Source organism: Notamacropus eugenii, chromosome 1, assembly GCF_028372415.1.
Source record: "Notamacropus eugenii isolate mMacEug1 chromosome 1, mMacEug1.pri_v2, whole genome shotgun sequence".
Taxonomy (NCBI): Eukaryota; Metazoa; Chordata; class Mammalia; order Diprotodontia; family Macropodidae; genus Notamacropus; species Notamacropus eugenii.
Window position 1 is genome coordinate 719,777,471 of NC_092872.1, and position 60,967 is coordinate 719,838,437.

At 41.6% G+C, this 60,967-nt stretch overlaps 1 protein-coding gene across 3 annotated transcripts; it reads left to right on the forward strand.

Moving 5' to 3' along the window:
- The first annotated feature begins 13,213 nt into the window (after positions 1-13,213).
- Positions 13,214-48,503, forward strand: LOC140521530 (uncharacterized). Of its 3 annotated transcripts, none has more exons than XM_072636664.1 (4): positions 13,214-13,336; positions 14,653-14,748; positions 16,528-18,389; positions 43,585-48,499. In XM_072636664.1, exons 1-4 carry the CDS (start codon positions 13,303-13,305, stop codon positions 45,862-45,864), a joined length of 4,272 nt encoding a protein of 1,423 aa, XP_072492765.1. In that variant the 5' UTR covers positions 13,214-13,302; the 3' UTR covers positions 45,865-48,499. The 3 variants fall into 3 exon arrangements, with proteins under 3 accessions (XP_072492765.1, XP_072492775.1, XP_072492757.1); XM_072636674.1 differs by lacking the exons at positions 13,214-13,336; positions 14,653-14,748; positions 16,528-18,389 and adding exons at positions 28,496-29,030; positions 39,643-39,769; positions 41,107-41,202 and having other exon boundaries at positions 42,983-48,503; XM_072636656.1 differs by lacking the exons at positions 13,214-13,336; positions 14,653-14,748; positions 16,528-18,389 and adding exons at positions 39,562-39,769; positions 41,107-41,202 and having other exon boundaries at positions 42,983-48,503.
- Positions 48,504-60,967: the final 12,464 nt, after the last annotated feature.

A 60,967-nucleotide genomic window follows, 5' to 3' on the forward strand; every position in this document is an offset into this window, starting at 1 on the left:
ACCTGAGATCTCTGCCTTCTGGAGGCCATCTCTGGGTTCAGGTGCCAGGTAGGTCTGAGCCAGCCCCTCACAGACCCGCTGGCTGTTCATCCCATTGGGTCTCGTCCTTCCCTTCTGACCATGTGGTGAGTCTAGCTCCAGGTCCCCCTGGAGCAATCCTTCCCCCACAACCTGGTTCCTGGAGAGGCTTCCTACTGCTATCTCTTTTCCAGACTCCCATTCACTTCTCAAGAATCTGGGGCTACCCCCATTTAAGATTTTGTCAGCTTTTCACAAAATTCCCCTCAGGGATCCAGGAATCCTCTCTTGAGTAAAACACAAGTGAAAGGCTTGAGTGACCCTGGAATTGCCAGTGTGAAGGCCTGGATCTGCCTCCAAGGAATTGGGCCCCTCAAGCCTTTCTTCATTCAGAGACTAGGCTAATTGTGTTGCCAGTAAATAAAGGAGGGTGAGATGGTTTTGTTTTTTTAATCTGCCCTTTTGGTCTGGTCAAGACTGACTTTTATAGGGAAAACGTAAAGATAGTATGAAGTTTAGGGATGGATTTGAGGGGTGGCAATTTGCCCATGGTGATCCTGAGGTAAAGGAGAAGGGGTCTGGATGAAGATTAATATCCTGGGGTGTTTCCAAGGTAACCCACAATGGAGGGCTGGGCTGAACGAGGGCCACCTCGAGATGCAATTGAACGGATTATTCAGTACGTAGGTGGCTGTGTGGGAGAAAGTTCTGGAGCTGGGTTGCCCTTTCGGGTTCCTGGTCCCCTACCCAGTCAGAGGGAAATCTCTGATTCAGGAGCCACTGAGCCTCTGACTGCTGTTGTCCCATGTGGGATTCCAAGCCCCTTCTGCTTCTTGGTGATCTGAGTGAAAACTGGGGAGGGGAAGAGGAAAGAAGAGGAATGGGAGAGAGTGGGACCATCTCTTTCCATCTTGACCTTGCCTCTGGGCTTCATTCTCTCTGCTGAGGGCAGGGCCTCACTCCCTGTAAATCCCCATAGCCCAGCCTCCTGCCCAGCAATCCTTCTGTCTCCCCAGCTCAGTCTGCAGAAGACCAAAGCCTGGCCCAGTCTGGGAGTGTGGAGCCAGAAGGAATGGCCCTGGACAGCTGCCGACCCCCACCCCAGGTGAGTGCACTCCGTCTACAGATTTGACCCCCCCAAAGTGGCCATTTCCATAGACAAAGAGGATTGTCTGCAAGTCTGGCAATCCTCTATCGATTGTTTCTTTATGAAAGTAGGCAGGACGTTGAAAATGGTAGTAACAACACCGCTCTGTTCTCTGTCCTTTGAATTAATCCATGGCATATTGGTGTCACAATCACAAACTACTCCTCATCCCCAGTGGCTGCCCTCCTAAGACCTCTCCACTCCTTCCTCTGCTCTGTAGTGGTCTTGTCTTTGGTCCTGTATCCATGCCTGACACCCCTCCCCCACATATCCATAGGACTGCTTTCCCCCTTCCCCTTTGCCTCTTTGTCCAAGCTCTCCCTGGCAGACCTGGAAGACAGGATGCTCTGTTATGCTCCATGGTGTAATCTACACAAATAGTTAATCTGTCAGTTGCACCCTGTCTTGTAGTTGGGCATCATCAAGGGCACACTGAGGGGGCAGTGAGGGGTGACAGGAGTAAATGCTATGAGCAGATGCTGAGGTGCTCCTGGCCTCTTGCATACTGTGCTCCTGTGTTTTTGGAAAATATGGCAACTCTAGAGAACAGGTTAAGTTGGCTTCTGGTTCACATTCCCATGTTCAAAGTCCCTTCGCAGAGCTGTTTGGACCAGGCCAAAGAAAAGAATGCCTTCTTTAGCTGTTACTTAGTTAGCATTTGTTAAGGGCTTAGTACTTCCCTTGTTAAAGAGGATACTGGAAAGGACTGAGTTGGGGAACTATTCAAAATTCTGGGAGTTTTCTTTTCCAGTGGGGGAAAGAAAGGGCTGTCCTAAAGGAGACACTCAGTTCTTATCAAACAGGTATAGGGGTCAAAGGCAGAGACCCAGGAGAGTGAATTACTTTCTCCCTCCAATCTACTTTTAACCATCTTCACAACAGCCCTATAGAGTAGTTGCTCTTCTTATCTTTATTTCACAGTTCAGGAAACTGAGGCCAACAGATTCAGTGAGTTACCAACCAGGGTCACATAACTAGTCAGTGTCTGAGGCCGCATTTGAACTTATATCTCCATGATCTTCTCCCATTCCATAGCTGCATCCACGGTGTGTTTGTGTGCCCAGCTTCCCACAGCTCCTCCAGCATTGGCTGGTGCTATTGTCATTGCTGTCCGTTTTGCAGAGTGTGAGATGAATTCTCAGTGCTGTGGTTTTCTTTTCTCTTCTTAGTGTTTTGGGGCATTTTTTCATGTGGCTGGGGAGTCTTGGCAGTTGCTTCTGAAAATGTTTTTGTTCAGATCTTTTAACCATTTATCTATTGGGGAATGGGTATTTGTTGTTTTCCAGTTGTTTTAGTCTTGTCTGACTCTTTGTGACACATTGGGGTTTTCTTGGCAGAGTTATTGGAGGGTTTCCCCATTTCTTTCTCCAGCACATTTTACATAGGCGAAACTGAGAAAACTGGGGGAAGTGACTTGCCCTAGGTCACATTGCTAGAAAACCGTCTGAGGCTAAATTTGAACTCAGATCCTCCTGACTCCAGGCCTGGCACAATCTACTATGTCTCCTAGCTGCCATTGGCTTTTAGTCTTTTTTGAAACCATGTTTCATTTTTCCCCAATTACATATAAAAATATTTTTATTCCTAAATTTTGAGGTCACAGTGTTGTACCTGTCTCCTTCCTCTTACCCCTCCTACATACAGTAAGCAATCCAAAACAGGTTCTACATATGCAATTACGTATTTTCATATTTGTCATTTTCTTGAGGGAAAAGTGAACGAAAAAGAAAGCAAGCGAAAACTCGTGTGCTTTGGGTCTAGTATTCTGAAACAGTTCCTTCTATGGAGGGAGAGAGCATTTTTCATCATGAATCCTTCAGATAGTCTTAATTTATTATATAGCTGAGAATAGCTAAGTTGTCACTGTTGTTCATCATGCAATATCGCTGTTACTTTGTAAAATGTCATCCTGCATCAGTTTATGCTGCATCAGTTCATTTCAACGTTTCTAGGTTTTTCTGAAATCATCCTCCTTGTCATTTTCTGTAACACAATAGTATTCCATCGCCATCATATGCTACAACTTGTAAAGGCATTCCCCAATTCATGGGCATCTCCTCAATTTCAAATACTTTGCTACCACAGAAAGAGTTATTATAAATACTCTCGTATGAGTAGGTCTTTTCTACCTGTTTAAAAAAAGTATTTTGTGGATAGCGAGTTCATAATGTTATTGCTGGGTCAAAGGGCATCCACCTTATATAGCATTTTGAGTACAGTTCCACATTATTTTCCATGATGAGTGAATCAATTCACAAATCCAGCAACAATGCATTAGTGCCTCAATTTTCCTATTTCCCTGAAATATTTATCATTTCCCTTTTCTGTTTTATTAGTCAGTTTAATAGGTATGAGTTTGGTTTGAATTTGAGAGTTGTTTTAAGCTGCTTTTTTCTAATCAGTACTCCTTCAGAAAATTTTAATATGATTATAAATAGCTTTGATTTCTTTGTTTGTAAACTGCCTATTCATATCCTTTGACCATTTATCAATTGGTTTGTGACTTGCATTCTTATAAATTTTGACTCAGTACTTTATCTAAATATTTGATATGTTTATCAATTTTTTCCCAGTTGCCAACTTTCCCTGTAATCTTCGTTGAATTGATTTTATTTCTGAACAAAAAAACCAACTCAAATTTAGTACAACCAAAATGACCTGTTTCACATATATTAATGCATTTTGTGATTGAGTCAACTGCATTCATATTGGCAGTTATGATACCTGTATATATCCCTCCATCCTATGTCCCCTTCTCACTCTCTCTTTCTTTGACCTTTTACCCTCCGCGTCAGTGTTTTGCCTCTGACCAGTACGTCCTCCAGTTTACCCTTCTATCAGTCTCTCCCCTCCCCCCTTATCCAAGTCCCTTTCTACTTCCCTGTTGGATGAGGTAGATATCTGTACCCATCTCAGCATGTATATTATTCCCTCTTTTTGATAAGAGAAAGACTCAAGCCCTCCATTCCCAGCTCCCCTGTGTTCCCCTTCACTGTAATAGCTCTTCTTTGCTTCTTTTCTGTGAGATAATTCACCCCCATGTACCTTTCCCTTCCTTCTTCTTGCAGTGTCATTCTCTTTCTCACTCCTTAGTTTTGTTTTCTTCAATATCACCCTATCACAATTAACGTATACTGTCAATGTATACTCTGTCTATTTGCCCTAATAGTCATAAAGTTCTTCAGAGTTCCAAGTATCCTCTTCCAATGTAAGAATATAAACAATTTAACCTCATGGGACCTTTTGTTTTCTCTTTCCTATTTACCTTTGGATGTTTCTCTTGGGTCTTGTATTTACAGACCCATTTGTTGTTCAGCTCTGGTCATTTCCTTAGGAATGCTTAAATATCCTCTATTTATTGAATGTTCATTTTTTCTTTCCCCTGAAGGATTTTATTCACTTTTTCTGGGTATGTGGTTCTTGGTCACCATCTTAGTTCCTTTGTCCTGCTGAATATCATATTCCATTCTCTCTGATTTTTTTTTTTTATGTAAAAGTTCCTAATTTTTTGTGTTAGCCTGACTGTGGCTCCATAACATGTGAATTGCTTCTTTCTGGCTGATTATGCTCTTTTTTTTTCCTTGACCTGGGAGCTCTGGAATTTGTCTATAATATTCCTGGGAGTTCTCATTTCACGTCTTTTTTAGGAGGTGATTGGTGGGTTCTTTCAATTTGTGTTTTGCCCTTTGGTTCTTAAGATATCAGGTCTGTGACAAGAAAATACCACATGGGGTCATGGAGGGTCAGACATGACTGAAGCAACTGACAGCAACAGTGACATCCATATAGAAGGTGTTGTAGAGTATTGTATGAGATGTTGGTCTAATGCTAATTTCCTTCCAGACTCCACAGTGTTTACTTTAACCAATAAGGAGTATTGCCTCAATCAGTCTATTTTCCATTTTACCAAACATGGTGTTTCTGAGTTCTAATGATTCTGAGTCTCCCTTGTTTGATCTGTTCCATTCATTTCTCTCTCTCTTTCTCTCTTCTCTCTCCCCTGCTCCCCATCCCACATAGTGCTGACCAATGCTGTCTACTTTAGTCTGATGTCTCTTCCTCCTACATTCTTACTTCTTTTCATCATTCCCCTTGATAATATTGTAGTGATTTTATTTTTCCCAATAATTGTTGTTATTTTCTTCAGCTGTGAAATATGTCAGTCATCATTTTGTTATTATTACTGATGTTTTTCAGCCATGTCCAAGTCTTTGCGACCCCATTTGGGGTTTTCTTGGCAATGAGGTTGGAGTGGTTGTTATTTCTCCAGTTCATTTTTCAGATGAGGAAACTGAAGCAGACAGAGTTAAATGCCCTGCCCAGGATCACATAGCTAGTAAGAGTCTGAAGCTGAATTTGAACTCAGATTTTCCTAACTCCAGGCCCAACATTCTATCCACTCTGCCCCCATTATTTCATGACTATAGAATTAAATGTCTATATATTGTCTTTAAGTCTTCATTTGAGTTTGAATCTTTTATCTTTGAACAATATCCATTTTTATTTTATTGCAGAATAAAAGGCTTTATTCATAATTTCTGCCTTTTTATGTATGTTTGAGTATCTTTCTGCCCCAGACCACAATTACTTTTTTCAAAAATTCCATGGGGTACAAAGCAACAAACACTGTCTTCAATTCTGATTTGATTTCTAAAGACATTTGACTTTTTTAATCCTTGAACATCCCTTTTTATCCCTCATTGCTATATATATATTTTCAGGATAAATCTCCCTGTGCTGCATACTGAGCTTCACTGCTCTCTGGAACACATTGTTTCATTCTCTCCTCATATCTAGTAGGTTTGGAATAGTCTTAAATATTTCAGTTTCCTTTTCATTGCATTTGAAAGTTTTTCTCTTACTGGCTTTTAGAAACCTCTTAGCCTCAAGGACCTGACAGTCTAAAAGAAGAGGACAACACACAAACACACAAATGATAAACAGTTTGGAGTAAGCCCCTGTTCAGGGGCTCAGAGCTAAGCCCCAGAGGTGTTGAGCCATCTGAGAAATGAAATGTCTGAAATGGGCTTTCTACTTAAATGAAGGTTGGAGTTCATAACCCCATCCTGTAGGGAGGAGAGATGAACATGGAAGGCCTGCATAGGACAGAGGTCTTAAAGATCTTTTGTTGGGTGTTAGGCATTCATGGATCAGTTATTGATAAATAAGAGGGCTGTCTTCCTGAAGTCAAAGCCCCTGTGATGAATACTCCGCAATGAAGAAGAGTAACTCTAGAGACCCTAGTGAAAAACAAGGATTATAAACTCTTGGGAATCTCAATGTCCAATAAACACCTTAATTGTTTCAAAGAAAAATAACAAAGGAAGTGAAAATTTATATCTAGGTTAAAAAATAGACCATGTGTGAGGTATTTTTAAAGAAGAAATTACTATGATCAAATATAAAGTATAATGTGGATGGAGAATTATTCCCAAATGTCAGAATCTCTGATAACTTGAATCATATCCTTATATGGAAATTGAAGACCAACAAATTCGAGGCATATTGACCAAATATTCATTGTGCATGTAACAGATTGGAAATATCAACGACTGTTCACAAGTGTCCAGGCATTATCAGATTTGGCTTGTCTTGCTTGTATATGACCTCTTCTTTTGACGTTTGTCCTCCCAAATTTCCAGAGTTCTAGAGGTATGTTTAGAGCCTTTACTTCTCTTGAGGAAACTGTCAATATCTTTCTGATGCATTAGTTGAAATACAACCTATAATAATTAAATGTTGCTCTTTTTTTAACATAAGAAAGAACCTTCCACCATTACTCTTATTTCTGTGTAACCAAGGAACTGCATATGGCTCCACTCTCTGATGCGTGTGGTCATTTTGACCTGGTAGTAACAACAGGAAAATACAGGTTTACTAAATGGATGAAGTAATCAAAGGAATGAACAAAAAATATCATGGCAGATTTGAAACTGTGTTATAAAGCCATAATTATCAAAACAATGTGGTCCTGACTAAGAATTGAAGTGATGGATCCATGGAGTAGATTGATATAAAGTACCTTATATTAAATGACTGCAGTGATCTGGTATATGATTAACCCAAACCCAAGGGCCTTTCAGGAACTCTTAGTGTGTTGGCTAGAAATGGGAAATTGAATAGTTGCTCATCAGTGGGAGAATGGCTAAACAATCTCTGGTCTATAATTGTAATGGGATATTATTGTGTTATAAGAAATGACTAGGAGGACGATTTCAGAAAAAACCTAGAAAGACTTACTTGAATTGATGCAAAAGAAGTGAACAGAAGCAGCTGAACATTATATACAGTAACAGCAGTATGGATCAATGAAGAACTGTGAATAACTTCACTATTCTTTCTAATATAGTGACCCAAGAAAATGCTCAAAGGACCAATGCCAAAGTCTATTATCTGCCTCCAGAAAAAGGACTGATACTGTTTGCATACAGCCTGGAGCATGTTATTTTCCACCTTGTATCTTATATTCTTTTTCTCTTTTTTCCCCAAGTTTTTCTGTGCAAAGTTACTACTACAGAAATGTTTTACATTATTGCACATGTGTAACCCATGTCTTACTGTTTAGTTGGTTGTTGTCCGTTGTAGTCAAAGAGGACCAAAATGACATCACCAGGATCAAGTGAAATTTCAGTGTGTCCAGCTGTGGCTGATCAAACCAATACCAGTTCAGAATGTTCTATCACAGGTTGGGGACAGGTTGTCTGTGTGAAGATTTGGGGTGGATATCCCAGATTTGTGCATCCTGCTTTACTTTGTGCTGTCTCAATTCTGCTTTGCTCAAAGAGCACAGCATCCTCTCTGATGTGGGCACACATGCTGAGCGGTCCTGCACCACTGTCTCCCATGTGGCATAGTCAAATCCAAAGTTCTTCAGAGACACCTTGAGAGTATCCTTCTATTGCTTCTTACCACCATGCGATCCCATACCCCATGCAACTTCTCAATAAAATAGTCTTTTTGACAAGCGTACATTTTGCATTTGTTCAATGTGGCCAACCCATTGCAGTTGCACTCTCTAAAGCACAGTTTGAATACTTGAGTGTTCAGCTCCAACAAGGACTTCAGTTTCTGGTACCTAATCCTGCCAGGTGGTCATCAGAATCTTCCTAAGAGTTCAAATGGAAGCAATGCAGTTACTTTGCACAGAACTGGTAGGTTCTCCATGTTTCACAAGCATGTAACAATAAGGCTAGTACAAAGGCTCTGTAGACCTTCATTATGATACTCTAATACCTCTTCTCTCCCAAACTATTCTTTGGGGTCTCCCAAACATTGAGCTGGCTCTGGCAACGCATGCATCAACCTCATTGTCAGTGTGTACATCCCTGGAAAGTACATTGGTAAGGTAAGTGAACTTATCAATGGAATTCAAAATTTCTCCATTTGTTGTGACTGATGGTTCCACACATGGATGGTGTGATGGTGGCTGATGGAGCACCTGTCTTTTCTTGGTGTTAATTATGAGTCCAAAATTAGCACAGGAAGCAGAGAATTGATCCTTATGTTGTTGCATCTCAGCTTCAGAGGCTGCATTGAGTGCACAGTCTTGTGTAAAGAGAAAATCATGCACCAACACTCCCTCCACTTTGGTCTTCACTTGTAACCTTTTCAGATTGAGGAACTTGCCATCGGTACAGTCATTGACCTTGATGCTATGTTCATCCTCGTTGAAAGCATTTGTCAACATAGCTGTAAACCTCATGCTAAAAAACATAGGGGCAAGCTTCACAGCCCTGTTTCACTCCACTGCTGACTGGGAAGGCACGAGAGTATTGTCCATTATCCCGAACCTGGGCAAACATGCCATCATGAAATTGATGGACAATGTTGATGAACTTCTCTGGGCAACCAAATTTTGATGTAATTGTCCATTCACTATTAATAGTGTCAAAAGCCTTGATCAGATCTGCAAACGTTGTGTACAGACCACTTTTCTGCTCCTGGCATTTCTCCTGGAATTGTGGGGCAGCAATCACCATATCAACTGTTCTTAACCCTAAATGCCCTTTCTGAAACCTCACTGGCTCTCAGATGTATGCCTGTCTTCCAGGTGAAGGATCAGTCCATTAAGGAGTACTCTTTCAAGAATTTTACCTGCAATGACTAAGAGAGAGTTCCCCCAGTGTTTGTCACAGGACAGTCTATTCCCTTTACCCTTATAGAGATGGACAGTGGAGGCATCCTTGAACTCTAGAGGATAACCTCCTCTTGCCATATAACTTGAAAAATTTCAGTCAGTTTTTGCATGAGCAATGGTCACCCTACCTTTCAAATCTCAGCTGGAATAGACTCAGCACCAGGTGCTTGGCCACATGAAATGAGCCTAATGGCCCTCTAAACGTGTTCTTCAGCTGGAAGTTCAGCTAAGGAGGGATTGACTTCAACCTGAGGTAAATGGTCAATGGCCTCAGCATTGATTGATGATGGTCTGTTGTTCCTAATCAATGTGGCTCCATCAGCACTGAGTAGTTGTGATGCACCATAGGTTTTCGGTCCATAAATATCTTTCAGGGAATCACAAAAGCACTTTGGATTGTTACTATCAGCACAAAACTGAATTTCATCTGCCTTCTCACTGAGCCAGGAATCCTGCATCTCTCTAAGCTTTGCTTATACTTTCCTTATGATGGAATTAAATGCTGCTTTCTTAGAGGTGAATGAGCTATCCTGCTGGTACATCTTGTGGAATACTTCTTTTTCATTTAGCAGCTTCCAAGTTTCCTCATCATTTTCATCAAACCAGTCTTGGTGTTTGTGAGTGTTCTGACCCAGATGAGCAAATGCAGGGCTGTGCATCAGATCTCTGAAAGCTGCCCACTCCTTTTCTGTTCCACTGTTCCCAACTATGTGTTGGCTCAACTTTCCCTCTAAGTCAGCAATAAACTGTTTATGTTCAGAGATGAGCTCTAGTTTGTTGAGATTAATTCTTCTGGTATTCATTTTGCCTTGGGGGTGGTGCTTTTGATGAATGCAAATATTTAGCTTGGAAAGGATAATTCTCCAATAAGTGCAACACTGCACCACACATTGCCTCTGTCACTCTCACATCTTGTCTGTCTCTTCTCCTTACAATCACCTAGTCTATTAGATGCCAATGTTTGCTGCAAGGGTGCATCCATGAAGTTTCATTGCACTGAGGTAAACAGAAGACAGTGTTGGTGATGAGAAGGTCATACAATACACAAGTCTTCAGCAGGAAATGACCACCACTGTTGCTCTTTCCACCTCCATTCCTCCCTAGGACTCCCTGTCAAGTCTGCTTTGTGAGCCTACTCTAGCATTAAAGTCACCCAGAATTATAAGCTTGTCCTCTTTTGGCACAGTGATGATAAGGGTCTCTAGGTCTTCATAAAATTTCTCTTTGACTTCATCAGGCTTTGTCATTGTGGGAGCATAGGCCCTGATGGTGGTTGCATGGCATTTTCCTGCAAATGGCAATCACATTGTCATGAGCCTGCCATTCACTGTTTTTGGCAGGCATAGCAGCTTGTTGATTAGATTAGTTTTGATTGCAAAATGCCCGCCAGTTTCACGGCACTCCCCTTCACTGCTCCCACTCCAGAAGAAGGTGTATCTAACTTCAGTAAGGTGGCCTTCTTTTGCCAACCTTGTTTCACTCAGGGCTGCTCTGTGGATGAGATACCTGTTCAGTTCTCTTGCAACAAGAGCAGTTCTTCCAGGTCTACTGGATTTTGTGTTATCTATTAGTGTGCACACATTCCATGTGCCCATGGTGAGTAAATGTTTTGTTGTTTGCAGATTTTCCATACATTTTATAATTTTTGTGTGTTTTGACTGCATAGTGGGATTCCTCAACTGCTACGGTAATCAGGATAGGGTGTTGGGTAAACAGACAGTGTTTAGGGCACTTTTTCTAGCCCCTGTCCTCACACCAGGAGTTGAGCAATGCAATCCTTAGAGGCTGCTCAGACACCCAGGGGGCTGAATTGTCCCACTGCTGCTTCCACTGAGAAACAATGCTGGGCCACCTGTGTGCAGGGTCATGACTATAGCTCCCAGTGTATCCACACCTGCTGCTTCATCACTTGCCTACTGCCAGAAGACTTTGAGGTATAATAGTCAAATGGTGTGGGTGATGTCTTTTGATTCATGTGTGAATTGGATTTAAGTGAGGCAGAGTTGTATGAAGTCATCAGCCTCACTCCCTCCAGAATCATCATAGTTCAGTGGCAGGACCAAGTGAAGATGGCGGGCACTGTCTCAGGAAGCAGTGATGTCTTGTCTAACTAAGCTCTAAGTACTCCATATCACCTGCTCCATCTGCCTTCATGGCCACGGCAAAAAATTATTCTCATCCACCCATTCCACCAGAGGAAGTTTTTGCATACTTGAGGTAGACACCCCCCTAACTCACCAATGGATTTGGAAACACTTAGCTACCCTCAACCTGGTTTACTAGAGTGTGACCAATGCACATGCTGCACCTTGTTGGAGCCACAGGTGAGAATTAGGTGGAACAGGTAGATACCAAAGTTGGAAAGAACCTCAAATAGGGCTCTGCAGTCATCACACCAAAGGTACTGGTCTTCCCTGAGCACACTCTACACCTACACTATGGAAATTAGTGGCAGAGGGAAGAGAGGGAAAGAGTGATCGAATCTGGAACTGAAAGGTATAGAAAAAAAAACATTAAAAAAAACCCTGTAGTAAGGGGAAATAATATTTCAGAAAATGTATACAAGGAAAATAGAGGTTCTCCACCATTCAGCATGGCACCATTCACCGACTGCAGCAAATGGAGAAATTGTGAATCTTCTTTGAATCCCATTACAATTATCTTAGGAAGATTTTGAAGGTCACCTGGAAAAGTACTGCACTCTGGCTTTCTCACATTAGATTGCCAATCATTCACGTGCTATAGCAAAGAGCACAACTCTGATGGTCTGGCCACGTTGAAAAGCCAAAAGTATGTTTTCCTAAAAGACTTTTATGGAGAACACATGCAAAGTAGGCACTGACAATGTGGTCAGAAGACATAATACAAGGGCATTCCAAAGGTCTCTGAAGCATTTTGTAATCAGTGGTGAGTCATCAGAGACAGTGAGAAAGGACTACCCAGAATAGCTTATCAGCATCAAAGAACATGGTGCAGAATTGTAGCATGTCAAAAGAATAGTGAGATGGACAAATGGAGAGGCCTCTCCACCCCAAATATTCATGTGGACTGTTTGTTCCCAGCCTGTGGTAAAGCCTTCTGGCCTCTTTTAGTCTGATCATCCATGGTCACAAACATTGTACGTTCAACCTTACGTAGTGATGTCTTTTTAGGCTGCTTTGAACACAAAAATCCAACAACAATGAACAACTACCTTACTAAATATTTTATTAATGAAATAGTAAGTTATCGACGAATGCAAGCAATCATAAAGAGAAGGTAGAGATGCTTTGGCCATGACAGTTTATATTTAGGGCATTCTCAAGACCCAATGTAATGACATAATTCTCCTTCACTTGGCTGAAAAGTCTCATCTCCCTTAGTTCAGTTCAGGTTATAATTAAATATCTCTTATGAATCGTTTTCATGTTTTATCTGGATAGAACTTTGATTCAGGCTCTGAGGTAATTAGCTAGATATTTTTCTTCCCTCTCCTTTAATCAAACATTCATTCTGCCCCTCACACCCCAGAATACACTCTACTTGCCAGCTTCTCACAAACCTGATATAATATTATTTAGAACATTGCTTTTATCAGTTCAAATAAGGAAGAAATTTCACATTTCTCTCGTTCCTCTTCCTGAGATCTTTCAGAATCACAGATAACAACACAAAATTTGTCCCACATTCCATAATAAGACATTCTTCAGGTTTATTCCAACTGCTCATATCAAATACTTTTCTCAATTTTCAGTGACTTCTCAGTGACTATGGTTTTAAGTATTGACTCTCTTACTCAACAAGGATATGACTCTTAGGTCAGTCCCCTTTTTGCACTTCAGTTTCCTCTTCTCACTTGATATGGGTTAGACTGCCTGAATTCTGGAGTCTTTTTTAGGTCTCAGTCTTGTGACTCTTGATGTTTTAGGAGCTGGTGACATTCCAGGATGTGTCTGTGGACTTCACCCCAGAGGAATGGGACCTCTTAGACCATCCTCAGAAGAAATTTTACAAGGAGGTCATGCAGGAGATTGCCCAAAACCTACTCTCCTTGGGTAAGGACATTTCCCCTGGCCCCTCTGCTATCAAAGGCAGTATCTTCATCCCTTATTGTGCTGGCTTTGGATCATTTATCAATTACCAGGAAGGGAAATGGGGTGTTCTTCTGTCCTTCTGCTGCCTTCTACATCAGACTAGATGGTGTGAAGATAACATGTATGTTCCCTTGTTGCTCCTGTAAGCTGTCTCTTGGCAATTCTAGGTAGCTTGAAGTCAAAGATCAGATCAGTGGTGAAGCATCTCAGTTATAGCACTAATCCTCTGGATTATTTACCCCAAGCTCTCCCTGGACATTCATTGTTTTTGCCAGATCTCTGTAAAGTGCTCAGAAAGTATAGTTCTCTTTGTACCCTCTTCCTCTTTGGGATGGGCCAATTATTTAGGATATCTTTCTTTTTGACAAGCATCAGTTTGAAACTCTCAGCTTCTGGGTGTGCCAAGTGTCACATGTTTCTCCTTAGTCTTTCTTTAAATTGCCTCCACTATCCAGTACAGGTGGTGGAAAAGGATGGAGGGAAATGAATCTTTGTCTTCACCTGTTGTTCATCAGCTGTTGTGTAGAGTACTTCTTTACAATATTATGTTATTAGCTCATATTATTATCCCCATCTGGCATTTGGGGAAACTGAAGCAAACAGAGGTTAAGTGACTTTTCCAGAGACACACAGTTAGTAACTGTCTGAGGCTGGATTTAAACCTTGGCATTCCTCATTCTCATCCCAGGACTCTCTCCTCTGCACTACCAGCTGCCTCTTAATTTCTAGATTATGGAAAGTCTGCAATGCATCCCTCCTATGGTGAAGGTGCACCATGATTTAATTTTCTCATTCCCAGTTGGCTCCATGACCTTCTCCCCCACCTTTCCCCAAAGTTCTCAAAAATGAATGCTATGAAACCATGCTTAAGGGCTTCTGGGAACCATCCTTTGCTCCTTGCTCTCATGCCCCCTATACATGGTAGGAATCACAGACTGGCTAACAATTTGAATTTGAGTAAGCTTCATGGAGTTCCCCAAAAGGAGAATCTCACCATGAAAGGCACTCCTTGAAGAAACAGTGAAAAGGTTTTATAGGTTTCTTGGGTGGATAGGAGACAAAGCCAAAACTGATTCATCAAGCTCTAGTTTTCTGGAGGTCAGTGCTGATATGGCACATCTTTTTTTGGTTACAGGCATTAATGGAAGAAGTCAGATGTGTGTGAGCATGTTGGAGTGATTCTCAAAATGGAGCAGCTTTGTATGTATACTATTTTCCCTAAAGAAAACTCAATTTTAAGTTTTTCTCCATGTTCATTCCTTATTCCACATCCTTAGGGCTTCTAGTTCCCAGAGAATGTTTGGCTTTTTATTTGGAGGAAAGGGAAGTACCACAAAAGCTGGAACAAGAAGGCCTGAGGAGCTGCTGTACAGGTTAGTGACATGAAAGCAGGTATATGAGAGCTGTGACTCTGGGTCTTGGGGCAGTGCAAGTGCTAGATTTGGGGGCAGGAACACCTGACTTGGAATTCTTTCTCAGAGATTTTTAGTTATCTGCCACTCACATAGAATTAATCCTAGGATATACTTTACGTAAATCATCAACCCATGTGCCCTCCTTGATCTCCAAGGCTCGATCTTTGGACCCTTCTTGGAGAACTGTTTGGCAGATTCATTGAATCTGACAGCCACTCTCAGTCTGATGAAGTGGGTAGTAGAAATTCCCAGGTGTTCCATAGTAAGAGATTCTTCAAGAACCTACAAAGAAGTCTCTGTAATCTTTACCATGCATCTGGTCAGGTCCCATCAGGTTTAGAACTAGAGAAAGTTCACTGAAATAGGAGATAAGGTGTAAAAAGGAGAGAAACAAGGCTGAGGCCAGAAGCTGCATTTGACAAATAAGACAGAGACCAGAATATAGGGATTGAGGTAGAAGCTGGGGCCTGGCATCAGTCATGGGTCCTGGCAGTCCATCAATAAGCATGGATTAAGCACCTCCAGTTTTCTAGGCACCTCATCAAGTTTTAGGAAGGGAAAAGGCAGTTCCTGCTGTCAAGGAGCTGCCCATCTGTCATAGAAACATGGAAATGGTTGAGAAGAAACAACAGATCAGGAACCTTGGTCTTAATTGATCTAGGGAAAGGAGAATGTTTGGGAGCAGAAAGCTATCTAGTTCAGTGGGATACATTGGAATAAAGGGGAACTGTAGGTGTGAAATTAATAATTGTTTAAGGAGAATAGAATTGGGGAGGATTCAGAATCGAGACAAGAATGAGAAAAAATCCAGGTACACATCAGCCATATTGCAGAATCAGTTCCAGACTTTGGTGGTAAAGCAAATATTGCAAGTGAGTCACCTGACCTTTTTTTTCCGTGCATACAAAAGTTATGTTTCCAATATACTGTTGTCCATTACATGGACAATACTATTTAGCTTTTGAAAAGGGCGTATTTTAATTTGGAAATATTTCATTGGTAATAAAAGCTATCCCAGCCTTCAGTGAGTCCTAATCTTCTTTCTGGTGTGGTCTCTGGTCCAGTGTTGCTGGCTGTTGACTCATCACAGTTGTGATTGCTCAAGGCTGCCAGTTGCCATGGCAGTTTCTTACAACAAGGCAACAGCTAAGCTTGCCACCTACAATGATTGACTCTTCTTTTCCCTTCAACTTATAAACCATTCTTGGCTTATGAATTGGCCTGATTTCAATATTTTTGTGCTTTGGAGAATAAGAAGACCCAAAGGTAGGGAGAGAAAAGTCAAGCATACAAAAATAAAACGTTTTTTCTTAAAAAATGTAGAACAAAAGTAAGTGCCATGGAGAAGGGCCATCTAGTTCCATGAACAGATGATGCCCACTTTCAGGGGTGCTCGTCCAGTGTCACCTGCAGGGATACTTTTCAGGTCACTCAGTAATTCTGAGCTCATGGCCTGACTAGACATTGTAATAAGAATGCTAGGTCTGCCAGTTTCACAGACATTTCTGCAGACCCAATATGTTTGTCTCTGAAGCTCTTCATAAGTCAAGTTATCCTGCAAATTTGAGCTAATGGCATTTTAAAACAATCATGTTTCTGTCTTTTATGACTCTTTTCTTCACCTGGGGAAGGACCATGTAGATCAGTTTATTTTCTTGCAATGGAGGGAAAGGTTTCTAATTATATATCTGTGTACATGTGTCTCTGTGTATATGTTTTACTGTCTGTTTTTTGCAGAAGGAATGATTAGACCTGGAATGAAAGAGACTACTGAAAAGCTAAGGATTTCTGCAAAGGAAACACATGAAGAAAACCTCATGAGTGATAGTCCCTGTGACATCACTGGGAGAGAAATTTGTGCTACAAATGACAGAATCCACACAGGAGAAAAACCTTATGGTTATCATCATTATGGGAAAAACATGAGTCAACAGTCATCCCTGAAATACTGTCAAAAAATTCATACTGGAGAGAAACCACATGAGTCTCATGAATGTGGTGTACCTTTTAGTGAACACTCATCCTTCCTTTCTCCTCACAGTATTCACAGTGAGAGGAAACCCCACAAATGTAATCAGTGTGGAAAGACTGGGAGTTGCAGCTCTAGTCTTGCTGTACATCAGAGCATGGAGACTAGAGAGCAACCTTATGGGTATACCAAACTTGGAAAGGCATTCCCACAGAGCTCCAGTCTTACTCATCATCAGAGAATCCACGATGGTAAGAAGTCTTGTGAATGTAATCATTGTGGAAATGGATTCAGATTTAAAGGTCACCTTACTGTACATTGGAAGATTCACACGAGGGAGAAACCATATGAATGTAATCAATGTGGAAAGGCTTTGAGAGACAGCTCCAGTCTTCCCGCACATCAGAGAATCCACACTGCACAGAAACTTTATGAATGTAATCAATGTGGAAAGGCTTTCACAAGGAGCTCCAATCTTGCTGCACATCAGATTATCCACACTGGAGACAAACCTTATGAATGTAATCAATGTGGAAAGGCATTCGCAAGGAGATCAAGTCTTGTTAAACATCAGAGAATCCACACTGGAGAGAAACCTTATGAATGTAATCAGTGTGGAAAGGCTTTCAGAGACAGCTCCAGTCTTGCTAAACATCAGAGAATCCACACTGGAGAGAAACCCTATGAATGTAATCAATGTGGAAAGGCTTTTGGAAGAAACTGCTATCTTGCTGTACACCGGAGTATCCACACTGGAGAGAAACCTCATGAATGTAATCAATGTGGAAAGGCTTTCAGAATAAAGCGCCGTCTTATTGAACACCAAAGAATCCACACTGGAGAGAAACCTTATGATTGTAATCAGTGTGGAAAGGCTTTCAGAGGCAGCTACAGTCTAGCTGCACATCAGAGGATCCACACTGGAGAGAAACCCTATGAATGTAAGCAGTGTGGAAAGTCTTTCAGAGAAAGCTCCACTCTTGCTTCACATCAGATAATCCACAGTGGAGAGAAACCTTATGAATGTAATCAATGTGGAAAGGCTTTCATCAGAAAGTGCCATCTTGCTGTACACCAGAGAATCCACACTGGAGAGAAACCTTATGAGTGTAATCAATGTGGAAAAACTTTCAGAGTAAACTTCCTACTTGCTGTACATCAGAGAATCCACACGGGAGAGAAACCTTACGAATGTAATCAATGTGGAAAGGTTTTTAGGCAAAACTCCCAACTTGCTGTACACCACAGAATCCACACTGGAGAGAAACCTTATGAATGCAATCAGTGTGGAAAGTCTTTCAGAGACAGCTCCAAGCTTGGTGCACATCAGAGAATCCACACTGGAGAGAAACCTTATGAATGTAATGAATGTGGAAAGGCTTTCAGAGAGATCTACAGTTTTGCTGCACATCAAAGAATCCACACTGGAGAAAAACCTTACGAATGTGATCAATGTGGAAAAGCTTTCAGAGAGAGATCCAGTCTTACTGCACACCAGAAAATCCACACTGGAGAGAAACCTTATGAATGTAATCATTGTGGAAAAGCTTTCAGACGAAACAACCAACTTGCTGTACATCAGAGAATCCACACGGGAGAGAAACCTTATAAATGTAATCAGTGTGGAAAGGCTTTCACACGGAACTCCACTCTTGCTGCACATCAGAGAATCCACACTGGAGATAAAACCATGTAATCAGTGTGGAAAAGCTTTCAGAGAGAGATCCAGTCTTGCTACTCATCATTTTACTATACAATTCTGATGAAAGCAAAGTTGAAGACACATAATTTCTGGGTAATCATTCATTTATGGACAGCTTCTAGTTAATACAACAGTGGTCATTTAGCTATCTCTTACAAACTAGAGGTGAATCATGGAGTCCTTTCAACATTTCTATGCCCTTAGATAAGTAGGAGTTACCTATAGGCGTAAATCAATTTTAATTTGTTAAAACTTGAAAAGAATGAGAATTATAAGGAGATTTGGATTTATTCTAAAGAAGAACTGGGTTTAGGGGAGGGAGGCATGAATCTTGACCCAATTTTGAACAAAGAGACTTATTCTTATCCAGATCACCCTTACGTAGGGCAATCTAGACCAGAGGGGTCCACTGTCCCTCAGACCAGTTTGACTAAAACACAATGGGCCAGAATAAACCTAGAATAAAATCTCTTTAAATTTTGGTCAGTTCTAAATTTTCACAGTTGTACAAGTCTTCCCAAGATTTCATCTGATCATCAACTCTGCCCTTCAAAGATTGGTTGAATCACAGTAGCCAAATCTCTGAATGAGGAAATGGGGAAAAAGCTTAGTCCTAATTCAATAATTGTTTATATGGGAGAAATATTCATTCCTCTCACATCAGAGAATCTTTTAGAGAAAATATCTCATTAATGCAATCAGTATGAAAAGTTGAAGGTAATGTCCTATATTTCCTATAAGAATTCACATGAGATAGCAACCATATTCCCATAATGAATGTGCAAAGACATTCAGATGGACTATGGAGCATGTTAGACAACAGAAATTTCACCTTATGGTCGAACCCTGTCTGGCTTCAGGGAGGGTCTCTCTTCCTTTACATCAAGGATTCCTGGTGGAGAGAAGACTTATGAATGTGGTAAATGAGGACCTGCCCTTTCCTGGAAGAGGCAGGTCAGTAGACAGCACAATATTCACACTAGAAGGAAGCCTGGTAAAAGCCACAATTGTGGGAAGGTTACCACCTGAATCTGATAAATTTTTATTTGTGTGCTCCAATATGTACACTGGAGCAATCTTCCCGGAGATAAAACTTATGGAGCTAATTAATAAGCTGTGGTTTCTCCTTGGAGCACAGATCTCATCAGACATTGTATATTTCATATAGTGCATGAAACCCTAAAAGGGATTACATTTATCTCAGAAACCCCAAGGTTTCTCAAGACTTCCCTAAAATATGCCATGGCCCCCTAGGGGGAAGCCTGCCACTGGCTTCTTCACTTTACTGCACTCTTCCACTGTAGTGAGACAGCTTTCCTGCTCACCCTTCAATCTGTCCTAGGCTGGTAATCTGGTTCACTCCTCTAAAACTGATTCTGAGCCATTATTGCAAGGTTGTTTTCCAGGGAATCTGGAAGAGCCAAGACAAGTCAGTGCCTCACCTTACCATCTTGGCTCCAGTAGTCCTTATGCCCATGTTTTCAAGCAATACTCCCAGGATAATTCAGATTTTCTTGAAAAGGTCTTTTGTCTTTCTCATTCAATTGTTCTATTTTGTTGCAATGCTCATTCAAGAAAACCTCATCTCTCCTTGCTAATCTCATAAATTATGAATTCATTTGGGGGAAATCTCCCCTTTTCTTTTCCCTTTCCTTCTTTCCTTAGCTATTTGTAAGGCCTCATCAAACAGACATTTTTCTTTGTTGGTCTTTTGCTTAGGAATATGTTTAATTGTTGCCTCCTGTACAATGTTAGGAACCTCTGGTAATGGCTCCTCAGCCATTCTGTCTCCCAGATTTAGTCCCCTCAATCTGTGCATCACTGTCCTTTCCTATCCATAAGCCATGCTGTTGTATCATATCTTTAGGGTCTAATGGTTTTTCCCTGTTTTCTTCCATTTGATTGTGAATTTTGCAGTTAGAACCTCAGGACTTGGGCCTCAGTCAGCTGCTGATTCACATTTTGACTCATTGCATGGAATGTTTCCCCACTCTGCCTTTTCCCTAGAACATTTTTTTTGCAGTTTTATGGTTTCATGTAACATTGGCCTCTTTGGAGTCAGTGGTTGGAAGATGGAATTGTTGCTGTGGTATTGAATGGTTTTCCTTGGATTTGAACAGTACTAAAGTGTATATTGGGAAAATCTTGCTGGAGATAAAAGTTAGGGATCTAATTAAGAAGCTTAAGTCTCTTACTCAAGACCTCATTAGATTTCCCAGTGTAAGAGACCTCATTAAATATCCAAATTTACTCACTCTGATTAAATCCCTAAAAGTACAGCTTTTCCCTTGAAATCCTGATGTTCCTCATTATTCTTCAATAATATTCCTTTGAATTAATACACTGTAATTTCTTTAGCTATTCAACAGTTGATGGATACTCATTTTGTTCTTTGGTGGAACAAAATTTTCTGGTACAAATATTGTTATAATGGACAACAGTCCATCTAGAGTGTTCAAATCATAGCTGGACAATATGTTTTTCTATGTAACTCAACAATTTGGAGAATATATTCAACTGAATTGATTTCATTTAAAGGGCAACAAGTTTTTGTTTTCAGTTTTTCTCATTAGAACAGTAAAATTTGTTTTCAATCTGAAATGTTATTTTCATTATACTTCAAAATTTTATTGTGGTTTTTGGGAAATTATTTGGTAAGTAATGCTAACTTTAAAAGTCATACCTAGAGGGTGATGCAATTATGTTCTTCAGAAATTCAACTCTCTTTTGATGTGGATGCTGTGAAATGGTGAATTGAACTGTTAGAGAATGTGATTGCAATATTGAAAAACTGCTAAGTATTTAATTGGATGTATTTAATTTAAAAAAGAAAAATAATAATTTAGGTTTTGGTAAAGGTAGAAAAGATATAGATTCTCCTTCTCCAGGGAGTTCTTTGGGGATTGAACAAATGCTTTGGGTTACCAAATCTAAGCCCTGGGACAGAAGTTGCTCAAAGTACTTGAAGATGTAGAAGCCCAAGTGAAGACCTTTTTCTTTTGGATTGGTACAGCTTTTGTCCCATTTGTCTGAAGGGCCCCTCAGGGTGGAAGAGTGGTGGAGCTGCCCCCCAGTACCCTGTCCTCCAGTCTTCTCAAGACTTGGAACCACTGGAAAGTCTAGGTGCTGGAAGTGCTGTCACTTTCTCCACCTCTCTCGCCAAGTCCTGGCCAAAAACGAAGGCTGAGGGTTATGTTACCCATCATAACAAGGCTAAATTTTCTGCTGTAACCAGTTACTCTAGCCCTACCTGCCCTTTGACTCCTGGGGTCATAGGCATTGAAGGGGAAACTAAGGAATGGCTCCAGTCGTATCCCCTCCCCAGCATACTTGAGGATCTCTTGTTTAAACACTCCTTCCTTATGCCCTCCTCTAGCCCTGCCCCCTTGCTGGAAAGGGACCTGATGGTGAAATTGGGGAGCCAATTTTTGCTAGTTAATCCTCCCATCTCCTTTTTCCCCTCTGTTCCCAAGTATCAAGGCATTATCAGATTTGGCTCTGGCATTGCATACATCAACCCCATTTTCAATGTGTACTTCCCTGGAAAGTATACCTCCAAGGTAAGTGAACTTATCCATAGCTTTCAAAACTTCTCCATTTGTTGCAACCGATGGTTCCACATATGGATGGTGTGATGTTGGCTGATGGAGCACCTGTGTTTTCTTGGTGTTAATTATTAGGCCAAAATTAACACAGGAGAAGAGAATTGATCCATATTTTGTTCCATCTCAGCTTCAGAGGCTGCATTGAGTGCAGTCTTCTGCAAACAGAAAATCATGCACCAACACTCCCTCCACTTTAGTCTTGGCTTGTAACTGTTTCAAATTGAAGAACTTGCCATTAGTACAGTAGTTGACCTTGATACTGTCTTCATCCTCATTGAAACCATTTGTCAGCATGGCTGAAAACATCATGCTCAAAAGCATGGGGGAAGTACACAGACTTGTTTCACTCCACTGATGACTGGGAAGGCACAAGAGAATTGTCCAGTACCCCGAACCCGGGAAATATTGTGTACAGACCTCTCTTCTGCTCCTGGCATTTCTCCTGGAGTTGTCCAGCAGCAAGTAGCACATTGACTGTTCCTCGACCCTTTCTGTAGCCACAATGGCTGACAGGTATATCCCCATCTTCCAGGTGAAGGATCAACCCATTAAGGAGTACTCTAGCAAGAACTTTGCCTGCAATGACTAAGAGAGAGATCCCCCTGTGATTCTCGAGGGCAATCTGTTCCCTTTAACCTTTTTAGAGATGGACAATGGAGGCATTCTTGAACTCCTGAGGGATAACCTCCTCTTGCATGTAACCTGGAAAAAATCAGTTAGCTTTTGTATGAGCAGGGGTCCCCCTACTTTGTAAATCTCAGCTGGAATAGAATTAGTACCAGGTGCTTTGCCACATGAAAGGAGCCTAATTGAGCCCTCTAAACCTCTTCAGTTGGAAGTTCAGCTAAGGAGGGATTGACTTCAACCTGAGGTAAAGGGTCAATGACCTCAGCATTGATTGATGATGGTCTGTTGAGAACACTATGGAAGTGTTCAGCTCATCTCTCTAGGATCATGTCCTTATCACTGATGAGTGTGGCCCCATTAGCACTGAGTAGTTGTGATGCACCATAGGTTTTTGGTCCATTCAAAGCTTTCAGGGAATCATAAAAGCACTTTGGATTGTTACTATGAGCATAAAACTGAATTTCATCTTCTTACTGAGCCCGGAATCCTGCATCTCTCTAAACTTTGCTTGTACTTTCCTTTTGATGGAAATAAATGTTGCCTGTTTAGAAGTGGATGAACTATCCTGCTGGCACATCTTGTGAAATACTTGTTTTTCATTTAGCAGCTTCTGAATTTCCCCATCATTTTCATCAAACCAGTCTTGGTGTTTGCAAGTGTTCTGACCCAGATGAGCAAATGCAGTGCTGTACAGCAAATCTCTGAAAGCTGCCCATATCTTTTGTCTTCCACTGTTGCCAACTGTGTGTTGGCTCAACTTTTCCTCCAAGTCAGCAACAAACTGTGCACACTCTAAGAAGAACTCTAATTTGTTGAGATTAATTCTTCTGGTAGTCATTTTGCCTTGAGGGTGGCACTTTTGACGAATGTGAATATTTAGCTTGAAAAGGATAAGTCTATGGTCAATCAGTCTGCACCACACATTTCCTTTGTCACTCTCACATCTTGTCTGTTCCTTCTCCTTATAATCACATAGGCTATTAGATGCCAATGTTTGCTGCAAGGGTGCATCCATGAAGTTTTATTGTGTTTAGGTAAATGGAAGACAGTGTTGGTGATGAGAAGGTGATATGATGCACAAGTCTTCAGCAGTAAATGGTCACTGCTATTGCTGTTTCCAACTCCATTCCTCCCTCATACTCCCTGTCAAGTCTGCCTTCTGAGCCTACTCTAGCATTAAAGTTGTTCAGAATTATAATCTTGCCCTCTTTTGGCACATTGATGATAAGGGTCTATAGATTTTCTGAAAATTTGTCTTTGATTTCATCAGAGTTTGTCATGGTGGGAGGATTGGCACTGATGATGGTGGCAGGACGTTTTCCTGTGAGTGGCAATCGCATTGTCATGAGCCTGTCCTTCAGTCCTTTTATCAGGCATACCAGCTTGCTGATTAGATTAGTTTTGATTGCAAAACCCATGGCAGCTTCACAGCACTCCCCTTCACTGTGCCCACTCCAGAAATCGCTGTATCCAGCCCCAAATTCAGTAAGCTGGCCTTCATTTGCCAACCTTGTTTCACTCAGAGCTGCTCTTTGGATGCTATACTTGTTGAGTTCTCTTGCAACAAGAGCAGTTCTTCTTTCAGGTCTACTGGATTTTGTGTTGTCTATTACTGTGTACACATTCCATGTGCCAATGGTGAGTGGAATCATCTTTGCAGATGTTTTTGTACGTTTTTGTTTATCCTTTTTGTGTTTCAACTACATAGTGGGATTCCCTGCTTGCCATGGTAATAAGGCCAGGGCTGGGTAAGGAGACAATGTTTAGGCACCTTTTCTAGCCCCCTTCCTCACACCAGAGGTGAGCAGTGCTATCCATAAAAGGCTGCTTAGACACCCAGGGGTCTGCCAGGTCCCTCTGCTGCTTCCAATGAGAAAGGACCCAGTGGCCTGGGACACCTGTTTGCAGGGTTGTGACTACAGCTCCCTGTGTATTCCCACCTCCTGATTTATCACTTGCCTGCCACCACAGAACTTTGAGGTATAATAGTCAAATAGTATGGGTGATGTCTTTTGATTCATGTATAAATTGGATTTAAGTAAGGCAGAATTGCATAAAGTCATCAGCCTCACTCTCTCTTCCAGAGTCCTCATAGTCCAGTGGCAGGACAGAGTCAAGACAGCTGGTATTGGGTCAGGTTGCAGTGGATAACCTTGGCATCTTCAGTGTCTAACCAAGCTCTAAGTGCTCCACATCACCTGCTTCATCTGCCTTCATGGCCTTTGGAACAAATTGTTCTCATCCACCCATTCCACCAGAGGAAGTCTTCACGTGCTTGGAGTAGACACCCCCCCAACTCACCAACTGGTATGAGATCCCTTGTTTACCCTTAACCTGTTTTGGCCAGTTTGCTGAAATGGTTTATAGGAGTGTGGCTGATGCACATGCTGCAGCTTCTTGGAACCACAGGTGAGAGTTAGGTGGAACAGGTTGACACCAAAGGTGGAAAGAGTCCCAAAAAGGGCTGGACAGCCATCACGCCAAAGGCACTGGTCCTTCCTGAACACACCCTACACCTACACTATCTAAATTACAGAGTAGGGAATTGAGGGAAAGAGTGATAGAATTTGGAACTGAAAACTTTAAAAAAACAACAAATTAAAAACAAAAAATGTAGTTGGGGGAAATATTTTTTTTTGAAAATGGAAAAAAGGAAAATAGAGGTTCTGCACCACTCAGCAGGGCACCATCCATTAACTGCAGCAAATGGAGAAATTGTGAATCTTCTTTGAATCCCATTTGAATTATCTTAGGAAGATTCTGAAGGTCACCTGGCATAGTACAGGACTCTGACTTTCTCAAGTTAGATTGCCAATCATTCACATTCTACTGCAGAGCACAACGCTGATGGACTGGTCATGTTGTGGAAATGCCAAAAGTATGTTTTTCTAAAAGACTATTTCATGGAGAACACATGCAAAGAAGGCACTCACAATGTGGTCAGAAGACATAATACAAGGGCATTCCCAGGGTCTCTAAAGAATTTTGTGATCAGTGGTGGGACATGGGAGACGGTGGCAAAGGACTACCCAGCACAGCTTATTGCCATCAAAGAACATGCTGTGCTGTGCAAGCAAAGCATAATTGCAGCATCTCAGAAGAATAGTGAGATGTGCAAATTGACAGGCATCTCCACCCCAAATATTCATGTGGACTCTGTTCCCAGCCTGTGGTAAAGCCTTCTGGCCTCTTTTAGTCTCATCGTTCATGGTCAGAAACATTATAATTTCACTCTTACATGGTGATTTCATTTTAGGCTGCTTTGAACACAAACAACTATACAAATGAATATTTTAATAATGAAATAATAAGTTATTGAGAAATGGAAGCACTCATACAGAGAAGGTGAAAGATGCCTTGGACATGACAGGTTATATCCAGGGCATCCTCCAGACCCAATGTAATGACGCATAATTCCCCTTCTCTTGGCTGAAAAGTCTCATCTTCCTCAGTTCAGTCCAGGTTCTAATTAAGTATCTCTTATGAATCTTTTTCATGTTTTATCTAGATACTCCCTATCTGAGCACCATTTAGCATTCTCTTCCTTTGATCCAGGCATCCTTTTCATATTCCCCATTACTTAGCATTCTCTTAAAGTCCAAGTTGCCCAGCCTGGTTTGTGGATTGCCTGCACTACCAGCCACTCCCATTAGGATCCTCCATGAGGTTGATCTCTGACCCTGGGACTACCTTGAGACACTTGGATGCTTCCCTGAGTATTTTTCTGTATTTAAGGTCCATTTTGCCTCCATGAAGGTGCTCACATTCAATCAAACTCACACTGTCTACCTGAGATTCTCTCTGACCCGCTTGTGAATACAAGTGTTACAAATGCTTAGGCTCCTTTAAGAGTCAACCCAGTAAGGGGAATCTTTAATAAACTTTGTTTTTCTTTGGTTTAAGAAGGCTTGTGTTGAGTTCATTCAAGCAGGACCCGGTGTGTCAGTATTTTGGGGTCCCCTAATCCTCATTAGTTCCATCTTGAATTCCTTGGTGATCTAAGGTGATCAACTCCTCAATGTGTTTCTACATTGACGCAGCATAACAAACTCCTTTTAATTCTCCTTGTCCTGAGTTTTGCCTTGAATGGAGAATTTACCAGGTCCTAGGAACTTTTCTCCAAGAGTAAATAATCATACATTGTAAAGTAAAATGTACCCAATTAAATTGAGAACAGTTTGGAAACATTATAACCACTCTCTTAGAGTATGTCATAAATTCATAGCATTCAGATAAAAAGATGTGCATGTCCCTTTAAAAAATTTTTTTTCAAATTAAAAATATATACAATGGTTCTCCCAGATCCCCATGTGAGAAAATTTTGAGCCTAATAACAACATAAAAGATGTTACAGTGTTAATACATGAAACAAAATTGCCAGTCCAATAACATCAATTCAGCTGATTATCTTATTGAGAATTACCTTAGAAAAAGCACTTTGTCCATTTATGCCTCTGACCCTCTAGGCTGACTGCATTCGGGGAGGAGCAAAGGGTAATTCTGACCCAGTGACACCGAATTCTTATTCTTTCAGCTCCTAAACACAAGCCCTTAAGTGCCACATTTTAAGTCTGTTTCACCTTAAGGGTGGATCTACCCTTAGCTGGTCAAACATCCCAATCATCCTGCTGGGATCAGACTGGAAATGAGCCACATTCTCATTCAAACTAGGAGAATGCTAATCAAACTGCTTGCGTTTGGTGAATAACCTCCATTCTCAAACTAAGCTCCCTTGGGCTGTGAAGCTCAGGCTTGCCTGGAAATCTCCAGCTGGCCTCTGCCTTGTTCTCCACCTCCCAACTCCTAAAGTCCTGAATCTTTCCTCCAATAAGAAATCTGGTGGAGGGTGATAGGGGAGGAGGAGCCCTCAGAGCTGACCAGCCTGGTGGGGGTGGTCCAGGTGGAACAGGAGCTCTGGGGTGGAGTTTGGAGGTCTGGGTGGAGTCTAGGGCAGAAGAGGGGTCATCCCAGTAGTCAAGGCTGTATCCAGTTGATGGAGGGCAGGTCTTGGGAAGGACAGGGAAATAGGGTCCTGAGTGCCTGAATCTGGGTGTAATTGGAGGAAAGGGGGCCTCAGAGGCTGGGAGCAGCCTCTCAGAGTGTGCTGGCTGAAAACTGGAACTTGTGCTGAGATCTCTCTGCATTCAACCCTTGGACTGGAGTTCCCTCTGCCTTCTTTCCTCAGATCCCGGATCACGCTGTCTTCTCTTGGACCCGAGATCTCTGCCTTGTGGAGGCCATCTCTGGGTGCAGGTGCCAGGTGGGTCGGAGCCAGCCCCTCACAGACCTGCTGGCTGTTCATCCCATTGGGTCTCATCCTCCCCCTTTGAGCCTGTGGTGACTCTAGCTCCATTGCTCCTGGGAGCAATCCTCCCTCCCCAGCCAGGTCCCTGCACAAGCTTCCTGCTGCTCTTTTCCAGACTCCCGACCACTTCTTTAGAGTCTGGGGCTGCCCCCTCAACCCCCCAATTTAAGATTGTGTCACCTTTTCACAAAATTCACACCTTACCCTCAGGGACCCAGGAATCCTGCCTTGAGTGAAATAAAAGTGGAAGGCTTGAGTGAACCTGGAAACGCTCGTGTGAAGGCCTGGATCTGCCTCCCAGGAATTGGGCCCCTCAGGCCTTTTTCCATTCAGAGACAAGGCTGATTGTTTTGCCTGTAGAGGAGGGTAAGATTTTTTTTTTTAATCTGCCCATTTGATCTCCTCAAGAGTGAGTTTTATAGGGAAAAAGGAAAGATGGTTTGGAAGATTTGGGATGGGTTTGAGGGGTAGCAAATTGGCTGCAGTGATCCTGAGGTGGAGGAGAAGGTGCCTGGATGAAGATTAAGAGCCTAGGGTGATTCCAAGGTGACCCACAATGAAGGGCTGGACTGGGTGGGGGTCACCTTGACAGGAAATTGAAGGGATTATTTAGTATGTAGGTGGAGGTGTGGGGGAAAGGTCAGAAGCTGGGTTGCCCTTTCAGGTTCCTGGTCCCCTACTCAGTCAAAGGGAAATCTCTGATTCAGGAGCCATTGAGGCTCTGACTGCTCTTGTCGGATGTGGAATCCCAAGCCCCTTCTGCCTCTTGATGATCTGAATGAGAACTGGGGAGGGGAAGGGGAAAGAAGAGGAATGGGAGAGGGTGGGACCCTGAAACCTGATCCTACCTTTTGGCTTCATTCTCTCTCCCGAGGGCAGGGCCTCACCCCCTGTATATCCCCACAGTCAACCCTCCTGCCCAGGAATCCTCCTCTCTCCCCAGCTCAGTCTGCAGAAGACCAAAGCCTGGCCCAGGCTGGGAGTGTGGAGCCAGAAGGAATGGCCCTGGACAGCTGCAGACCCCCACCCCAGGTGAGTGCACTCTCTCTACAAACTTGACCCCCATGAATGCCATTTCCAGAGACAAAGAGGATTGTCTGAGGCTGGTGATCCCCTCCCCATGTTTGCTTCTTTACAGAAATAGGCAGGAAATTGAAAACAGCCCTAACAACACCATCCTGTTCTCTGTCCTTTGAATTAATCCATGGCATATTGGCATCACAATCACTAACTACCCCTCATCCCCAGTGGCTGCCCTCCTCAGCCTTCTTCTAGCATTCCTCTCTTCTGTAGGGATCTTGTCTTTGTTCCTTTATCTATTCCTGGCACCCCTCCCCCACAATTCCATAGAACTGCCCCACCCCCCCACCCCCTTTGCCTCTTTGTCCAAACTCTCCCTTCCAGACCTGGAAGACAGGATGCTGTGCTTATCCACCATGGTCTGATCTGCACAAATCGTTAATCTGTCAGTTGCACACTGTCTTGTAGCTGGGCATCATCAAGGGCACACTGAGGGGGCAGTGAGGGGTGACAGGAGTAAATGCTATGAGCAGATGCTGAGGTGCTCCTGGCCTCCTGCATACTCTGGTCCTGTGTTTCTGGAAAATATGACAGCTCAAGAAGACAGGTTAAGCTGTCTTGGGTCCCATTCCCCTCTTCGAAGACCTTTACCTTTTGTTTGGACTAGGCCAAAGAAATGAATGCCTTCTTTAGCTGTTACTTAATTAGCATTTGTTAAGGGCCTAGTACTTCCCTTGTTGGAGAGAATTTAGGAAAGGACTGAGTCTGGAGAACTATGCAAAATTCTGGGAGTTTTCTTTTCCAGTGGGGGAAAGGGAGGTCCTAAAGGAGACACTCAGTTCTTATGAAAGAGGCATAGGGCTCAAAGGCAAAGACCCAGCAGAGGGAATTACTTTCTCCCCCTAATCCAGTTTTGACCATCTTCACAACAAGCCTATAGGGTAGGTGCTCTTCTTACCTTTATTTCACAGTTCAGGAAACTGAGGCCAACAGATTTCAATGAGTCAGTGTGTGAGGCCGCATTTGAATTCAGATCCCAAGATCTTCTCCCATTCCGTAGCTCCATCCACAATGTGTTTGTGTGCCCACCTTCCCACAGCTCCGCCTATATTAACTGGTGCTGTCAGTTTTGTCAGTTTTGTCAGTTTTGAGATGAATTCTCAGGGTGTGGTTTACTTTTCTTAGCGATCTGGAGCCTTTTTCATTGGCTGGGAATACTTGTCAGTTGCTTCTGAAAATTTTTTGTTCAGATCCTTTAACCATTTACCTATTTGTTGTTTTCCAGTTGTTTTCGTCTTGTCTGACTCTTGGCTATACATTGGGGTTTTCTTGGCAGAGATGCTGGAGGGTTTCCCCATTTCTTTCTCCAGCACATTTTACATAGAAGGAACTGAGACAAACAGGGGGAAGTAAGTGACTTGCCCAGGGTCACCTTGCTAGACAGTGTCTGAGGCTAAATTTGAACTCAGATCCTCCTGACTCCAGGCCTGGCACTCTATCTACTGTATCACCTAGCTGCCATTGGCTTTTAGCCTTTTTTAAAACAATACTTCATTTTTCCCCAATTACAAGTAAAAACATTTTTATTCCTAAATTTTGAGGTCAGTTTTGGACCTGCCTCCTTCCTCTTACCCCTCCTGCATACGATAAGCAATCCAAAACAGGTTCTACATTTGTAATCCTATAAATCTGCTGGCATCTAAAGCATTTCCATATTAGTCATTTCATGGGGGGAAAAAATTGAACAAAAATGAAACTAAGTGAAACCTAGTATGCTTTAGGTCTAAATTCTGAATCAGTTCTTTCTTAGAAGGGGGGATGACATTTTTCATTATGAATCTTTCCAGATTGTCTTAGTTTATTATATAAGTGATAATAGCTAAGTTACCATATCTCTGTTACTTTGTAAAATGTCATCCTGCATCAAGTTATTCTACATCAGTTCATTTCAGTCTTTCTAGGTTTTTCTGAAATCATCCTGCTTGTCATGTTCTGTAACACAATATTATCCATTGCAATCATATACTACAACTTATAAAGGTATTTACTAATTCCTGCGCATCTCCTCAATTTCAAATACTATGCCACCACAGAAAGAGTTAGTATAAATACCCTCATATGAGTAGGTCCTTTTCTATCTTTTTAAAAAAGTATTTTGTGGATACTGACTTCGTAACGTTATTATTGAATCAAAGGGCATCCACCTTCTATAGCATTTTGAGTGTAGTTCCACATTACTTTCCATAATGGGTGGATCAGTTCACAAATCCTGCAACAATGCCTTAGTGTCTCACTTTTCCTATATCCCTGCAATATTTATCATTTCCCTCCTCTGTTTTATCAGTCCATTTAATAGGTGTGAGGTTGGTTTTAATTTGACAGTTGTTTTCAGTTGCCTTTTTCTAATCAGTAGTCCTCTAGAGAATTTTTATATGACTATAAATAGCTTTGATTTCTTTGTTTGAAAACTGCCTATTCATATCCTTTGACCATTTATCAGTTGGGTTGACTTGCATTCTTATAAATTTGAGCTCAGTATTTTATCTATATATTTGAGAAATGAGGCCTTTATCAGAGATACTTGCTGTAATTTTTTTCCCAGTTGTCAACTTCCCCTGTAATCTTGGTTGTATTGATTTTATTTCTGAAAGAAAAACACTTTCAAACTTAGTACAATCAAATTTGCCTGTTTTACATCTATTAATGCATTTTATGGTTGAGTGAATTGCATTCATATTTGTATCTATGATACCTGTGTATATCCCTCCATCCTGTTTCCCCTTCTCACTCTCTGCCTTCCCCAGTCTACCCTTCTTTTATCAGTCTCTCCCCTCCCCCCTTAACCAAGTCCCTTTCTACATCCATGTAGGATGAGTTAGATATCTGTACCCATCTAAGCATGTATGTTATTCCCTCTGAGCCAATTTTTCTAAGAGTAAGACTGAAGCCCTGCATTCCCACCTCCCCTGTGTTCCCCCTTCACTGTAATAGCTCTTCTTTGCCTCTTTTATGTGAGATAATTCACCCCCATGTACCTTTCCCTTTCTTCTTCTTGGAGTGCAGTTCTCTTTCTCACTCCTTAGTCTTGTTTTCTTGAATGCCACCCCATCACAATTAATGTATACTGTCAACGTATACTCCTTCTAATTGCCCTATTAGTCATAAAGTTCTTCAGAGTTACAGGTATCCTCTTCCAGTGTAAGAATATAAACAATTTAACCTTATGGAACCTTTTGTTTTCCCTTTCCTGTTTACCTTTGGATGTTTCTCTTGGGTCTTGTATTTGAAGACCCAATTTTTGTTCAGCTCTGGTCATTTCTTTAGGAATGCTTGAATATTCTCTATTTATTGAATGTTCATTTTTTCTTTCCCCTGAAGGATTATATTCACTTTTCCTGAGTATGTGATTCTTGATCACCATCCTGGTTCCTTTGTTTTGCTAAATATATTGCATAGCCTCTAATTTTTTTATTTTTTAATGTAAAATTTCCTCACTTTTGTGTTAGCCTGACTGTGACTCCATGACATGTGAATTGCTTCTTTCTGGCTGATTATGCTCTTTTTTTCTTGGACTGGGAGCTCTGGAATTTGTCTATAATATTCCTAGCAGTTTTCATTTTGGATCTTTTTTAGGAGGTGATTGGTGGATTCTTTCAATTTCTGTTTTACCCTTTGGCTCTTAAGATACCAGGTGTATGCCAAGAAAATACCACATGGGGTCATGGAGGGTCAGACGTGACTGAAGCAACTGACAGCAACAGTGACATCAATATAGAATGTACTGTAGAGTATTGTATGAGATGTTGGTCTAGTCCTAATTTCCTTCCTGACTCCACAGTGTTTACCTTAACCAAATAAGGATTTTTACCTCAATCAGTCTATTTTCCACTTTGCCAAACATGGAGTTACTGAGTTCTAATGATTCCAAGTCTCCCTTGTTTGTTCTGTTCCATTGATTTCTCTCTCTCCCTCTCTCCCTCTCTCTCTCTCTCTCCCCCCCAATAGCAATGATGTTGCTGACCAATGCTGTACAGTACAGTTTGATGTCTCTTCCTCCTCCATTCTTACATTCTTGTTTTTCAGCCATGTCCAAATCTTTGTGACCCCATTTGGGGTTTTCTTGGCAATGATGCTGGAGTGGTTTTTATTTCTCCACCTCATTCTTCAGATGAAAATAGTGAAGCAAACAGAGTTAAATGCCCTTCCCAGGAGCACTGAATTTGAACTCAGATTTTCCTAACTCCAGGCCCAACATTCTATCCACTCTGCACCCAGCATTTCATGACTATAGAATTAAATATGTACATACTGTTTTTAATCCTCCATTTGAGTTTGAATCTTTTGTTATCTTTGAACCAATTTCCATTCTTATTTTATTATAGAATAAAAGGCTTTATTGATAATTTCTGCCTTTTTACATATAATTGAGTATCTTTCAGCCCTAGTCCACAGTTACTTTTTGCAAAAATTCCGTGGGTGCAAAGAAACAAATAATGTCTTCAGTGCTGATTTGATTTCTAAAGACATCTGACTGTTTTTTTCTTTTAAATCAGTGAACATCCCTTTTGTCCCTCATTGCTAAGTACGCATTTTCAGGATAAATCTCCCTGGGCTGCATACTGAGCTTCACTGCTGTCTCTCATTGTTTCATTCCCTCCTCATATCTAGTAGGTTTGGAATAGTCTTAAATATTTCAGTTTCCTTTTCATTGCATTTGAAAGTTTTTCTCCTGATGGCTTTTAGAAGTCTCTTAGCCTCAAGGACCTGACAGTCTAACAGAAGAAGACAACACACACACACAAATGATAAACAGTTTGGAGTAAGCCCCTGTTCAGGGGCTCAGAGCTGAGCCCCAGAGATGTTGAGCCAGCTGAGAAATGAAATGTCTGAAATGGGCTTTCTACTTAAATGAAGGTTGGAGTTCATAACCCCATCCTGTGCTGAGGAGAGATGAATGGGGAAGGCTTGCAAAGGACAGAGGTTTTGAAGATCTCTTATTGGGTGTTAGGCAATCAAGGAGCAGTTATTGATAAATAAGAGGGCTGTCTTCCTGAAGTGAAAGCCCATGTGATGACTACTCTGCCATGAAGAAAAGTAACTCTAGAGACCCTAGTGAAAAACAAGGATTATAAACTCAATGACCAATAAGCACTTTAACTGTTCCAAAAAAAAATATTAAAGGAAGTGAAAGTTTAATTGTAGGTTAAAAAATAGACCATGAGTCAGAATGTTTTGATGAAGAAATCACTATGATTAAGTATAAAGGATAATTTTGATGGAAAGTTATTCCCAAATATCAGAATCTCTGACAACTTGAATCATATCCTTATATGGGAATGTAAGACCAACAAATCGCAAGCACATACACCAAACATTCATTGTGCATGGAGCAGACTGGAAATATAAAGGACTGTTTCCAAGTATGAAGGCATTATCAAATTTGGCTCATCTCTCCTGCATATGGTTTGGGTTTTTTGGCTTTTTTCTTCCCAAGTTTCCAGAATTCTAGAGGTATGTTTAGATCTTTTATTTCTCTTGAGGAAACTGTCATTATCTTTCTGATAAATTAGCTGAAATACAACCTCTAATTAAATTTTACTCGTTTTTTAACTCTATGAAGCAACCTTCTCCCATTACTCTTATTTCTTTTTAACTAAGGAACAGCATATGGCTCCATTCTCTGATGCTTATGGTAATTTTGACCTGATAGTAACAACAAGAAAATACAAGTTTACTCAGAGGATGAGGGAATCAAGGGAATCAACAAAAAAAATGAAGAAGGTGATCTAATCCTAGCAGATTTCAAACTGGTTTTAAAGCCATAATTATCAAAACTGTGTGGTACTGGCTAAGAATTAAAGTGATGGATCAATGTAATAGATTGGTATAAAGTATCTTATATTAAAGGACCCCAGTAATGTGGTATATGATTAACCCAAACCCAAGGGCCTATTTCTACAAAAATATTTTCGGCAGCTCTTATCATGTTGGCTGGGAATGGGAAATTGAATAGCTGCCCATCAGTGGGAGGATGGCTAAACAATCTCTGGTCTGTAATTGTAATGGGGTATTGTTGTGCAATAAGAAATGACTAGGAGGATGATTTCAAAAAAAATCTTGAAAGACTTACTTGAACTGATGCAAAAAGAAGTGAACAGAAGCAGCAGAACATTATATACAGTAACAGCAGTATGGTTCAGTGAAGAACTGTGAATAACTTAACTATTCTCAGCAATGCAGTGACCCAAGAAAATGCTCAGAGGACCAATGCCAAAGCCTACTATCTGCCTCCAGAGAAAGGACTGATATTGTTTGCATACAGCGTGGAGCATGCTATTTGTCACCTTTTATCTTAAATTCTTTTTCTTTTTTTACCCCAAGTCTTTCTGTACAAAGTAACTAATACAGAAATGTTTTACATGATTGCACATGTATAACCTATGTCTTATTGCTTACTTGGTTGTTGACCCTTGTAGTCAAAGAGGACCAACATGACATCACCATGATAAAGTAAAATTTCAGTGTGTCCAGCTGTGGCTGATCAGACCAATACCAGCTCAGAATGTTCTACCACGGGTTGGGCACAGATAATCCCTGTGAAGATTTGGGGTGGATATTCCAAATTGGCACATCTTGCATTTACTTTGTGCTGTCTCAATTCTGCTTTGCTCAAAGACCACAGCACCCTTTCTGATGTGGGCACGCTATGCTGACCCGTCCTGTACTAGTGCCTCACACGTTGCACAGTCAAATCCAGAGTTCTTGAAAGTATCCTTGCATCATCTCTTCTGGCCACCATGTGATCACCTGCCCCATGCAAGTTCTCCATAAAATAGTCGTTTTGGCAAGCATACATTTTGCATTCAAACAATGTGGCCAGCCCATGGGAGTTGCACTCTCTGAAGCCCAATTTGAATACGTGACTGTTCAGCTAGAGGAAGGACTTCAGTGTCTGCTACCTAATCCTGCCAGGTGATCCTCAGAATCTTCCTAAAACTGTTCAAATGGAAGCAGTTCAGTTTCTTTGCATGGTGCTGGTAGATTCTACATGTTCCACAAGCATATAACAATGAGGCCAGCACAATGGCTCTGTAGATCTTCAGTCTAATACCTCTTCTCTCTCAAACTTTTCTTTGGAGCCTCCCAGACACTGAACTAGCTGGCAATGTATGCATCAACTTCATTGTCAGTGTGTACATCCCTGGAAAGTACATTGCTAAGATAAGTGGACTTATCCACAGCATTCAAAACTTCTCCATTTGTTGTAACCAATGGTTCCACATATGGATGGTGTGATGGTGGCTGATGGAGCACCTGTCTTTTCTTGGTGTTAATTATGAAGCCAAAATTAGCACAGGAAGCAGAGAATTGATCCTTATGTTGTTGCATCTCAGCTTCAGAGGCTGCATTGAGTGCAGTCTTGTGCAAAGAGAAAATCATGCACCAACACTCCCTCCACTTTGGTCTTCACTTGTAACCTTTTCAGATTGAAGAACTTGCCATCAGTACAGTAGTTGACCTTGATGCTGTGTTCATCCTCATTGAACACATTTGTCAACATGGCTGAAAACATCATGCTAAAAAGCATGGGAGCAAGCACACAGCCCTGTTTCACTCCATTGTTGACTGGGAAGGCACAAGAATATTGTCCATTATCCAGAACCTGGAGAAACATGCCATCATGAGACTGATGTACAATGGTGATAAACTTCTCTGGGCAACCAAATTTTGATGTAATTTTCCATTCACGACTAACAGTATCAAAGGCCTTGATCAGATCTACAAACATTGTGTACAGACCTCTTTTCTGCTTCTGGCATTTCTCCTGAAGTTGTGGGGCAGCAAACACTATATCTACTCTTCTTTGGCCCTTTCTGAAACCTCATTGGCTCTCAGATGTATGACTATCTTCTACGTGAAGGCTCAGCCTATTAAGGAGGACCCTTTCAAGAATTTTGCCAGCAATGACTAAGAGAGAGATCCCCCTGTGATTGTCACAGGACAATCTGTTCCCTTTACCCTTATCGAGATTGAGAATGGAGGCATCCTTGAACTCCTGGGGGATAACCTCCTCTTGCCGTATAATCTGGAAAAATTCAGTTACCCTTTAGGAGCAATTGTCCCCCTACCTTTCAAATCTCAGCTAGAATAGAATCAGCACCAGGTGCTTTACCACATGAAATAAGCCTAATGGCCCTCTAAACCTCTTCTTCAGTTGGAATTTCAGTTAAGGAGGGATTGACTTCAACCTGAGGTAAATGGTCAACCACCTTAGCATTGATTGATGATAGTCTGTTGAAAACACTATGGAAGTGTGAAGTGCATCTCTCTAGGATCACGTCCTTATCACTAATCAATGTGGCTCCATCAGCCCTGATTAGTTGTGATACACCATAGGTTTTTGGCCCATAAATATCTTTCAGGGAATCACAAAAGCATTTTGGATTGTTACTATCAGCACAAAACTGAATTTCATCTGCCTTCTTACTGAGCCAGGAATCCTGCATCTCTCTAAGCTTTGCTTATACTTTGCTTATGATGGAATTAAATGCTACTTTCTTAGAGGTGAATGAGCTGTCCTGCTGGTACATCTTGTGGAATACTTGTTTTTCCTTTACCAGCTTCTGAATTTTCCCATCACTTTCATCAAACCAGTCTTGGTGTTTGTGAGTGTTCTGACCCAGATGAGCAAATGCAGTGCTGTGCATCAAATCTCTGAAAGCTGCCCACTCCTTTTCTGCCTCACTCTTGCCAACTGTGTGTTGGCTCAACTTTCCCTCCAAGGCAGCAACAAACTGTTGATGCTCAGAGAAGAGCTCTAATTGGTTGAGATTAATTCTTCTGGTATTCATTTTGCCTTGGGGGTAGTGCTTTTGAGGAATGCAAATTTTTAGCTTGGAGAGGATAAGTCTATGATTAGTCCAGCACTCTGTACCACACATTGCCTCTGTCACTCTCACATCTTGCCTATCTCTTCTCCTTACAGTCACCTAGTGTATTAGATGCCAATGTTTGCTGCAAGGCTTCCTCCATGAAGTTTTATTGCGTTTAGGTAAATGGCAGACAGTGTTAGTGATGAGAAGGTAATGTCATGCACAAGTCTTCAGCAGGAAATGACCACTGCTATTGTTGTTTTGATTGCGAAACCCTCTCCAGTTTCAAGGTGCTCACCTTCACTGCTCCCACTCCAGAAAAAGGTGTATCCAACTCCAACTTCAGTAAGGTGGCATTATCATTTAAAAAACACATGTAGTAAGGTGAAATCATTTTTCAGAAAATGTAAACAAAGAAAATAGAGGTTCTCCACTATTCAGCATGGCACAATCCATTGACTGCAGCAAATGGAGAAATTGTGAATCTTCTTTGAATTCCAATTGAATTATCTTAGTAAGATTCTGAAGGTCACCTGGCATAGTGCTGGACTCTGGCTGTCTCATGTTAGATTGCCTGTCATTCATATTCTATTGCAGAGAGCACAACTCTGATGGACTGGCCATGTTGTTGAAATGCCAAAAGTATGTTTTTCTAAAAGACTATTTCATGGAGATCACATGCAAGAAGACACTCACAATGTGGTCAGAAGACATAATACAAGGGCATTCCCAAGGTCTCTGAAGAATTTTGTAATCAATGGTGAGATATGGGAGACAGTGGCAAAGAACTACCCAGCATAGCTTATTGCCATCAAAGAACATGCTGTGCTGTGCAAGAAAAGTAGAATTGCAGTATTTCAAAAGAATAGTGAGATGTGCAAATTGACAGGCATCTCCACCTCAAATATTCCTGTGGAGTATTTGTTCCCAGCCTGTGGTAAAGCCTTCTGGCCTCTTTTAGTCTAATCATCCATGGTCAGAAACATTGTACTTTCACCCTTACATATTGACATCATTTTAGTGTACTTTGAACATAAAAATCAGCAAAAATGGACAAGTATATAACTGAACATTTTAATAATGATATAATAAGGTATTGACAAATGAAAGCAGTCATGAAGAGAAGGCATAAGATGTTTAGACTATGACAGGTTATACCTAGGGCAGCATCAAGACGCAGTGCAATGACAGATTATTCTCCTTCACTTGGCTGAAAAGTCATTTCCCTCAGTTCAATCCAGGTTGTAATTAAGTATCTCGTATGAATCATTTTCATGTTTTACCTAGACAAAACTTTGATTCAGGCTCTGAGGTAATTAGATATTTTTCTTACCTGTCCTCTAATCAAACATTCATTCTCCCCCTCCTACCCCAGAATGCACTCTACCTGCCCGCTTCTCACAAACCTGACATAATATTATTTAGAACATTGTTTTTATCAGTTCAAATATGGAAGAAATTTCACATTTCTCTCTTTCTTCTCCTGAGGTCTTTGAAAATCACACATAACACTGACAATTTGTCCCAGATTCCATAGTATGATATTCCTCAGGTTTATTCCAACTGATCATATCAAATAATTTTCTCAATTTTCAATGACCTCTTAGTGACTATGGTTTTAAGTATTGACTCTCTTACTCAACAAGGATATGACTTTTAGGTCAGTTTCCTCTTCTCCCTTGGTGAGGGTTAGACTGCCTGAATTCTGGAGTCTTTTTCAGGTCTAAATCTTGTGACTCTTGATGGTTTAGGAGCTGGTGACATTCCAGGATGTGTCTGTGGACTTCACCCCAGAGGAATGGGACCTCTTAGACCACCCTCAGAAGGAGTTTTACAAGGAGGTCATGCTGGAGAATGCCCACAACCTACTCTCCTTGGGTAAGGACATTTCCCCTGGCCCCTCTGCTATCAAAGGCAATATATTTATCCCTCATGCTGGCTTTGGGTCATTTATCAGTTACTAGGAAGGGAAATGGGGTGTTCTTCTGTCCTCCTTCTGCCTGGTTTTCCTCTAGAAGGTGAGTAGATTGTGTGAAGATAACATACCTGTTCAGTTGTTGCTCCTGTAGCTGTCCCTTGGCAATTCTAGGTAATTTGAGGTCAAAGATTGGGTCAGTGTTGAAGCATCTCAGTTGTATAACTAATCCTCTGGATTATTTAGCCCAACCTCTCCCTGAACATTAAGTTTTTGTGCCAAATCTCTGAAAAGTGCTCAGCCTGCTTTCTTTTGTACATTCTTCCTCTTTGGGATGGGCCAATTATTTAGGATATCCTCCTTTTTGAGAAGCATCAATTTATAATTCTCAGTTTCTGGTTGTGCCAAGTGTCACCCATTTGTCCTTAGTCTTTCTTTAAATTGCCTCCACTATGCAGTACAGGTGGTGGAAAGGACAGAGGGCAATAAGCCTTTCTCTTCACCTGCTGTTCATCAGCTGTTGTGTTAAGTGTTAGCTTTACAATATTAAGTTATTAGCTGATATTATTATCCCTATCTGAAATTTGAGAAAACTGAAGCAAATAGAGGTTAAGTGACTTTTCCAGAGACACACAGTTAGTAACTGTCTGAGGCTGGATTTAAATCCTAGCCTTCCTCATTCTCATCCCAGGACTCTCTCCTCTGCACTACCAGCTGCCTCTAATTTCTAGATAATGGAAATTCTACAATGAGCCCATCTGCCTATGAAGAAGGTGCACTATAATCAAATTTTCTCATTCTCAGTTGGCTCCATGACCTTCTTGCCCACCTTTCCCCAAAGTTCTCAGAAATAAAGGCTATTAAACCATGCTTACAGAGGTCTGAGAACCATCCTGTGCTCCTTGCTCTTATGCCCCTATCCATGGTAGGAATAAGAGACTGGTTAAGCATTTGAATTTGACTTAAGATTCATTGAGTTCTCCAAAAGGAGAATCTGGCCATGAAAGGCAATGATTCCTTGAAGGAACAGTAACCAGGTTTTTATAGGTTTCATGGTTGGATGGGAGACAAAGGCAAAACTGATTCATCAAGCTCTAATTTTCTGGAGCTTAATGCTGATCTGGCACATTCTTTTTTTAGTTACTTACATTACTAGTATTAATGGAAGAATAAATCAGATATCTGTGAGCATGATGGAGTGATTCTCAAAATGGAGCAGCTTTGTATGTACACTATTTTCCTTAAAGAGAAATCAATTATAAGTTTTTCTCCATGTTCATTCCTTATTCCACATTCTTAGGGCTTCCAGTTCCCAGAGAATATTTGGTTTTTCATTTGGAGGAAAGGGAAACACCACAGATGCTGGAACAAGAAGGCCTGAGGAGCTGCTGTGCAGGTGAGTGAGGTGAAAGCAGGTATACCAGAGCTGTGACTCTGGGTCTCTAGCAATGCAAGTGCTAGATTTGGGGGCAGGAACACCTGACCTGGGATTCTTTCTCAGAGATTTTTAGCTATGTGTCACTCACTTAGAATTAATCCTAGGATATGCTTTACCTAAATCATCAATCCATGTCCCTTCCTTGATCTCTAAGGCTCCATCTTTGGACCCTTCTCGGAGAATTGTTTGGCAAATTCATTCAATTTGACAGCCACTCTCAGTCTGATGAAGTGGGTAGTAGAAATTCCCAGGTGTTCCACAGTAAGAGATTCTTTAGGAACCTAAGAAGAAGTCTCTGCAGTCTTCAATATGGACCTGGCCAGGTCCCATCAGGGTTTGAACTAGAGAAAGTTCATTGAAATAGGAGATAAGGTGCAAAAAGGAGAGAAACAGGGCTGGGGCCAGAAGCTGCATTTGACAAATAAGATAGAGACCAGAATATAGGGACTGAGATGGAAGCTGAGGCCCGCTGTCAGTCATGGTCCCTGGTAGTTAGTCAATAAGCATGGATTAAGTACCTCCAGTTTTCTAGGCATCTCACCAAGTTTTAGGAAAGGAAAAGGCGGTTCCTACTGTCAAGGAACTGCCAATCTGTCATCAAAATATGGAAATGATTGAGAAGAAATAACAGATCAGGAGCATTGCTCTTAGCTGATGTACGGAAAGGAGAGTGTTAGGGAGTGGAAAGCTATCTAGTTTAGTGGGATACACTGGAATAAAGGGGAACTCAAGGAGTGAAATTAGTAATAGTTTAAGGAGAATAGGATTAGGGAAGATTCAAAATCAAGACAAGTATGAGAAAAAATCCAGGTACACCTCAGCCATATTATAAAATCAGTTCCAGACCTTGTGGTAAAGCAAATATTGCAAGCAAGTGAGTCATCTGAAATTTTCTTTTTTTAGTGCACATAAAAGTTATCCTTCTAATATACTGTTGTATATTACATAGAGAATACTATTTTGCTTCTTAAAAGTACATATTTTAATTTGGAAATATTTCATTGGTAGTAAAAGCTACCTATTTCCCAGCCTTCAGTGAGTCCTAATCTTTCTGGTGGTGGTTCTGGTCCAGTGTTGCTGGCTGTTGACTCATCAGAGTTGTAATTGCTCCAGGTTGGTAGGTGCCATGCCAGTTTCTTAAAATAAGGCAACAGAGAAGGTTACCACACTGATTGACTCTTCATTTCCCTTCAACTTAAAAACCCATTCTAGGCTTATGAATTGGTGTAATTTCAATATTTTTTGTCTCAGAGAATAGGAAGACTTAAAGGGAGGGAGCAAAAAGTCAAATATACAAAAAGTAAACAATTTTTCTTAAAAAAAGGTAGAATAAAAGTAAGTGCCATGGAGAAGGACCTTCTAGTTCCATGCACAGAACATGTCCACTTGCAGGGTTGGTGGTCTAGTCTCAGCTGCAGGGATACTTTTCAGGTCACTCAGCCATTCTGAGTTCATGGCCTGACTTGCAGTTGTAATAAGAATGCTGGGTCTGCCAGTTTCACAGGTATTTCTGTGGATCCAATATGATTGTGAAGCTCTTTGTAAGTCAAGTTATCCTGCAAATTTGAGCTAATGGCATTTTAAGACAATCATGTTTCTGTCTTTTAAGGCTTTTTTCTTCACCTGGGAAAGGATCATGTAGATCAGTTTATTTTCTTGAAATGGAGGGCAAGGTTTTTAATTATATATCTGTATACATGTGTCTCCGTGTATATGTTTTACTGTCTGTTTTTTGCAGAAGGAATGATTAGATCTGGAATCAAAGAGACTACTAAAAAGCCAAGGATTTCTGTGAAGGAAACACACCAAGAAACCCTCATGAGTGCTGGTCTCTGTGACTTCACTGAAAAACAAATCTGTGCTATAAATGATGGAATCCACACAGGAGAAAAACTTTATGGTTGTCCTCATTGTGGGAAAAACATGAGTCAACAGTCATCTCTGATTTGCTGTCAAAAAATTCCTACTGGAGAGAAACCACATGAGTGTCGTGAGTATGGTGTACTTTTTAGTGAACACTCATCCTTCCTTGTTCATCACAGTATTCACAGGAAGACAAAACGTCATGAATGGAATTGGTGTGGAAAGGCTGGGAGTTGCAGCTGTAGTTTTTCTGTACATCAGAGCATGGAGACTAAAGAGCAACCTTATGTATATGATAAACTTGAAAAGGCATTCTCACAGAACTCCAGTCTTACTCCACATCAGAGAATCCACAATGGTGAGAAGTCTTGTGAATGTAATTATTGTGGAAATGGATTCAGATTTAAAGGCCATCTTATTGTACATCGGAAAATCCTTTCTGGGGAGAAACCTTATGAATGCAATCAATGTGGAAAGACTTTCAGAAGGAGCTCCAATCTTGCTGCACATCAGAGTATCCACACTGGAGAGAAACCTTATGAATGTAATGAATGTGGAAAGGTTTTCAGGTCTAGCTCCACTCTTGCTGTGCATCAGAGAATCCACACTGGAGAGAAACCTTATGAGTGTAAGCAATGTGGAAAGGCTTTCAGAGACAGCTACAGTCTTGCTGCACATCAGAGAATACACACTGGAGAGAAACCTTATGAATGCAATCAGTGTGGAAAGGCTTTCAGAGCCAGCTCCACTCTAGCTACACATCAGAGAATCCACACTGGAGAGAAACCTTATGAATGCAATCAGTGTGGAAAATCTTTGAGTTCCAGCTCCAGTCTTGCTGTACATCAGAGAATCCACACTGGAGAGAAACCTTATGAATGCAATCAGTGTGGAAAGGCTTTCAGAGACAGCTCCACTCTAGCTACACATCAGAGAATCCACACTGGAGAGAAACCTTATGAATGTAATCATTGTGGAAAGACTTTCACAAGGAACTCCAATCTTGCTGCACATCAGAAAGTCCACACTGGAGAGAAACCTTACGATTGTAAGCAATGTGGAAAGGCTTTCAGAGACAGCTACATTCTTGCTTCACATCAGAGAATCCACACTGGAGAGAAACGTTATGAATGTAATGAATGTGGAAAGGTTTTCAGGTCTAGCTCCACTCTTGCTGTGCATCAGAGAATCCACACTGGAGAGAAACCTTATGAATGCAATCAGTGTGGAAAATCTTTGAGTTCCAGCTCCAGTCTTGCTGTACATCAGAGAATCCACACTGGAGAGAAACCTTATGAATGTAATCATTGTGGAAAGACTTTCACAAAGAGTTCCAATCTTGCTGTACATCAGAGAATCCACACTGGAGAGAAGCCTTATGAATGCAGTCCTTGTGGAAGGGCTTTCAGAAAGAGCTCCACTCTAGCTACACATCATAGAATCCACACTGGAGAGAAACCTTATGAATGTAATCAGTGTGGAAAGGCTTTCAGAGACAGCTCCGCTCTTGCTTCACATCAGAGAATCCACACTGGAGAGAAACCTTACGAATGTAATCAGTGTGGAAAGGCTTTCAGAAGAAACTGGCTTCTTACTGTACACCAGAGAATCCACACTGGAGAGAAACCTCATAAATGTAATCAATGTGGAAAGACTTTCAGAATAAACTTCCTACTTGCAGCACACCAGAGAACCCACACTGGAGAGAAACCTTATGAATGTAATGAATGTGGAAAGGTTTTCAGTTCTAGCTCCACTCTTGCTGTGCATCAGAGAATCCACACTGGAGGGAAAGCTTATGAATGTAATGAATGTGGAAAGGTTTTCAGTTTTCGCTCCACTCTTGCTGTGCATCAGAGAATCCACACTGGAGAGAAACCTTATGAGTGTAAGCAGTGTGGAAAGGCTTTCAGAGACAGCTACAATCTTGCTGTACATCAGAGAATCCACACTGGAGAGAAACCTTATGAATGCAATCAGTGTGGAAAATCTTTGCGTTCCAGCTCCAGTCTTGCTATACATCAGAGAATCCACACTGGAGAGAAACCTTATGGATGCAATCAGTGTGGAAAATCTTTGAGTTCCAGCTCCAGTCTTGCTATACATCAGAGAATCCACACTGGAGAGAAACCTTATGAATGCAATCAGTGTGGAAAGGCTTTCAGAGACAGCTCCACTCTAGCTACACATCAGAGAATCCACACTGGAGAGAAACCTTATGAATGTAATCATTGTGGAAAGACTTTCACAAGGAACTCCAATCTTGCTGCACATCAGAAAGTCCACACTGGAGAGAAACCTTACGATTGTAAGCAATGTGGAAAGGCTTTCAGAGACAGCTACAGTCTTGCTTCACATCAGAGAATCCACACTGGAGAGAAACCTTATGAATGCAATCAGTGTGGAAAGGCTTTCAGAGACAGCTCCAGTCTTGCTGTACACCAGAGAATCCACACTGGAGAGAAACCTTATGAATGCAATCAATGTGGGAAAGCTTTCAGAGAGAACTTCAAACTCATTCTACATCAGAGAATCCACACTGGAGAGAAACCTCATAAATGTAATCAATGTGGAAAGACTTTCAGAATAAACTTCCTACTTGCTGCACATCAGAGAATCCACACTGGAGAGAAACCTTATGAATGCAATCAATGTGGAAAGGCTTTTAGACGAAACTTTCATCTTGCTGTACACCAGAGAACCCACGCTGGAGAGAAACCTTATGAATTTAGTCTGTGGAAAGGCTTTCAGAACTAAACTCACTACTTGATGCACATAACAGAATCCATAGTGGAGAGATACATGATGCCATAAAACTTTTTATATACACTATCACATTACCGTACAATTTTGTTGAAAGCAAAGTTGCAGAGACATAATTTCTGGGTAATTATTTAATTGTGGCCAATTAATAATTAAGAAAACAATGGTCATTTAACTATCTCTTACAAACTAAAGATGAATCATGGAGACCTTTCAACATTTATATGCCCTTAGATAAGCGGGAGTTACCTTCAGGCCGAAATCAATTCTGATTAGTTGAAACTTAATCAGAAGGAGTATTATAATGAGATTTTGACTTATTCTAATGAGGGGAGGCATGAATCTTCACTCAGTTTTGGAGAAAGAGACTTATTTCTATCCAGATCACCATGGCCTGGGTCAGTCTGGACCAGAGAGATCCACTTCCCCATAGACCTGTTTGACAAAAATACAATGGGCCAGAGTTCACCTAGAATAAAAACTCTTTAAATTTAGGTCAGATCTAAATTTTCCCAGTTGAATAAGTCTTACCCAAGATTTCATCTGATCATCAGCCCTGCCCTTCAAAGGCTGGCTGAATCACAGTGGTCAGTTTCTGAATGAGGAAATGGGGGAAGAGCTTAGTTCTAATTCAATAATTGTTTCTTTATATGGGAGAAATATTCTTTTCTCTCACATCAGATAATCCATTCTAGAGGACATATGTCATTAAAATAATACGAAAAGTGTAAGAGCTAAGGTCATCCTTTATTTTCCATCAGAATTCACCTGAAATAGAAACCATATTCCTTTAATGAATGGGGAAAAACATTCAGATGGACGGACTATTGAGCTTGTTAGACATCAGAAATTTCACCTCATGAACAAGCCCTATCTGGACTCAGGGAAGGTCTGCAACCAGAGATCGTCTCATCCTTTACATCAAGGATTCCTAGTGGTGAGATTTATGAATGTGCTCAATGAAGACCAGCCTTTTCCTGGAAGAGGCAGGTCACTAGACACCACATTATTCACACTACAAGGAAGTCTTATAAAAGCAGTAATGGTAGGAAGGTCATCACCTGAGTCTCTTAAATTTTTTTGTTTGTGTACTCCAATGTGTGCGTTGGAGAAATCTTCCTGGAGATAAGACTTAAGGATTTAATTAATGGGATATGGTCTTTCCCTGGAGTACAGACCTTAGCAGAGATTGTATATTTCATATAGTGCATGAAGCCCCAGAAAGAAACTGAATTTATCTCAGAAACCCCAGAGTTCCTCATGACTTCCCTAAAATATCCCATGACCCCCTAGGATGAAGCTTTCCATTGGTTCCTGACTTTACTGCACTCTGCTACTCTAGGGAGATACCTTTCCTGTTCACCCTTTAAGCTGTCCTAGGCTAGTAATGTGGTTCAGCGCTCTAAAATTGGTTCTGAATCATTACTGCAAGGTTGTTTTCAAGGGAATTTGAAAGAGCATAGACAAGTGATTGCCTCACCTTGACACCTTGGCTCCAGAAGTCCTCATGCCAATATTTTCAGGAAATACTCCCTTGATAACTCAGTGTTTCTTGAAAAGGACTCTTGTCTTTCCCATTCAGTTGTTTTCTTCTATTTCTTTGCCATGGTCATTTAAGAAAACCTTATTCCTCCTCGATATTCTCACAAATTATGAATTCGTTTGAGGAAATTACCTTTTCTTTCCCTTTCCTTCATTCCTCAGCTATTTGTAAGGCCTCATCAAACAGCCATTTGGCTTTGTTCTTTTTCTTTGTGATATATTTAGTTCTTGCTTCCTGTACAATGTTAAGAATCTCAGTCAATGGCTCTTCAGGATATTTTATCTACCAGATCTGATCCCCTAAATTCATGCATCCCTTTGAATTCCTACCTGTAAGCCATGCTATTTCGATCATATCTTTAGGGTCTAATGGTTTTCTTCTATTTGAGTCTGTATTTTGCAATAATCACCTCAGGATCTGAGCCTCAGTCAGCTCCAGATCATGTTTTTCCAAATTGTGTAGAATGTCACCCCCCTCTGCCTTTTCCTTAGAAAATGTTGTACAGTTTTATGGTTTCATAAAACTCAACAGTTTGGGCCTCTTTGGAGTCAGGGATTGGATGACTTAATTGTCACTGTCAAAGAATGGTATTCTTTGAATTTGAACTGTATATGTGCATACATTGGAAAAATCTTGCTGGAGACAAAATTTAGGACTCTAATGAACAGGATTGTGTCTTGCTCAAGACCTCATTAGATTTTGCAGCATAAGAGACCTCTGTAAACATCCAAAGTTATTTACTGTGATGAAATCTCTAAAAATAGAACTTTGCTTGCAAAATCCTGGTGTTTCTTATTATTCTTCAATAATACTCCTTTTAATTAATGTACTGTGATTTCTTCAGTTGTTCAACAGCTGATGGGTATTCACTTTGTTCTTTGCTGGAACAAAATGTTCTGGTATAAATATTTTGATAAAGCACAACAATCTGTCTAGAATGTTAAAATCATAGCTGGACAAAGTGATTGTGTAAGTCAATAATTTGGAAACTGTTTTCAACTGGATTATCATTTGAATGGCAACACGTTTTTGTTTTAAGTTTTTATCGTCAAAACAATAAGATTTGTTTTAAATTTGTAATGTTACTTTTGTTATTATGATGCTTCAAAACTTTATTGTTGATGAGTGCTGGAAGGGGTGGGGTGGGATCATCACAAAGACCAGTGCACCAAGGGCAGGCAGCCTGGAAGGAATTCACAGACTCAAGCATTGTTGACATCAAGGTAAACATTTATTATGCTTTTCAGAGGGCAGGAGTTCTTAGGGAACCTGCAACCTTATTAAAAGTTTATATAGGATATTCTATAGTGAAACATGTGCCAAATATGCTAAGTAGGCGCTTTGGGGTAGAATTAGGGAGTGGTTAAGGAGTGGTTAGTTCTTAAAGGAACATGCACTTTTGAGATTTACTGCACAGGCATTTTACTTAGAGTTCCTCAGGAAATACCCCAAGGGGGGTGCTGTCTAAGGGTGTTCTTTTAGGCCTGAAAAATCAGTAAGTCAACTAAAGGTCTTGTCTGGCTCAGAAATGTCAGGTTACTCTCATCAAAGTCTTGTTAGACAAGGTAAACGTAAGGAAGTGTACCTATGTCTAAGTCTAGGATACGTATGATCGGTCAGTGAGTAGTCAATGTTGTCATGACCCAGTGCACAGCCCGTTCAGTCAGTGCGCGGTGGGATCAGACTGATAAGTTCTGCAGTTGCACCTGGCTGCCTTAGCAGGAAGGGAGACAGTGGTTGCTGCTGGATAGGCGGTTTCCTTGGGCTGGGGAGGAACTGCCTGGGATAGTATTTGGAGGCTATAAAGAGAAATGTGATTTCAGAATTGGGGCCCAAGTACATGTTCCCAAGCATCCCATCATTGTGATTCTGGAAATTATTGGATTAGAAATGTCACTTTTAAAAATCATACCTACTGGGTGAAGCAATTGTACCCTTAGGAAATCAACTTGTCTTTTGATCTGGATGCTACGAAATGATGAATTAAACTGTTAAAGAATGTGACTACAATGTTGAAAAACTGCTAAGTATTTAATTGGATATATTTAGTTTACAAAATGAAGATAACTTAGCTTTTGGGAAAAGTGGAGAAGACATAGATACTCCTTACCTGGGGAGTTCCTTGGGGATTGAGCAAATGCTTTGGGTTACAAAAGCTTATCAGCCCTGGGACAGAAGTTGCTGAAAGTTCAGGTCTTCCAATTCCCAAGTAATGAAATGTTTTACTGCGTAATGAAGTCAAACAGCCAAAGTAAGGTTTGGGGAGGGGGAGCTTGCACGTTTGTTTATTATATCCAAGTTTTGTGAGAATTTGCCTGGCAACTGATTATGAAAATTATGAAACTTCATCTCGAGTAATATGTCTGAGAATTACTACATCTTTGAAGCAACTCAGTTTCAAATTGAGTAAACCAACAAATTGAGTAAAATTGACAGATGTTGGAATGCAGAAAATAAGAAAATGACTGCAATCCTCATTGTCCAGGCACTCTATCAGGTCAATTCCACAAGCCCTGATTGCGTGCCAGTCTCGGTATTAGATACAGGGGGTACCAAGGAAGGCCAAACAACCCTTGCCCATAAGGAGCTCACATTTAAAGGATTTGGTCAAATATTTAAGTCAACAAGCTTTTGTTAAACATCTGGTCTTTTCCAAGCAACTGGTAGGTTCTTGGGATTCCCATAATGTGAAAAGAAAATAGACAATTTGCAAGCAATTACACCACCACCACCTCCTCCCCTACACCCACACATACACCCAAACAATGCATAATCACAAGGAGATACAGGGGGATAGGCTAATTGGCCTGGAGTCAGTCAGATCTAGCCTCAGTTTTCTCCTCCATAAAAAAAGGAATTGATAGTGTTGCAGTCTAGGTGTGCTAGGTATCCTCAAATCCAAAGGTGCAGGGTAGGGGTCCTTCTCAAAAGAATTCATCCACTCAATTTCCCCACTGACACCTGGCAGACTTGAAGCCTGACTGAATGCAAGTGGACAATCTAATCGTGCCTGAAATTGACATGAAGTTGGGGAGATATTGTATCCCTGCAATATCCCTACTCTTGGTGGCAATTTCCTATAGTCAAAAGGTTTATAAGCTTAATACCAGATCTATTCAATTACAGATTACGGATAGGGGAACATCCAAGGTTGTCTAAAATTAAGCTATTAGGCATAGGACTTTAGACCAACAAGTTAGGGTCCTTTAATTCTTAGTAATATGTGGAGAGACAATTAGGTCAAGAGTTTGTGAAGTTAGCAACATACATATATTTGTGTCTCAGTTGGCTAATGTTTAAAAAAAATTCTTTTGTGGTCCATATTGTGAATACTTTAAAAAGAAGTATCACCTGACCAAAAGTTTGAATTGTTTTATCTGTTATAAACTGTTAAAAATGAAAAAAAAAAAATTCATCCACTCAGACCTTTTAGTCTAAGTATCAAGTATCATCAATAGAAGCCAACCACCTAGTGAGTCTGCTGTTTGTGAAACCAATACAAGTAGGCTAGATCTGAAGAATCTGCATTTGATAAGGTTGGGACTGATACTTTTATACAGAAAGACTAGGGGAGCATCTGAATGAAATCTGGCAGTTACAAGTAGCCTAGGGTGGTCTGGAAGTAATGGAGAAAGGAGCCTAGATGGGATGAAGGAGTGTTAAGTAATTGAGGTAGATGAGTGGGCCAGATGCTGGGTTCCTGAAATACGTAGGGAAGTTCAAGGGCCTCTCCTTTGAGGGGTTCAGATTTCCCCATCATTGTGACCTACAGAGCAGGGTTGTTGTTAGGATCTGAGGAGATAATATTTGCACCTCCAACTAAGCAGGTTCTTAAAAACCCATTTGTTTCCTACGTAAAATCTATATGCAAGGTACATTGGAAGAAATAAACAGATAATGAAACAAGGAAAGCTTCTTGAAATCAGGAGACTAAGATAAGGAAGGGGAGCATTCAAGGAATGGGTGAGGAGGGGCAGTGGTGGGAACTAGTGAACATGCAGAGTCAGGAGATGGAGATTCATGTGTGACAAACAACATGGAGGCCAATGTCACTGATCCTTAGTACATGGAGAGGAGCGAGGTGTATGACACCTAGAAAACTAGTGTCAGGAGAGAAACAGCTCTTTTCTGAGTTCAAGTGGTGGGTAACTGCTGCCAACTTCGCACAATGTAGAGCTTATGTAGATTAAAACTTGGGCTTTATTAATGCTCAAGTATAGGTTCAGGCCTCAGAAAAAATCAACATGCATGTAACCAAGGTGCTGCATCTACTCTTGTCTCTTCGCATGATAAGGGTTGCCCTAAGAGCTCTAAGTACAGCAGTGAAAATATCTAACATTCTAACTCTAACAATTGTTGCTGGATCTTTAAAAAAGAATGAGGAAGATGAAGGCCTCTTCTTCCTCCTGCCTCTGACCACGTGAGGGCGCTATTGCTCTTCTCCTAGGGACAGATTGTTTGTCCTTCATTCTCAGAGAGGACCAATGACAACTTGAGGGTGATGTCTTGACTTGAAAATGAATTGGATGTCAGTGAGGCAGGGCCGTGCAAAGTCACCAGCCTCACTCTGTCCTCTAGAGCCATCTGGATTCAGTGGCAAGATATAGATTGAGAAGACTGAAGATGGCCCTGGTTGCCGTGGCAAAATCCATTGTTTATTGATTAACTGAGTAACCCAGTAATCAAGAATCCCAGAACAGCATCCTGTTTCTGATTCCCACTGGTCATGTGATACTAATAACCTCTCTAGAATGGAGGGCCCTCCTACAAGTATACCTTGTAGAGAAATTACCTAGCTTTCTGGGAGAAGGTTTGGATTGGGAGCTTTTCACCCCCAACTCTGCCTGCATAAGAGAGAAGGTTCGATAGAAGGGAGACAGATGGATGAATGGATAAATAGACTGATCTATGTCTTTATCTATGGAACTCTGACTACTGGGGAGTACAGGGGATAGAGTTTTGTGCTTAGAACGTCTGACTTCAGATCCTGCCTCATTTATTTATAGCTGTTCCCCTGTGAGCATGTCACTTAACTGCTGAGTGTCTCAGCTTTCTCTTCTGTAAAATGGGAATGGTACCTCACATCTGTGTTTTCAGTTCAGAGAACCTACCCCCTAGAACCATTATGAGGACGAGATGAGACAAGGCACTCACTAAATGTTAGTTGTTATTATTAATAACAATACTGTTATTAATATGTTTTAGCTGCCATGAAACAGGCCCTGTTTGTTATTTCCATCTGCAGGACTTAGCATTCTGTTTTTGCCCATAACTTATTGACTGCTTTGTCATTTATTCCTTCACTGCGGTTGATTGATTGGAGAGAGGAGAGACCAGAGGCAGAGACTTCAACAAGAAGACTATGATCTTCCCCTAAGAGAGAAGTGATTGGCCAGATGTGAATGACTCATTCTCCTGCTTCCTTGTCTCTGTCTCTAAGCCAATCACTCTCTCTTTCACATAGATTGGCCCAGATCCAAGTTCTGAGAAGTGGCCAGACTTGGGAGACATCATCTCTACAGGCCTATAGCTTCTCCCTTTTTTATGTCTGGGATGGGAATGTGGGGACGGGAGCAGGCACAATGTTTGCCTCCTCAATGCGCGGCATAACTCCAGTGACCTCACGTAGGGACTGACTGATCCATTCAACTGGGTATTTCTCAGGGACCTTATCTAAAGGATTGTCCAGCCTTGGATAGACCCTGCTCACTCCCCCCTTGACTTCCTAGCTTCCCCAATAGTGGGAGGTGTTGGGGCAGGTGAGGCACCCTGAGCTCCTGCAATCTCTGCCACATCCCTAAGACTTGGAGTTCTCTCCTGGCTACAGGGAATCTAATTCTGGGGCACAGACAGAAGCCTTTCCTCATTTATCCACAACTAGTGGCAACCGTTCTTATGTCAGACACTAAACGTGAACTTTTCTATGGCCTGGGGGTTTCTGATTTGGGTACACAAAATAGGAAGCCATGTCCCCCAGGACCAACCTCAAGTGGTGTGACCTAGTCTGGCTGCAAGGATCCTGAGGTGAGGTTCATACCAGATCTGGGGCTCTTTTGCACATGGAGACCCAAGGCAGCTCTCACAGGCTCTGCTCAGGATACATGGGGCCCTCTCCCTGTCTGTCTTAGTGCTTGGTGCTCTATTTACAGATCTCCAGGGGCCAGGATGATTTCCCACTGTGAGCTTCCTCTGGCTCTTGGTGCTCTGGGCTCAGGGTAAGACATAGAAGATCAGAGAAGGAGCCTCCAGAGTAGGGGTTTTCCCTAGAAAACAAAACAAAACTAAACTAAACCTATGTTTCCCTTGATGCAGTGGGTTAAGAAGTTTAATTCCAGCAAAGGCACATGGGCTGACAGGCATGACCAGGCCACACAATAAAAAATACAAATAAAAAATAGCTGTGAGGTCTGTGGGAAAACACGGCTCATGTCAGGCCTCGATAACAAATATGGTTGATAGTCAGAAATTTGGGAATTCATGGTTTTCCATAAAATTGTTTTGTTCTTACATTTTAACATGGTCATTCATTCATTTGTCTTGATGTAATTCTTGTTTCTTCTTAGACTCCAGTGGGAATTGTACCAATACAGTATCTAGACTCTCTGTATAGATTTCCAGGAGAAGGGGTCACCATTCTCTGCAAAGCCAGTGAGAGCCTTACTCAGAAGGACATGGTTTGTTTGGCTTTGTTTTTTACGCGAATGATTAAACTGGTACCAGCAGAAACCTGACCAAACCCCCAGGCTCCTCATCTACAGGGTAACCAGGGTGGTACAAGAAGTGCCTGCCTCCTTCAGTGCCAGTAGGTGTGGGGCCAATTTCAAACTCAACATCAGCAGGCTGGAGCCTGAAGATGCTGCAGGTCATTACTGTCAACGGTCCAAGATCTCCCCATTCCCATAGTGCTTCAGCCCTGAACAAAACCCTCCCCAGGCTGTTCAGAGGATTCAGTTCAGAGCAGCAGCTGCTTCTTTGTGGGTCCTTAGGGCAGAGCGGACCTTGCTTTCTGGGCAGGCTCCCATCTGCTAGGGCTTCCCCTTTGCTGCCCCTCGCCCATCGGCTCTCGTTGTCCTACCAGAGGTATCACATAGACACTCTTGTAGCCAACGTGAGTTGGAGATAGCACAGACTGCTGGGAAACACCATGGCATAGATTTGCTGAGAGATGAAGATCATTTGAAACCTTTTATGTCACATCAAGAGACTTTCTCTTCTTGTGGGCTCCAGTTCAAGTTGCAGAGCCCTATAGTGCTTCTCTGTGAGTCGGAACACATCACTCATTCTCTGTTTCCCTCATTTTCCTCAACTGTAAAATGGGGATAATAGCAGCATCAGGTTGTTGTGAGAATACAATAAATTTAGACTGGTAAAGCAATTGGCACAGTGCATGGCACAGAGTAAATGTTACATAAAGAGGTATTGCCTTTGCTTTCTCATTTTCATTCAGTACTGGTGCAGTTTACAAAGCACTACAAATATCTTCTAGGTTGGATTTCCTGGTAGTTGTGTGAAGCTAAAGGTTTAAGGTGAATCAGACCCTTCCTCAATGATTTGGAATCCTTGGTTCTGGTCAAGAGCCTATGAATGTCAGGGCACTGACACTTCTTGTAGCTGAGTAACTTAAATCTTACTGTCCAGTCACTTTCTCATTCACACATTCATTCATTCATTCATTCATTCATTCATTCATTCAATGTTTCAGTTGTGACTAACTGACCGGAGAAAGGAGAGACAGGAGACAATGAGAACAAATATGGAGCCATTGTCATCCCCCAGGAAAGGAAAGATTAGCCATAAGGGAAAGTACTCAGCCTCCAGCCTCTCAGTCTCTGCCTCTAAACCAGTCTCCCTCACCTCCGTGGTCTCCCTTTGGCACACAGATTGACCCATATTCACCTTCCCAGTAAAGGCACAGACAGACATGGGATGGAATATATCTCTAGGACTATATTTTCTCCCTTATGGGGTATTTGTTGAATGGGGCAATGGAGACCAGGATGGACATAGTTTTTCACTCCACAAAGTTCAGGACAACCCTAGTAACTTCATCCAGTCAATGACAAGATCCATTCATCTCAGAGTGACATTTTCCTAGGTTTTTCTCATGGGCCCTGCCTAAGACCCGTTCAGTCTCAGCTAGACCCTCCTTATTGCCTCCTTGAATTCACACATTCTCCAGAGACTAGTGGGGCAGGTAGAGGAAGAGAGGAAGGTGGGGAACCCCCAAAGCCTTCAAACTGTGAGTTTCTGCCCTCTCTGCCTCCTCCTCAGAGCTTGGAGTTTTCTCTTGGTTTCAGAGAATTGAGTTGTGGGGGACAGAGAGAAGAATCTCTTTGTTATCTCTAATCAAATGCAGTGATTCCTCTAGCAGTCATTAAATATGAACTTGTCCATGTTTCTAAAGTCCCAATTCAAAATTCAAGAAATAGGAAAAATAAGTCTCCAGTGTTTGTGTTAGCCAGAATGTCTTCTTTTAAGGTTCTTTTGTTTTTAGTTTTCAACATTCTCTTCCATAAGTTTTAAATTTTCTCCCCCTTCTTCCCCTCCTCCCTCCCCAAGATGGCATCCAAGGTGATATAGACTCTACACATACATTCCTATTAAACATTCCTATTTTCATATGAATCAGTTGCATAGAAGAATTGCATGAGAATGAATGAAACCAAGAGAAAGAAAAAGATAAAACAAAACAAAAAAGAAAATAGTCTACTTCACTCTGCATTCTGACTCCATAGTTCTTTCTCTGGATGTGGATGGCGTTTACCATCGTGAACCTTTGGAGTTGTTTCAAGGCCTTGCCTTGCTGAGAAGGACTAAGTCTATCAAAATCAGTCATCACACACTGTGGCTGGTTCTGTTAACAATATTCTCCTGCTTCTGTTCACTTGACTCAGCTTCAGTTCATATAAATCTTTCCCGGTTTTTCTGAAGTACACCTCTTCTTCATTTCTTATAGTACAATAGCATTCCATTAAATTCATATACCATACCTTGTTCAGTCATTCCCCAATTGATGGGCCTGCCCTCAATTTCCAGGTCTTGGCCATCACAAAAAGAACTGCTATAAATAATTTTGTACATGAGGGTCCTTTTCCCATTTGTATGATCTCATTGGGATACAGCCCGAAAAGTGGTATTGCTGGGTCAAAGGGTACACACATTTTTGGAGCCCTTTGGGCATGGTTCCAAATTGCTGTCCAGAATGGTTGGTCAGCTCACAGCTCCACCAAAAATAATTTAGTTTGTAAACTCTCCCTGCTCAAGATATAAAAAGTTCCTCCTTTCTGCCCTCCCAGGGCTCTGAGTGCTCTCTCTGCAGGTGTCTAAAGGCCAGGATCGTCTCTCCATGGCAGCTCCTCTGACTCCAAGTACTCTGGGCTCAAAGGAAGACACAGCAGAGCAGTGAAGGGTTTAGAAGACCACAGGATACAAGGGATTAAAGACTTGATGACCCCTCAATCCAGTGGGTGAGCAAGCTTAGGCTCCACAGAAGCAGATGGGGGCAGACCAGCATGACCAGCACCAGGTTACAAACATTGGGAGGTCTGTAAGAAAGAAGGCTTCTGTCTCATGTTGACAGCCAAAAAAACTACTTGCACATTGCTTGCAACTCTTCAGAAAAATCTTCTTGTTCCTACATTTTGACTTGGATATTAACTTATTTCTGTCTTCTACTTTTGTTGGTTTCCTAGATTTCCAAGGAGCCATTATGATGACTGAGTCTCCAGGACACTTGTCAACATCTCAAGAAGAGACAGTCATCAGCAGCTGCAAGGCCAGTGAGAGTTTAAATAAATTTGGTATTGTCTACTTTAATACGTACCAGCAGAAGCCTGGCCAAGCCCCCAGGCTCTTCATCTACTTGGCCACCAGCCTGGCAACTAGAGTGCCTTCCTGGTTCAGTGGCAGTGGGTCTGACACAGATTTCACTCTCACCATCAGCAACCTGGAGCCTATGAGGATGCTGCAGATTATTACTGTCTGCAGTCTAGGCTCTCCCCATTCCCATAGTGCGTCAGCCCTGAAGAAAAACCTTCCCAGGCTGTTCAGGGCATTCAGCTCAGAGCAGCTTCCTCTCTGGTCCCCAAGGCAGAGCAGACCCTGCTCTCTGGGCAGCCTCTCATCTCCCAGGGCTTACAGGGTTCCTCCTTCTAACAAAGCCTTGTCAATCACGAACACTGTCTCCACAGCCAAGGCAGAGTGAAGGTAGCACAGGCCCCTGGTAAACAAAGGGGAAAATCCAAGCAGGGGAAATGCTGACACTTCAAGTCCATTGATCTCTTTCCCTCCACAAGATATTTTTTTTCTTATTTGGAGACGAAGTTTATGGGAAGGAGGCTTTGTTCTTGTTCTCTGTGGCAAATAATAGAAAGTTGTTGGTTGCTGATGTTCAGCTGTGTCTGACTCTTTGTGATCCCACTTGGGATTTTCTTGGGAATTGTCCTGGAGTGGTTTGCCATTTCCTTCTCCAGCTCATTTCACTGATGAGGTAACTGAGGCAAATAGGGTTAAGTGATTTACCCAGGGTCACCAAGCTAGGAAGTATCTAAGGTCACATTTGAACTCAGGAGTATGAGTCTTTTGGATTCCAGGCCCAATGCTCCATCCACTGAGCCACTTGTGTGCCATGATATAGACTAGATTCCTTTCTCTTGAGTCCTGGTCACACTGGGCTCACAGGGCAGGCTTCATTATGACCTGAGCCTGATCAGAAGCCCAGGTGAATGCCTTGACTCACCTAGCCAGTGCCCAGTGAGAAACTCATCATTTCCTGCATCTGGAGATCAATGGCCTTATGGGCTAACTCAGGGTAATGTGTGTACCAGGAGGGTTAGAGCATACCTCCCAGCAGGCATGTTGGGAGTTCCTTATAGAGCTGGTGGCAGGGTCACACCCATTCACTGGCTATCTCTGTGAGGTGTCCCTGACTGTATTTTCTGACCCAAGGAATCTTTAGTGGTATGAAGGCCCAAGGCCCTGTCCATTCCCTTTAGGGCCAAGAACACACATATGTATTCACTACCAGTCCTCTACCTTCTAGTCAGCCTTTATAAGTGAAAGGAAGAGGAGATTGGCTCAACTCCTACATTCATCTCAATGGGGTCTTGGGTCCCCATCCTTGCAATGTTCCCAGACTCTTTCCTTCACTCTTGTGGACCTGACCCCAGCAGGGGGCTTGCATGAAGTACAAGGATTTGCTTACATTGAATTTCTTTACATAAAGTCTCTTACATGTGAGAGTTTTCTTACATGAAATGAAGCTATGGGAAAGCCTAGAGAAAGGCTGATGTGGAAAAACGTTCATATGGAAAGTGAGCCATGGGTAGCTAGGGAAAGCAGATTTCCTCCAAGAGTGGGGCCTTGAGCTCAGCTTTAAAGAACAGTATATATTCTCAGAGTCAGAGGAGTGTAGAGTGTTTTTCAGGAATAGGGCACAGCCTGGGCAAAGTTGTGGAGATAGGAGGTGAAATATCATTTGTGATGAAGAGCAAGACAATTCTTTATTTTGGATTGTAGAAGAAATAAGGGAGTGTATCATGTAATTAACCTGGAAAGGGATGCTGAACTTGATGGCAAAGACTTCAAATGACAGAATGCTTTGGATTTTGTCCTAGAGACCCAAAGAAACCATTCCAATTTAATCAATCAGTCTGTCGATAAACGTTTATTAAGCACTTCCACGTTCCAGGCACATGAGGAGTTCTATGGTCAGTTGTTGAAGGACCAGAGACACTCAGGGCTTGATCTTGTATTTCATTTGATATATAGACACTTTCAGAGGACTTGGGGGGAACCACCCTTTTGTCTTCTGGTCCACTAAAATAAAAATCTTTTCTAAATTACCAAATAAGGATGAAGGAATGAGAAAGAGTGAAGGAAGCAGCAAGAATTAGGAAGGAGTCTTAACTCTGAAGGTACCATCACAGCAGGAAGCTGAAATGGGGGTAGAGGGCCGAGGCTCCAGCAGCCAAATGGCTTTCCATCAGTTGGCCATCCATTATCTGGTCCAGCATCCCATCATCTAGACCTAGACAACTCAAAGGCTTGTACTACTTTATAGAACAAAGCTTCCTTCCCTAGAAATGTATTTAAGATAGCTTGTGTGTGTACAACTGTCTCTTATATTCACTGAGACTGACATCTCAGACCCCGCCACAATAGCCCCAGGCAGGGGACTTGCACTCTCTATACCTCTCTGTGATTCTTCATTTGAACTGAACTTCCTTGCACTGAATGTGTAAATTAAAAAGAAGGGCAATATTTTGAGTCTCACATTCAAACCTCAGATCCTTGAACTTCCAGACATGCCATTCAGTAAAACTGGTTCCACTGAGAAATCCCCCCATTTCCATCCTCCAGCTGTAGGGTAGAACCAATCATAGAACCTCATGGAGAGGGATAAGAGGAAGAATTTTAGGAAAAGAGGCAGGGCTGATTCCCCTGGATGTGGCTCCCTACTTTAATGTAGACATTGGCTCATTATCTCCTCTTCTAACCACGACCAGTGCCATGATATAGAGCTGTTGGGGTCCCCTAGACCATTTACGGGAACCCCTGACCCCAACCCAAGGCTCTTGTCCGGCAAGAGGCCTTGATCTCGTGAGTAATGAAATGGGGCAGGAGACAAAGGTGGTGAAGACCCCGTTTTATTCATCTAATTCACATGCATATATAGTCTAACCTACATACATTCCTAATTACGTAGGACCTATCACCTATCACCTTTCACATTGAACCTATCACCTATCACCTTTCCTTACATGGGTGTCTTCTCCACTGGACATCCGGAGCCAGGACAAAGAACTGCCACGTTGCAAACAAGGACGAGACCCTTCCTCCTGAATCCATCTAGTCCCACCCCTACTGACAAGCCCCTAGGTTATCTAGGCAGGCTCTCAGTGTGGCGTCCTGAAATGGATAGGGGTCGGCTCTAACTCGTCCCGTTACATAAAACCTTATCCTTTAGTGTTCATCCAGCAGTTCACTTACCTGGAGAGTTCTCTAGAGACTTACCAGAAAGATTACTTTCCTTTTTCTGTCATTCCTTAGGAAACTTCATTTTATCCCCTTAGAACACAGGACCATCACAATTGAGAATGACCATCACTGACTCTCATGAGACTTCCAGTGTGGGAGTTTAGAAGAACACTGTGGAATGAGGCAAATTTTGTTGGAATACATGCGAATAGGCGATAAACAGGGTGAAATATTTGGGAAAGATGAATTTGGAAGTTCATTGGAGTAGGACCCATTGGCTGTTGATGTCTGCTAATCTTCAACGCCCTAGTTTTTGCTCCATTGCTTTAGCTAAAGTATAATTTGCCTTTTTTGGAGACTGCTGTTTTCCATGATCCATGACCACCTGGGATCTCTGGGAGATTATAGATATTTACAAAGATGGGTTTCAGTGGCAAGAATGAACTCTGCATGAAAGTACCCACATTCAATCCAGACAATTCTCATCTCAGTCCTGGGAGCCACTTCATAAGATCCTTCATTTTCAGTTGATTCATGTGGAAAAATGAGAGGAAGAGATGCTCTAACTGGATGTTC

Coding starts and splice junctions, on each gene's coding strand:
- LOC140521530 (XM_072636664.1), top strand. CDS start 13,303: ATGCAGGAGATTGCCCAAAACCTACTCTCCTTGG. Junction 13,337..14,652: donor CCAAAACCTACTCTCCTTGG/GTAAGGACATTT, acceptor CCACATCCTTAG/GGCTTCTAGTTCCCAGAGAA. Junction 14,749..16,527: donor CCTGAGGAGCTGCTGTACAG/GTTAGTGACATG, acceptor TGTTTTTTGCAG/AAGGAATGATTAGACCTGGA.